The 72089-nt window shown below is 35.9% G+C and overlaps 3 protein-coding genes across 3 annotated transcripts in view; 2 read left to right on the top strand and 1 right to left on the bottom strand.

The window, feature by feature from the left end:
- The window catches only part of LOC116006582 (DEAD-box ATP-dependent RNA helicase 3, chloroplastic), a 5515-nt gene extending 3355 nt beyond the window's left edge, over positions 1–2160 (bottom strand). The window contains exons 1-3 of the mRNA XM_031247015.1: positions 1624–2160; positions 547–683; positions 53–464 (exon numbers count right to left, since the gene is read on the bottom strand). Coding sequence (XP_031102875.1) covers positions 53–464; positions 547–683; positions 1624–2070 — 996 coding nt within the window. The 5' untranslated portion in view covers positions 2071–2160. The remainder of the gene's footprint in view (positions 1–52; positions 465–546; positions 684–1623) is intronic.
- A 36584-nt stretch (positions 2161–38744) lies between these two features.
- Positions 38745–40923, top strand: LOC116005739. Its single transcript, XM_031245979.1, has 3 exons — positions 38745–39347; positions 39749–40814; positions 40910–40923. Exons 1-3 carry the CDS (start codon positions 38745–38747, stop codon positions 40921–40923), a joined length of 1683 nt encoding a protein of 560 aa, XP_031101839.1.
- A 15834-nt stretch (positions 40924–56757) lies between these two features.
- LOC116005596 (ribosome biogenesis protein NOP53-like) lies at positions 56758–63680 on the top strand. The gene is made up of 13 exons (XM_031245838.1): positions 56758–57045; positions 58058–58232; positions 60420–60592; positions 60695–60743; positions 60836–60861; positions 61009–61089; positions 61185–61295; positions 61407–61489; positions 61824–61943; positions 62035–62157; positions 62494–62560; positions 62701–62780; positions 63373–63680. The coding sequence occupies exons 2-13, from the start codon at positions 58064–58066 to the stop codon at positions 63377–63379; spliced, it is 1089 nt and encodes a 362-aa protein (XP_031101698.1). The 5' UTR covers positions 56758–57045; positions 58058–58063; the 3' UTR covers positions 63380–63680.
- The last annotated feature ends 8409 nt before the right edge of the window (positions 63681–72089 follow it).

Below are 72089 nucleotides of genomic sequence, written 5' to 3'. Positions count from 1 at the left end.
ATTATTGAAAAGATTAAGGAAAACACTATTTCATAAGGAGAAGAAAAATTACCAAGTCAATTGTCAGTGGATTGTTCAAATATTTCCTCGCTAGTTTCTTTACCCAGCCAGGCATGGTTGCAGAAAATAGCATGCTCTGCCGCTGTGATGGAAGCTTTTCCAAGATTACCTCCACATCCTCCTCAAACCCAACCGCAAGCATTTGATCAGCTTCATCAAGTACCAAATACTGAACTTCCCCCAGCTTCAGGCTATTATTGTTGATCAGGTCAATGAGTCTACCTGGAGTTCCAACAACAACGTCAACCCCACGGGAAAGTGCACTTTCCTGTGTAACATATGAGACTCCTCCATATATACAGGCAGTGTTTAAGTGCGGCGCAGATTCTTTTATTTCTTTCTCTACTTGTTTGGCTAACTCTCTAGTAGGTGCAAGGACCAAAACTCGAGGCAGTCGTCCCCGCCTTCATAAAAAGAAAGAATTTTTATCTTACTCATCAAATAATTGAAGTAGCATTCAATTCACTCTTATGATTAAAATAATACCTTTGAGAAAATTTTGACTGTTCATCTTCAGTAATCCTTTTAATTATTGGGATACCAAATGCAAGTGTCTTCCCTGTCCCAGTTTTTGCTCTAGCAATTATATCGCGACTTTCCAATGCAGGTATCAATACAGCTCTCTACATAAAAGTGAGAAAGGAAAAATAAGAATAATGAATAAGAAGTTTCCTCTATAAGGGGCAAACACTAGAGTCAAAACACATATTCAAAATGAAAAAGTGAACTTTTATTATAATTACTTAAATGAATAAATATAAGCTCCACAAGTGCATGCTACAAAATAGTCAATACAATGGGATGCAACACACACTGGTATACATAAAACCAAAAGGTTGATTGCCATAGGCAAATTAAAGACAAGCTTCCACCACCGCAAATGGAAAATGATATAACCAAAGATTCAGATTTGATTATGCTCAACATAATGCTTTGGAAGCAAATTTATCATCAGGAGTTCAGTAATCTTGAGCCAATTTACTTGCAATCGGTGTCAATTTTAATACTTACCTGACCAGTCACACAGTAAGAGTTAATACCAACCGGGGTGGTCCGAGTATAGTAGCCTGCCCACATTTAGTCCTAAACTTTCAATTCAACCACCAACTTTTAAATTTAACCATACTTAATCCTTCAACTTTCAAGTTAACCACCCATAGTCTTTCAACTTTCAAACTCTAGTATTAATTTTACCCTTACTTAAATTAAAGGAAAGACCATTGGTGGTTAAATTTGGAAGTTGAAATACCAAGGGCAATTAAATTGAAAGTGTAGGACTAAACGTGGGTGTTACTATACTTGAATAGTCAGAGGACTCCAGCTGATATTAACATTAACATAGTAATTATGACCCCGAAGATGAGTTTCTACATTCACCAAAATAATATAATCAACAATTGAAGGCTAAGGACTTAAACTTGTTATTCGGCAATTCAACAATGACAAAAAAAAAAAAAAAAAAAAAAAAAAAAAAAAAAAAAAAAAAAAAAACAGTTACACAACAATTTAATATATATGCTCTAAGAATTGAGGGACAAACAAACCAGAAGGAAAATACAGTACCTGAATTGGGAAAAGATTGGTAATCCCTCGTTTCTCAAGAGTCTCAACCAACTGCCGAGGCAAACCTAGTTTGGAAATTGCAAGTTCATCGTCACTATCAGCCGCTCCAAGCTCGCTCTCATCCTCATCGAGCTCCGAATCATACTCAGCGTCGCTGACATTCAAGGAATCCTTAGCGAACCCCCCGAGCCCCTTGAAGGCCTCCTCGCTGAGCAGAGAAGAATTGGGAGTGACCACAGCCGAAGCAACAAACGGGCTCGAACTCGAGCACTGCTTTGAACGAACAAGCGACGATGAAGAAAAAGCTTTTAGGGGATTGAAATGAAGCTTCTCAAAGGATTGAGGGAAAGATAGAGGAGGAGTAGAAGTAGGCCTCTTGGAATGTTCTAGAGACGGGTTAGCTTGGAATATGGAGGAAACTCCAATAATGGAGGAAGTGTATGCCATGGCGTGAGAGAAGAAGAAGAAGAAAAAGAAGAAGAAGAAGAAAGAAGGGGATAAGGGTGCGGTTGTATGGGGTTTAAGGGAAGTGAATGGGAGGACTGTATTTGTATGGTCTTATAAAGCTCCAACGAGGTCCGGAGCGAATTAGGATATTTCGGGTATGGGACTATAATTTTAAACTTTGATACTACGTAATATTTTAAAATTTATTTGATTATATTTTTGTTAAGTTTTTTTTTTAAATAATAATTATGATTTTTTACAATGTAATATCTCATTTATCTAGAACTTAGATATTACTATAACTAGAAAATTACATGGACCAAAATAATAATTAACTCCATACATTTTACAGGCGGTTTGGTTTCCGGAAAAATAATTGAAGATAAATGAAATTTAAATTTCATATAAATGGAATTACTAAGAAGATTGATTTCATTGTTTGATTGGTGAGAAATAAATTACTATAAATATTGATTCCATTGTTTGGTTAGGTTTGAAATTGTAAGGGATATAATAATTATAAAGATCAATATACCCTTACACAATAATAATGATAATAAAAGTAATAATAAATTATAATATAATAATTATATATTTATTATAATAATATACTCCATAATAAATATTATTATACATATTTGGTCTTGAATACATATGGAGTAGAAAGAAGAAAGAAAGGTGTGAGAATAATATTGGCTTTGGGTAACAAATGGCCAAACAGCATTGGCTTTGAGAAGGAGATGCCAACATGAAGTATTTTCACTAATCGACATCCAATAGAAGAAGGAAGAATATATTGCTAGGTTAAAAAATGGAGGTGGTGGATGGGTAGAAAGAGGAAGAATCTATTGCTAGGTTAAAAAAATGGAGGTGGTGGATGGGTAGAAGGAGAGGGGTTGAACCCACTTGTGATGGATTATTTTGAGAAACATTTTCAAACCAATGGATGTCAGGGAGAAGTTTCTTTGATTCTTTGCAGCCCCGCATAATTGAGGAAATGAATAATGGGATGCTCATCGATCTTCACCATGTACATGGACAAAGCACCCATACCAGATGGTATTAATTCGGGATTCTTTAGAATTTCTAGAGTGTGGCGGGAACAAATGTGATTTGTTTTGTCTTTGGTTACCTGAATGTGAGAAAGTTTCCTTATGAGTTAAATGATGCTAATGTAGTGCTAATGCCCAAGAAAATGATCCGGTGACTAACATTCGACTTATTGTAGTTTGCAATGTAGTCTACAAGATAATGGTCAAGATGATAGCTAACATAATGAAATGCTTGATCAAAGTAGTTTTTGACTCCTAGAGTGTTTTTATACCATATACGCTAATTACTAATAATATCTTAGTAACAACAGAAGTGAGACATTTTCTTATGAGCGTATGAGCGTGTTGTGGACATCCTCAGCAAGACTGTAGAAAGCAAAGTTGCCGGCACGGACGACGTGATCGAGGAGAAGTTTACAATCCTGAGCGCACTCCTCAACAACTACCATGTCGACTGGTCAAGGGTAGTTTACGATTTCTTAAAATCGTATGTTGAGCAAGTAGTCCACGACCAAACACTCACCAAGCAGGTGGGTTTGGATTTCTTGTAGTCGAGCTGTTGAAGGCTAAGGAAGTCAAGCTCCGAGAAGGTGTCGCAACCCATCGCAATCACTACTACATGCGGACTAAGCCTCCTGGCTCTAAGTCAAAGGCAAAAGGTCCAGCAGCTGCCACTACTCCCACCAAGAAAAAGACTAAGGCTCCAGCTACAAAAGAAACACCAACAGTAGCCCCAGCGAAGCCCAAGCAAGCAAAGAAGCCTCCAGCTTAGGCCAAGAGCTCTTCAAATGTTCCCCTGGCCGAGATGGTCAGACTAGCTCAAGAGAATAGAAGGAAACAATCTCAGGCACCTCGAGCTAACCAACCGAGAAGACCCGACCGACACCCCTACCCAAAAAGCCGAAGCATGCAGTAGGCTATGGCGCAACTAGGCCAAAGAAGGTAGTGAACGAAAGGTTGGCAGAAAGAGTAGTCGAGACGGCGCCAACCCAGGGGGAACAACCTCAAGTGGAAGAAGCTCGAGAGGTGAGCAATGCCGAGCCCTCCACCCAAGTGGTAATCAAAGAGATCCCTCTAACCAAGGAGAGGAAGACACTGGTTAGAGAAGTCGAAACGACTCGCAAGATCAATGTTTCAATCTCTGTTCAAACTCGATCCCTCCCACAAGAACCTACGCGAGTAGCAGAGGTAACGAGCACGAACGTTTCCGATGTCATGGCTAGGATCGCTCGTGAAGCCGGCGAGAATGTAAAAGAAAGTATAGCCTCCGCTCAGGACCTAGTCCAACTGAGAAATCCAATAAATGTTGATGTCGACACAACTACAGAAAACACCTTTAACGTCAGTTTTTTTAGCACTTTTAACGTCGGTTAAAAATTGACGTCTATCTAGCAGACGTTGTATGTAAATGATACGACGTCGGTTGTAAAAATCGACGTCGTATGTATTTTTTAATTTTTTAAATAAACAAACGACGTCGGTTATCTAGGAAAACCGACGTCGTTTATTATTAAAAAAAAAGGATACGACGTTGGTTTTCTGAAAAACCAACGTCGTTTCATATATTAAAAAAATAAATAAATAAAAGACGTCAGTTTTTAGGCTAAAAACCGACGTCGTTTAATTATTAAAAAAATTATACACGGCGTCAGTTATACGAAATAACCGACGCCGTATGTAATTTATTTATTTTTTTTAAATAATAAACAACGTCGGTTTTTGCTTAAAAATCGACATCATTTATTTTTTTTTAATAATTAAATATATTTTACGAATCCACCTAAAACCTGTACAGTGCAGTAATATTTACAATTCACACATAAGTTTCAGAACTTGTGTAACAAACTAACATTTGTAATCTCACAATTGATCAAACTAATAAATTTCTCAATTAATCAAACTAATAAACATCACAACTAATCAAACTAATAAATTCTGCAATAACTAATAAATTTCTCAATTAATCAAACTAATAAACATCACAACTAATCAAACTAATAAATTCTAGTGAATATTCAACATAAATCTCACAATTCAACATAAATCTCACAATTCAATAACTAATAAACAATAAGTATTTAACATAAATCTCACAATTCATCAAACTAAAGAAGTAATCTATCAACCCATTCATCAATTAAATATTGGCACCATTTGTCTCTAACTTCATCAATATTAATTATCTTTTTTATTGTAAGGCAATCTTACTTGTCTCTCCAAAAGCTATAAAGTTTAAAAGAGATAAAAAAATTAATAAGTTAGTATTTTAAAAAATATGAAGGAGAAAGATACTTTATTAAATTACTTGCCTTATTCATTCCCTTGTATGTTCCCAATGAAATGATTTCCAAAATAAATTTCATCACATAATATCCGCATTCAGTACCTCCTCTTTGTATGGCACACTACATTTGAAGTAAATAATATAATTAAGATTTTATTAATAAAAAACAATAAGATATATGTACTTACCGAACATGTAATTCATTTTAGTTGACGACTTGTTTTCTTTCCACCTATTATGCTTGTTGCCTTCAAAGACCTATTAATATAAGACATATATAAAATATACATAAATGATTAACATCACTATATTAATAATAAGTATTAATTATATTTATAAATTTACATACGTTTCAATTATATCTTTAATATCCTCACATGGCGGATGACCAAGGGAATCACCGAATCAAACCAATAGATTTCATGTACTTTAGGACAAATAGCCATCAACATCCAATGCCCCCTACAAATAAGAATTTTATTAGTTTATAGTATATTATATATAAGGTATTGTATTTTAAAACATAATCAAATGCTTACTCGAAATTATATGGGGCTAAATAGCAATCTTTCGTCTCACCATATCCCATGGTTTCACTTATATAGTTGATCCTCCCATTTCTAGTCGTCAGTTTCGGTTGAATCCAATTTGGATCTAAAAAGCCATACTTGGTTTGTGATTGAAAACCATATTCTTTATAAATACCCCTACTCACAATCTAAAGCAATCATATAAATTACTAATAATTATGTTAAATAAAATTAAAACTATTTTGATCAAATAATACTAAAAACATATTACCTTATAAAGAACTGAATAATAGAAATATCTAAGGTATCCATATTCAATAAGCGCATGATTTCCAAACTCTCAAGTTGTAATTCATAATCAATTTTACCCACAACACCACGAGGCATTTGCGTCACCACATTGTGTTCAAAACTACAAGCAATCTTGTATGCCTTTCTGCATGTTCTACGCAAAGAATCCGGATCAGCTAAAGTCAATTCATGATGATGAGATTTCACAACTGATTCAAAAGTCGATTTGGTTTTTCCTTTTAACTGTGCATTTTAATATAAATAACAATTATTATTTTTTAAAAAGTAAATTGTATACTATTTTAAATACAAATATATTTATAGCGTACATACCTTATCAGCTTGAGTACATAACTCTACCAGCTTCTTTGGCCAAATAATAAACTGTTGAAATGCAGAACCTACAAGCTGAACTTCACTGGTGAGGAATGGTACCTTTGCACATGGATCAATGATTTTGTGCTCACCTTCACTTGATCTACATTTAGTGTAACCCCATGAACTTGTCCACCAGTTAGGGGTGTAAACGAATCGAATCGAGTCAAATACTTCAGTATTCGATTCGAATTCGATTATTTTGATGAGTATTCGAATTCGAATTCGTTTAGTGTTCGAATCCTAAATTCCGATTCGTATTCGATTCGACCAATTAAATGAATATATTCGATTCGACTCGAATATTCGAATTCGAAATGGATATTTTAATTTTTTTTTTCTAAATTTTTCAATAAATTAAGATAAAATATAACAAAAATTACAGTGGCCGTGAGCAGTTGCTGCCCTGCCCTGTTGAGTTGCTCTCCTTGTTGCCGTGCTTCCTTGCCACGACGGTGGTCTACCATGAAAAAGGGGAGGACAAGAAGAGGGCGAAGCAGTTGGTGGAAGAGGCAAAGTTGAGAATTACGGCTGTCGAACTGGGAAGACTGAAGGGTGAAGCACTGAAGCGGCTACTCTCACTTTTATTTTAGTTTAGGATTTATTTTACTAGTTTAGTTTCTTTATATATATATATATATATATATATATATATATATATATATATATATATATATATATATATATATATATATATTCGAATATTCGAATACTATTCGAATCGAATCTATCCTGATTTGTATTTGGATTTGAATAACATTCGAATTAAAATGTGTATTCGGATTCGGATTCGTATTCGAAATATTCGAATTCAAATATAACTATTCGAATTCGAATCACGAATCGAATCAAAATTATTTGATTTGTTTACACCCCTACCACCAGTGTAGGCTATCCCAAATGCTACTGGACGTCTAGTGGGGTCTTCCAAGTACAATTGGCATCGTGCTCCTAACTGCATTAATTAATGAAGAGTCATAGAAAATATTTTTAATAAATAATAATAATAATAATAATAATAATAATAATAATAATAATAATAATAATAATAAGGTTAATTATAAACAATTACTTACCGCCGGTAAATCAACAAAAGGGTCTGGGGAACTAGCTTTTTGACTGTCATTTTGTGGTGAAACATGCTCACATATGACATCATCTTGCCTTGATTGTGCAGCTTGATGAAGAGGAGTCTGCATATTACTGAATTGTTGCATCATCTCAGCAATCCGTGCTTCTAATCGTTCTTGAAATCGTGCTTCTAATCGTTCTTCTAATCGTGCTTCAACAGCAGAGTTAACCATTCGTTTAACGTCTTCTGTAGGCGTCTGAGGAGGACGTTTTGCATGACCAAATACACTTTTTATGTCATATCCTCTTCCCATGCCTCTAACACGGTCAGGATGCTCATCAGTACCTAGCACAACAGATAGTATATCTTGTCTTCTTGACGCAACGAATTCTACTTGAGAAGCTTGCATCTCAAGAGAATCCTAGCATTTATAAACAATATTTAATAATTTTATGGTAAAGAAAATTAACTATTAACATAGAAAAGAAAATTATAACTTACCATTTTTTCTACGACCACTCTAGTCGCTTCATTGTGAAAATTTCCAGACTTGTCCATTCTTGCTCTCTTCCACTTTTCGTGTCTACGTGGAGGAGATGGAGGACTAATTGTATGTGATGGATATGAATTTGCAATTTCTTGTTGTTCTTTCATCTTCTCGTCCATCATAATTTTTTCCAATCTTTGATAACCTCCTCGAGATAAATTATGTGGATGAATATTCTTAGCTTGTATTTCTTGATGTTTTTTTTCTTTTTGCCTACATAAAAAGAAAACATTAAGTAGCAATACATAATTAACAAACTTAACAAATTGAGTTAATAATTGATAGTAGAATAATGATACCTCATATTCTGCACATGTATGAAGCTGTACAAACTCATTCCATGCCACTGGATTAAGGAATGTGTATTTATCACATGGACTCTTATGTGACAAATTGCCATATATATACTTGCTAACCAATTTTGTTTTAAAATCTTTCCACCGTTGACCCGCATATTGTATCCAATGCTTCTTCATATCATCTATGTTGGGAATATCGTAAGTACTCTGCAAGAGAAAATTATTTATTAGTATCCAATGCAATTATATTAATTTATTTTGTAAATAAAAATCTAAATCTCAAAAAAGGTTACCATAATTTCTTCCCAAACATTCTCCTTAGTATCTTTTGGAACATTAGCCCATGACTTTATTGTGATCAAAACGTTAATGCGTGCCACTAATGCCGCATAACTTGAAAGTTCCGCTCCGGTTGGCCCAACAGGATGCACTCCACCAAATTGAACTGACTTCTTTCCTAAAGTATTACGCCCTAGAAAGACTTTCTTCAAATGAGTCGCACCTCTCGTCTTAGTACTAGTATCACTACCTTGAGTTGAACCAGTACCTCGGGTAGTACTATCATCAGTAGGATTATTTGATGAATCTATATGTCTGTTCAAATAGAAAAATTATTAGAAAATGATATATATATATATATATATATATATATTACAATAATAAACTTTAAAACACAATAAGAACTTAAAACATTACATGAAATAATCAATGCTCTCATATCCCTTCATTATGATCATCCCATGATGCATGCACTTCATCTATTTCATTATCTACAATAGTCGGCAATAAACATGAAGAAAATGGTGGTATTTCCTCAACATCAAAACCAACATCTTCATTCCCATCTGTAGTAATTTTCCTCTTCCCATGAAGAACAATTGACCATTTTTTATCAGAAGGATCACTAACTTAAAATACTTGTTTCCCTTAGGATGCCATTATGAATTGCTCATTTTTGTGACCTTCCCGATTAAGATCTACAAGCGTAAATCCTAACTCATCAACTTTCACACCATGTTTGACATCTACCCATCTACATCGGAACACCAGGACCCTGAACTTCACATAATCAACCTCTCATATTTCTTCAATCACACCATAATATGACAATTCTGCAATTACAGAATTTTTATCTTTTGAACTACTGAAATGCATTGAATTGATAAGTAAAGAAACTCCACTATTTTGCATAGTGCTTTTTTCATCTTGAGCTTTTGTGTAAAAAGTAAATCCGTTAATGTCATATTCATTATAACATATGACTTGCATACTAGGACCATGAGCTAACCATCGTATAGTTTCATAAACATTATTATCTCCAAGAACTTTATTTTTGAACCAACAAATAAAAGTACGATTATGTTCGCTCACAATCCACATGTCTACTCTTCTGGGGTTTTGCTCCCTAATTAAGGCCTTGTGTTCATCTAAATAGGGTTCGACTTCACTTGTATTATGCAAGATGTACAAGTGTACTTGCTCAACATCTTCATGAGACATAGTATGCATTTTGGGATGTCGATGACCCTCCCCATCAATTCTTCCTTCATGTCGATACTTTGGAACACCAATAGCCTCTACCCCTGCCAAATATTCAGTACAGAACTTAATAACCTCTTCAGCAATATAACTTTCGACAATAGATGCTTCTGGCCTATATCGGTTCCTCACATAACCTTTTAAGACTTTCATGTACCGTTCAAATGGGTACATCCACCTCAAATAAGCTGGACCACATTCTCTGATCTCTCTCACCAAATGTACAAGCAAATGAACCATGATATCAAAATACACAAGTGGAAAATCAAAGAAAAACATTGCATGCAACTTAAAACTCTCTTTTCGGTATGCGTCAAACACTAACACACCTTCATCCCACAAACTTTTCAAGTCTTCAATCAAAGGCGGCAAAAAGACATCTATATCATTTCCTAGTTGTTTTGGCCCAGAAATCATTATGCACAATAATATGTATTTGCGTTTCATACACAACCAAGGAGATAAATTATAAATTACCAACATAACTGGCCACGAGCTATGTTTGCTACTTAGGTTCCCGTGAGGGTTCATACCATCAGTACAAAGTCCAAGCCTAAGATTTTTCGGCTCATGACCAAATTCAGGAAATGCATTATCAAATGTTATCCATTGACGAGAATCAGCCGGGTGTCGAAGCTTGCCATTAGAAATTTTTTGATCTGCATGCCATGTTAATTTTTTCGCGTCGCTTGGATTAGCAAACATATGCTTAAATCTTGAGAGAATTGGAAGATACCACATAACTTTAGTTGGTGGACTTTTCAAACTTACTTTCCTAGCAACATTCTCTCTTGTTTTTAAACGAGATGCCCCACATATTGGACATGCATGCAAGTCTTTGTAATCATTTTTTAAAAATAGATTGACGTCGGTTTTTTACTTAAACCGACGTCGTATCCCTTTTTAAATAAATTATAAATATAGATAAATATTTGACGTCGGTTTTTTTAAAAACCAACGTTGTTTAGGCGACGTTAAATGTGTTTCCTGTAGTAGTGCGAATTGGCTAAACAAATGGCTGATGAAGATCTAACTAAGGCCATACTAACTACTGGCGAGGCGAGTGAGCTTTCTACCAACGAAGACCTACTGCCAAGCTGATCAGGGTAACTACATGGCAGAAATGATGCATGTCGAATCTAGACATCATCGAGGAAGGACTAACTCGCATGCGGACAAAAGAGGATTTCTCCCTTAGCTAGATAGACACATCTTCTATTTCTCTTGCCACCCAAATAGACAAAATCCACCGAGTCTATGCGAAGAAGTTTGTTGAAAGAGAATCTGCTACAGAGAAAGGGAAAGTGGTCGACGACGACGGTGGGACTCCCACTGCTCCTCCCAAGTCTTTAACGAAGGAGATGAGGAAGGCCCAAGCTTTCTCTCGCTTTGAAGTAGAGTTCGTTGATCCAAACCCGGAGGCTGATCCGAGCAACTGAGCAGACTATTCACACCTATCTCCCACACAAAGGAATATATATATGGGAAAGCCAGCTAAAGAGTTAGAAAATGAAATGAACCGAGCTGACATCAACCGTATGGTAGATGAAGTGGTTCGCACTTTAGTTGTTGAGCCCGAGGCACAGATAGCTCAACCGAATATACAACAGGTCGAGGATGCAACACTATCACTTGCCGATGAGTCAACCCAAGTGGTTGAGGATGCAACCAATCATATGCATATAGTTGTTTATAGCCAAGTGGACGACACAGTCGAATCAACACAAGCTCAATCAACTCCTACTCGAGAGGTAGCAGAACCGAGTAAAAGAGAGGATGTTGTCATAGAGATTCCGAGTAGTCTATCACCCCCCTCGAGAGGTTGAAGAACCAATGGAAGACTCAACTCGAGGAGTAGAAGGTTGCCAGCCTACAATCACACGGAAGAAAAGAAATTTAATTGCAGTAACATCCACTCAATAGCCTCCAATCACATTATTACCCCATCTTTAATTAATTCCTCGGCAGTAACAACACCCACTTCCCAAGTATTTTCGAGGCAGCAACAAATTCCAACAGCTTGTTCCTGGTAATTATTCAAGGCAACCCTAATATTTTGTGTCAAATAAAGGAATGCTAGGTCAAAAAAGCCTGGTTTCGGTAAGAAAAACTTATTTGTACATGGTGAGAAAAGTTTGGTTTCGGTGGTGCAACAAACTTTTATACCAAAGGATTATCATCGATAAACGGTATTCTTTTCATGTTCTGAGCAATCGGAACAACAAACACCATATTTTATCATACCAAATAAAAATAATAATACATTTTTTTTTCAAATCCTTACCCTGAAAATAAGCGTCGGCAGAGCGCCAAAGGCTATTTTCTGTGCTAGGCGATGATCAGTGTTACTGACCAAGGCATAATCGCCACAAATGGACAGACACGTATCATTGTTGGATATTATTATAAGGCCACTATCTTGATAGAAAGGAGACGAAATAGTATCTTATGAATTGTCCATACCTACTAACCTTTTTGGTATTGAAATCTTTGATTTTGTTCCACAAACAGTCGGGATGATTAGTGCCCCGGGCCATGCTAGGCTTGTCAACTGCACAACCGTCATCTTCGATTTGGTAGATGCCTGCAGTGGCCGATGAACCTTTTCTCTTTGTGAAGTCATCGTCACTGCCTTCCAATGTTAAGGGAATCTAGGTGGCGCACGTTGACTCCATTCTTGAGGTAAAAGAAAAAGAATTAAATTGTGTATTCTTATTAAGTAGTAATTTATATTACAATCCATACTCATATTATAATAGTGATTGAAATAGGCATTTCCTTATAAATTTGAAAGTAATTACCATTATTATTAAATTGAAGTTATTCTTGATATCTTTCTTGGAGTATTATTATGGCAATTCAATATGATTAGCACATGTTACATTATTATCATTATTACCTAGAGTAATTTCTTCAAGAATTGCATATTACTTGACAGGTGTCGTTATGAACGATAAGATGACCGGTTTTTGTTACTGCCCTTAACCCATCATATTGCACTGTTTTCCTAAAACACTACATATATCCCCCTTGAAGCTTTACATGAGGACGCATGCAAAAGGGTTCCATATTCAATGGTTTTCCTACTTTAATTGCCAAAACTTTGCCTATTATATACTTTACGTGCGTAAAATGGTCACCCATCAGTCGCATAATGTTCTTTGAGAATTGAGGTGATAAATTTATGCAAAACTCATATGTTTGTTTTCCTTTTGTGTTGCCACATGACATATACAAGCAAGTAGAAATCAAGATTTTCCATATATTAATTCGCATGGCAATGGATGGTAATTTTGTATATAGTCTACATATACCTTAATGATCAATTTACTATTATTTTACTAATTATTAGTGAATTGATTGCTTTTTGAAACAATCATATTTCTTATTATTGGACAATGACATCATTAAGGTATATATTACCATTCATTCTGATTGATTATGATGGTAATAATAACTGCCTATTGATATTTGCAGCTATTTTCATATAATTATAACCATAATTTTGCTATTTTTATAACTTATGGTGATAATGTTCTCTATCTAAATCATTTTTTATATATGCTTTTAGATGGACTTGTCAAAATACAAAAATATTGGTGGTTATTTGTTTCCAATACTAATATTTTTTTTATTTAAGTTTTATTAAGCATTAAAAAAAAATTTGAAAAATATCTTAAAGGCATAATTATGTGATTATTATAGCTTGCAATTTTTCCATAATGTTTTCCTATTAAGCATGTCAGTATGCGATTCTATGTTTTATTTTTAGAAATCATATTGCGGAGTTCATTTTACTCAATGATTCAATCTTATGTTTTACGTATAATGTTTTAGATTCATGTGTGTTTCTTTTATTTTTGGAGGACTCTTAGTTTAATAATCGACACATTTTGATTGATTGCATTTTTTACCGTAATAAACATCTAAGATATTTTGGATATCCCTTACAATTTGTAAAATTGTGAGAGGCAACATTAGCATAAGAAGCATTACTGACATCAGAAAGGAATAAATCCAATTATCCTGCGATGGCCATAAAATTGTCAAACAAAACATCTTGGAAAGAAACAGATAAGTATTTTCTTGAAGGCATTATTTTATACTTATCTAATATTGTCTATTATATATATGTGATCATATATTTCTGCTTGATGACTATTGTTATCATGATTAAAACCTAATAATCACTATATGATATCAGGTAACGAATCCAATTGATGCTTAGCTTTTAGAGAGCATGATTGATATATGAAAATTATGATGTTTTTTTTATAAGTTCACTTCATCGATATTGTATGTTCAGTACTCTAATTGTCATTAAACATTTACTTGATATATGCACTGAATATCATATTTTTAGATAAAGCTCTAAACCTAAATTTTGATGGAGCTTTGCCCGTGGTTGGAAACCGTGCATTTCCCTATCCGCGTTAAGCTTTTAAGTATTAGTATGCAGTCATTTCCTTGTCACCACCATAACATATGGTTAAGGGCTATGGAATACTTAGAGCCGACCGTAAGCAGTGACGGAGCCACTGTGGGGGCAGCTGCCCCCACTCACCCCCCCCCCCTATATAGCCTTGTATGTATATATGTATATATATACATGTTTTAGATATAAATATATAAAAACAAATATAATAAACAAAGACTTAGCTAGACAAGATGGTAGAGCCGTGTTCTGATTTACCATAGGTCGTGTAGTTGAAACCTATGGCAAGCAAAGGTGCTTTTTAGCTTCTTTAATGACTTTTTTATGGTATATATATAACTAAAAATAAATTAATATACACAAGATGTTATGTTGACTAGTTGGTAGATGTATTTTTATGCTAAGAAAGGTTAGGGTACACAAGATGTTACGTTGACTAGTTGGTAGATGTATTCTTATGCTAAGAAAGGTTAGGGGGTTTAATTCCCTTATTGCTTCAAAAAAGCTTTATGAATTTTTTAATATGTATGTATGTATATATTAATATTAATATATATATATATATATATTAATAATGAGATATGTAATTTATAATTTGTTTTCTATTTGAATTAATTTATCAAATTAATTATGTTTCATATTTTGTTATAAATATTTTTATAAAGTTTTGATGTGTTTTATTTATCGCCTATATCCAATAATATTTGTGATTATATTTCTTTTAAGTATTTCTTCCTTTTTTTTTAACTATCTATTTTATTCTAATATTTCGCCCCCACTGGAACAAATTCCTAGATACGTCCCTGACCGTAAGATATGCTAACTGCATATTCTATTATAAGATCATTTCTTGGCATTAGGGGGAGATTTTAATCCAAAAGTTTTAGAATGCCGAGAAAATTTCATAAAATGAAAACGATCTTCAAACACATGTACTAATTTTATACTGGACCAGAAGTTTAGAAATCAATTAATATTGAACAAATAATCTGCTAGAAATATCAAGGAGTAGCTAGTCCATACAAATATTTTCATATATATTAACAGTTGAAATCCCAACTAGGACTGAATATCTCTATGGTTTTCATTTATGCCGGAAGCATAAGAAATCTTTCGGTACAAAAATAAGAATTTTTGAAAACTAGATCTAGTATAGAAATCTTTTTCACTCTAGTAAGGCGAAAATCGCCAATAAAATTATAGGTGCACCGAATAATCAAAATATTGGGGAAGCGGAACAACCAAATTCAAATAATTTATGGAAATTACACATATTTGGTTGATATAAAAATTGCCATGAGTATGGAATATAGTTACAATAAAGACATTACAGTTGTCGACAACATATTTGTCTCTATTTGTCGGAAACTAAAACAGTAGTATAGCGCCCGAAGCATGCTAACTGTTTTGATAGAAAATAGCAATTAAGGCATACAATTCAACTCGCGAAAAGAAATATATATGCCAAAAGATGTTATGAAAAGACATGTGATGAAATATAAAGTGAGTTGAGAAAGTTAAATGTTTTATATAGAGACCCAATATTGATCATACTAAAAGGACATCAATCCATGGCATTGTGTTTCGCTATTTTTTGTAGTATCTGTTCAAAGAGTCAACAGATGCCTCCACTGAAGCATGAACCCACTCCCTTCCACATGGGAGTGTACACCGGGTGCCGCTTGACCATCAGGTCTTTGGCTCGCTATTTAATAAGACTATGAGTAAATAATATAATTAGATAGGTAGCTAATAAACACAGTTACAGCATATTTATATGGGTCACTGGTTACTTATACTTATTTTTAAAAAATCCCTGGTGCATTTAAAGTCCCCAAAATGCACTAAGCAAAAATCATAACATGAGTAGTGTAAAATTACTATGATCCCTTTATGACTTAATATAGTCAATGATTGACTAAGGCCTTGTTTGGTGAATGGCTGTTAACTGATAGCTATTAACTGATTGGCTTAGAGGGTATAACTAGTTGATAACATTAGTTGATTGCAGAAAGGTGTTTGGTAAATTAGCTGTTAGCTGATAGTTGTTTAGCATAATTTCTTTTCTTAAAAAGCTAATTGAAAAAGTTGCTTTGAACATCTTTTTGAATTTTAGCATTTTGGAGTTACAAAAAGTTCATTAACCAAACACTTATATTGATTTTTAACCAAGTTAAATAGCTAATAGTGATCAAATAAGCCAAAATTGGCTGATAGGATAACTATTTTACCAAACAGGACCTAAGTGTTTTCTTCCTGAAGAATAAAGTATAGATAATAAAAATGTATTATCACAATTTCATATTATTAGAGCATGTATGAAACATGATATTATATGCACATGCCTAGATGCGGTATGTGTGATTGGAAAACTCAAGTATTGTCTTAACCCATAAATCAAATTCTATAAACCAATAAGCTTATTGAAATTGTCCTGAATACCTTATATATTCTTCGCTCTTTTTGTGACACCCCAACTTTTCACAAGCTGAGATAGCTAAACTTTAACACAAAAGCTGCCTATCTCAACTATCAAACACAACATAGCGGAAGCGATTTATAACCTAAGGGGTATCATGCCAAATCTAGGTAAGAAAAACACGGCCTAGATGCACAGGCTATCCAAAACTCAAACTGAACTGCATAAATATAAATCCTCAAAACATCGTCATAACAACCAGAATCTAAACAAGAGTATATAATCTCATCATCGGCACACAGGCCCAAAACACAAAGTCTAAAACATCATAAACTAAGTCTAAGCAGCCTCATATCAGTAAGCTCTAACGCGCTCTCGCTTAGACTTATCCATACCTGGAAAACATGTAAGAAACCATTAGCAAAAGACTGCAAAGCAACCACCATTCACACCCGCAAAGATATACATATATATAGTAAGTTTGTAAATAGGTTTACACACCCATATAGAATATACACACCAACGAAGGTTCAGTATTTAAATTGGATACTCAACAACAACACGCTGAATGAATATAAACCAAGGACTTTCCCACAATACCAATATCCAATCGAATCACAAATTCAACCGAATACTCATAAGAAACAACCAAACCGCAATATATCAAAGAATAACCAATAACCAACAAGATACGATACAGCTCAAGAATCGAATAAGGAACCAAACAGACCTCAACCCAAGGATAAGAACAAAACCTTAACTTCCAACCCAAGTACCAATTCTCACACCAATCTCCAAACCCGAAGTTAGTTCACAGGGGTAAAAACCCAATCACAGAGGCAAAAGCCCAATCACAGAGGCAAATAATGCCCAATCCCAGAGGCAATTGAATGCCCAATCCCAGGGGTAAAAACCCAATCACAGGGGCAAGAGCTCAATCACAGAGGCAAAGAATGCCCAATCCCAGGGGTAAAAACCCAATCACAGGGGCAAGAGCCCAATCACAGAGGCAAAGAATGCCAATCCCATGGGTAAAAACCCAATCATAGGGGCAAGAGCCCAATCACAGGGGTAAAAACCCAATCACAAAGGCAAATGATGCCCAATACACGAGGCAAATGATGCCCAATACACAGAGGCGAATAATGCACAATCACAGAGGCAAAGAATGCCCAATCACAGAGGCAAAGAATGCCCAAAGTTAGTCCACCCTTAATAACCCAAAAGATACTCAAAGATCCACCACTCCATGCCTAAACTCAGACTCATCCCAAGAACAATCCACTCACAGTGTTCATCTCAGAATATCAACACAACTAACTCTCAGAGAATACAATCAAGGATTCAACCAACCAATAAACTCACATAATGGACCAAGAGATATGAATAAATACTCCAAAAACATGGTAAAATACCCAACAGAATATCCCAACCAAAATCCAGAACCAATGGTGGAACAACCAAACAACAGATCAATAAAATAGCTACTGGAAATAGAACCCAGAATGAACCAACGGAACAGACCAGCGGAATGCCCTGCACCGCCACACCTGCCTGCCTCCTCTAACGGAACAGCGCAGCGGAACGCCGTGCTCCGCCACACTTCCCGCATGAAGGGAATGGAACTCCCTCACGGCACACTACACACCGTTACTCTCAACCACCATACACATGCGGAATCCTTGGGCGGGACACATTATACCGCCCAAGTGCACCGCAAGTGCATTCCCCACACACCAATTTCCAGATCAGATCAGAATACACGATACTCAATTTCCAGAATGCAAAATATGCTCAGATTACACAAATTACATCTCCCAGAAGCCAAATAAACATGGAATTCATACCAACAAATGTTCATAAACATCAAGATGCAAAGGATCAATAACACAAGTTCATAAATCCATCAAAATAGCTCAAAAACCAACAAAGAATAGGCTAAACAGCAAAGAATTCCACAGGATTCCAATACACCAAATAATATTCATAGATCAATAGTGTAAAGTAGATTTTAGTGGACATGATGGTTACCTCTTTGGAGCACACTTTAACCAAGAACCCTCAAAACTCCTTACAAAGCTTCACCTCCACCTTGATCATCTTTTTCCCAAAAGATCCCCAAAAAGGATAACATAAGAACTTATATAAAGATTATGAAAATAACGTGATGCAAGGTATATTCCTAAAGATAAACACTTACCCAAGCCTTATCAATCCTAAAAGAGCAAACTTGATCTTGGATCTTGAAGAAGAAAGTGTAGGATTTACTTAGGGTTCTTTAGGAGTGAAAGGAATAGGATGTAAATGTTGGTCCCAAGGGGATGGGGTACAAGTCTAGAGGGGGGGGGGTGAATAGACTTGTATAAGATTTTGCAAATCTTTTCGACCTCTCGTGTGTGTTGAACTTAGGATGTTTAGGTTCGATACCTCACGAGGTGAAGACAAAGTTTTATGCGCAGCGGAAATGTTATCCCCTTTTAGTTAGCACGAGTTTGAGTTAGTTCGAGAGGTGTGTTTATATGTAGTGCAATCGAGAGGTTAGCGAGAGATAAAAACAGTAAGTAAATGCAAGAGAGATTTTTAAGTGGTTCGGCCAACCCGCCTACGTCCACTCTTCTTCCAGAAACTCCCTGGAAGGATTGCACTAAAAACTTCCCTTTTTAGTACAATATCGAGCGCTTGAGCTTTGATCACGAAGCCCACCTCAAGCCTCAGGTTTTTCGCCCCGCTTCTTGTTACTCCACCTCTCGAGCACTTGACCTTTGATCACCAAGCCCGCGTCAAGCCTCAGGATCTTCACAAGACAGCTCCCAGGTTACTCCGCCTCTCCAAGGTCTTTCTCCCCGCTTCCAGTTACTCCACCTCTCGAGCACTTGACCTTTGATCACCAAGCCCGCGTCAAGCCTCAGGTTTCTTTCACTCGGACAGCTGCCAGGTTACTCCACCTCTCTTGCTTAATCCAAAGCAAGGTATTTTTGTTTGTCACAGTTGAATGTAACAGACTCCAATCTGACCACAAGCTATCGTTGAATCAACTTCAGTGTAGAGCAGCTTTGGTCACCTTCTAGATATATAACAGTTTAAGCTTTGTAACTCTCTTAAACACTAAGATGTGTTTTCTCGCTGTTTTGAATATCAGGATGATATTCCAATATAAGCACTTGCACTTGAACGTTTTAGTCAGACACCTCTTTCGAATTTTCTAACTTTTTTTTCTTCTGTGTCTTTACGTCCTTATATATGAGTAGAGGAATAATTCCGTTGGAGGGAAAATTATTCCGTTTGAAATTTGTCTCCCATGCTGATCATGGGTCTTGCATATTTTCAGCATATTTCATGGAGTGGTGATCTTGTAACTTGAACCTCTTTGTCTTGTAGTGAATATTCCATAGTTCACTTTCTTGAGTCCATGCTCCACTTTCGTCTTTTGGTAAAAGTTACTCTTTTTATATTCCCATTGTTCCTTGTTTGTAGGGAATCAGACCACTTCAGCATTGGTGCACCTTTTGACCGTTTGTGGTGGAAATCTGACGTGTCATCCATTTCCGCCCATTTTGAAATCTTCACGTTCGGCACCTCTTCATTATTTTATCTCCATGATATTCTTCTTTTCCAAGCTTTAAGTATGCTTCCTGACCGTCATTCAGCTTTGTCGGAGAATTGTTAGTGTATCGAGACCAAGGTTGATATCTTGATTGCTTAATGTCTCGTACTCAAATATCGAGAGGTCTATCTCTCGAACTCTGTTTATGTCTCGAACTGGATAACTGTATCGAGAGGTCCTACCTCTCGAACTCTGCTTATGTCTCGAGACTTAGTTGATGTCTCGCAGACCCTTATTCCTCCAGAGTTGTCCTATGCTTTCTTCTGATCTGTCTATATGATTACAACACGAGACTTCTAAGATGTTCAAACAGATTTACCTTAAGCTTAAATATTTTCCGAGTTGAGCTCAAAGTTACCCGGTTGTATTTTCGCTCTTGGTTTACTTGTCGAACTTACAGGGTTTTGCCTATGTATCGAGACTTGGGGATTTCTACTTAACAGTTGGTATCATCAAAACCTATTACATGATGTTCCTAACAATTTCCCCCTTTTTGATGATGCCAACACTTATACTTACTCTATATGGCTGATTTGATAGAAAGAATTAACATAGATTTTATTTTTCAGCGCATATGGTAAGTTTGACAAAAATACTCTACTAAAACATGAATAATAGAACTCACGCAACACCCCCAGCAAAAGATATATATATGATTATAAAAAGGGAATGTTTACAAAGCAGAGTTTAGTAGAAAAGTTTAAAAGAAATAAGACCAAGAACAACATAAACATCAATACATTGAAATAAGATGGAGTTTGGACCACGAGAGCTTACTTCTTGTTGGCTTTCCTTTTCTTGTTAATGGCTTCTCGTGTCTTGATGGGGTCTTTCGGATTTACCAGGCTTAAGTATTCATCTGTGACATCTAGATGCCTGTAGTTCCTGTAGGCTTCTCCCACGAACTCACCATCAATTACTCCATCTTTCCACCAGGCAATGCATTCTTTTGGAGACATATTGCTGTGTGTAGATATCCCAGTGGTTTTCAGCAGCTTGAATATCTCCAGGGTCAGAATTTGTTCAGTGTCTTCTCTGTTTCCAAACTTAAAGCTTGTCATGAGAAGATCTATCTTCCTTTCTTCTTCTGACTGTTGTTCTTGTCTTTTTCTTCTTCTTTCTCTGTCCTCTTCTCTCCTTCTCTCCATTTCCAGTGTGCGCTGGATCCTTAGGTTTTCTGCCTTTTTAGCATCCTCCATTGCTTTGCTCATGATTCTTGGTATTTTTGGAGGTGGTCCAGCTGGTTCACTTGCTGCCCTTTTCTTGCTTGTTGTATCCCCCTTCTTTTTCCCTTTATTTTCCCCCTTGTTGGCATCATCAGCACGGGAAAGAAGGATGGACATACCTTCGAAGATTGCTTGAAGTTGGGCAGGCACTTGGTTCGACAGGTCATCGAGTATGGCCTTCATCACATCCTGTCGAAGTTCACTGGAATGTTGAAAGGCTCGAAGCTCTGCTCGCATCTCGGCTAATTCAGCCCTTGCACTTGCAGCCTCTGCTCGAGCTACAGCAGCTTCATCAGTGGCCTTTCGTGCTGCATCCTCAGCCCATATCGCTTGTTCGAGAAGTTCAGCATGACGGCCTTGGGATTCACTTGTGCCAGCAGCAGGCATTGCAGCATTGCGGACAACAACGAGTATTCTTTCGAGCTGAGCCATCTTCTGAGATTGATCAGCCATGAATTGACGTACTTCGCCAATGAAGACTTCTTCGGCCTGTTGATCATAGTCAGAAGTAGGAGATGAGGAACGAGATGTACCTTTTGTCGGAGGGGACTTGGGTGCTTCCAGATTTCCACCCATGACTTGCAGTTGCGAGTCCACCTCTCGATTTATTGTCTGAGGAGCCGCAGGGACACCGGGTTCAGAGCTCGAAGGTAGCTCCATGTCAGGCGCTTCCCGGTTTCCACCTGAGGGATGGATCACTTCTTGCTCTTCACCTCTCGAACCTGGAGCCTCAGCTTCAGCAACTATGGAGATAGGATCAGCCGGAGAGGGTTCCTCGGTATTGGACGCTTCCCGGTTTCCATCCAATAGAAGTTCCCCCTCAGCGTCACTTCTCGAACCAGTGCTGGGAACTTGGTCATCTGCTGGTGAGGTTGGAGACGAAGTCTCGACAGGTGCTTCCCGGTTTCCACCTTCGATAGTATCATCAGTACTCCTCGAACCAGCAGGACTTGGGGCAATCTGCTCTAAGTGCTCATTGGACTGCATTTCAGTCTGCTCCGATGAGTCTGGAATGATAATTATTTCAGGAGCAGTAGGAAAACCCGGCAGTGTGAGCAACGGAACTACACCCTCTCGAACTGTCTGAGCTTCATCGTTGTCAATCGAGGGTGTGGACGCAGGTGGTGGCAAAAGTAGAACGGTGTTGGGTGCCACTTGAGGTGCTTCAGAGGTCTCGGATTCACCTCTCGAAGCTTCTACCTGTTCGTCCAGAGCAGAGTTACTGACTTGGGACAATGGGATTGCGGCTGTTGCGATATCATCGTGAGCAACCCCAGAGGTCTCTCCTGGACCTCTCGTGAATTCAACGTTTTGTCCCAAGGAGATGGCAGTGGCGAGCCTGATATCTTCTCGAAATTGGGCATCAAGTTCTGGATCCTCCTCAGGCTCAACCTCGATTTCTTCAGCTATTCCTTTGCCCTTATCAGTTCTTCCACTGTTCAGCTTAGACACTCTTGTTTCGTGGGCAAGGTCTAGGAGATGATGAGCTGGGATCTCTGAGATACCCAACCACTGGAGTGCAAACCGTTCTTCTACCTCCATCTCAGCTGCTTGGGCCATCAGTTGAGTGAAAGGACTGGTTCTCCAGTTGATCCACCTGATCACCCTAGAGAAGTCATCAAGAATAGGTGCTTCCACTTCCAACTGAGTAGTGACCTCTTCTTCTCCATCATTCTGTTCATCAGACAGAACTTCTGTAGTAGTGATCTCTCGACCATTATCCGAGAGATCATCTTCCAATCTGACATCTGCTATTACTTGAGCAACTGATCTATCAATCTGAGCAGATTCAGTGGGTGTCAACTTCAACATTTAGAGCATGTTGCACTGGGTCCCTGACCACAATGCCCTGATCATCAGCAGCTACCATGTAGTCCTGAGCTTCAGCTGCTGGATCATCTATCTCTCGAACCACCTGTCGTGGCTCTTCTGTATCCCCCTGTACTGGATCACTGATCCTAGTACCTTCAACCTCTTGAACCTCCTCTCGAGGTTTTAATACAGATTCACCAGTACCCTCAGCAATAATATCATCATGAAGATTATCACACAAATCTCTTGACAGGGACCTGGTAGGGGGCACTCTCTCAACCTCAGTGGCCAGTGTAGCCTGAGGTTCCCCCTAGGCTTGTGCCCTGTCCTCGAAGGGTACTTGTATAACTGATGGTGTCACCTCTCGAACCTGGGTGACAACAATATTTTTGGCCTTTTTGGCCCTCAAAGCAACTCTCTGAATCAGAGTATCCAAAGGCTCATCATCAGAGTCCTTCTCCTTGGCTGGGGCTTTCCTTTTGCCCCTTCCTTTTGGCTGTGAGGGAGAAGGTGCAGCCTTACCACCTTTAGCTTTGGGGACTAGAGATTTCGTCCTACCCATATAGGTATTTCGATGAATCTCTTTTCCTTCCCTCAATTCAAAGCCCTTCAGGCTTAAGAGAAATTGCACAACAAAGCCGAAACCAACCTTTTTACTGATCGACAGGTTGGCGTTGGAGACTGAGCGCATCACTTGCTGTTGGAGAAAGTTGAAGATAATATGTGCCCAGTCCAGCTTGTTGTTGTTCCAAATGGCATGGAGGATTTTGAGGAGGTCTAGACTAACCTCGTCAGTTCCGGACACCTTGCCGAGCACAAAATTCATGATTAGGTCGGCAGCGAGAGCAAACCTCTCCTTTAGGTGGTACTTGCGGAGGGCAGAGGATGCTCTGGGTGGTGCAGTCGCTAGTCGGATTTTCTCCCAGAAGGCTTGCTTGTCCAAGTCGTAATCCGATAGATGCTTAACTGCTTCCTCCGATGACGCGAAATCAAATGCCGCTCTGAGGTCACCTACAGATGTTGTGATGGGAAAATCATTAAAGCGGCTCTCGATTTTACCCTTCGTGACCTTGGCATTTGCGAACCATTCTGTGAAGTCGAGGGCGTGAATGGGCCGGTAGTCGTGCGTCATGTATTTCATCAGTCCTGCTTTCTCAAACTTCTTCAGGACTTTTTCCGCCATTTTTGGATTAGGGGAGTTGGTGATGAAGCCGTTTCTGTCAAGGATACTCCCTGCCTTGACTTGTTTGATCTGAGAGCGAATGTGTAGCAACTCCCTCTGATATGCGTCGGAAGATGAGGTTGATGTAGAGGATTCGGACGCCATTGATGAAGGTTAGATGTTTTTGGAGGGAATGTGTACTGCGTTTAGGATTTGGGGATTTTGGGTAAACGGTTTTAGCTTGAATCCGGGTAAAGAAGAAGGATTTGGCTTTTATATCATGTGGATTCGGGTTGGATATATGGGTAGGGTTGAATATTTGATCCGAGGAAAGATACCGGTTAATTTCAAAGAAATAAAAGGTCAGAAATACCCTTTATAACGGTTATGTATGTAATATATGGTAAGGGTATTTTGGTAAAGTATAATGCGGTTTTTGGATAGTGGGATATAATGAGATGTTTATACAGGCATGCTCCCATTAACCAAGATAATGCCCTTAAGTACGGAAAACCGTCAGTAACCGATGACCACGTGGCTAGCATTAATATCCAAAGTTAGCCGTTTCCCTCATTTATTCGTTGAACTTATCGAATTCACCTCTCGAAGGTGAATTGTCTTCCACATGAGTTTAAGGATCTTCCCCCTGAGTGATTGATCCCTAAACCTCCTTATTCCTCCGTCTTGATCTGGTTAAGGATATTCCCCCTGAGTGATTGATCCCTAACCCTCCTTATTCCTCCGTTCAGAGATATCAGTTTGTTATCTTTCGAAGTGACCTCTCGAACTACCCTTCTTCGAGATATAGCATATATAGACAAACTGATCGGGTGACCTCTCGAACTACCTTCCGAACACAGATTGCAAGAAAAACACGTTTGATTCATCTAAAAGATATCACTTGGAACATATCCTTAAGTTCATTTAGTGATTTCCAGATACATTACATATGAATCAATATCCTATTAGATTCCTTAGAAACTTTTGTTTGGCCTTGGTCAGCCTAATAGGAATCTATCGTTAAAGCAGGAACTAGCCATCTAAAGTCCTATTGCTCTAATAACAGAACTAGGGGTGGCTATTCCCTTTTCTTGTTCTTCTCTCCGGAGCTGCTTACTGTAGTTGGGAGTGACCATCTTCATCGCTAATCCTCTTAAGGTCTTTGGATTAGGTATGATCACCCCTTTGACTGCTGCTGACCTCAGAAAGTCCCATCTGGTCTTCCTCTCCATTTCCCTTGGTTCTCCATTTGGTTGAGGAAGGCCCTTTTCCAGAATGTGCAGCAGTAGGAGTCCCTCTTGTGCAAGACTCTCCTCCCGATTCCAGTGTCCCATTATTGTGGATCTCCTCATATTTGGGGATCCATTCACCTTGGATGGGAATAGGATTCTTGCTTGGATTATCAGGAAGCTCCGCAATCTGTTCACCCTTCGTTGATTCTGGATAGTTTTCTCCTTGAAGATCTTTGGACTTGACTGCCGGTTTCTTTCCTCTATAAAAGAATGGAACATCATCTTTTCCTTTCTTTTTCTCCATGGGAAGTTGATGATATGAACTTCTGAAAGAAACCCTCTTATTTATAGTCCAATACGGTTACCACTGTTGAGTCACGGGATGCAATATGAATGACCATTCAATGCTTGTGTAACTCCAAAGCTGCCATAAAGTTGATGAAACCGCTCCTCACATGCGAAACAGTTCATGGCACTAAATACAAGAAGATAAGATTTGACCATTCATCCCAATTCTATCATTCCCAATTCTAACCTTAATTGAGAGAATCTATTCTCACTTAATGCCTTTGTGAAAATATCTGCAAGTTGCTCCTCTGTCGCAACATATACCAAAGTTATGTCCTTTTTCTCAACATGGTCTCGGATGAAGTGATATTTGATATCAATGTGTTTCGTCCTGGAATGTAATACTGGATTCTGAGTGATAGCTATGGCACTTGTGTTATCACACATAATCTTAACCTCTTTACATTCAACACCATAATCCAGTAATTGTTGCTTCATCCATAAAACCTGAGCACAGCAACTTCCAGCTGCTACATACTCTGCCTCAGCGGTGCTTGTAGCTATCGAATGCTGTTTCTTGCTAAACCATGAGACAAGTCTTCCACCTAGAAACTGACATGTCCCTGGTGTGCTTTTTCGATCTATTTTACAGCCGGCAAAGTCCGCATCTGAATAACCCATAAGTTCGAAAGATCCACCTCTCGAATACCAAAGCCCAACACTTTGCGTACCTTTGAGATATCTAAGGATCTTTTTAGATGCATTTAAGTGACTTTCCTTAGGACTTGCCTGAAACCTAGCACATACACCTACTGCAAAGGATATATCTGGTCTACTAGCAGTTAAATAGAGAAGAGATCCGATGATACCTCGATATGTAGTTTGATCGACCTCTCGACCTTCACTGTCGACATCGATACGTAAAGAGGTTCCCATGGGTACTTTGACCGAGGATTTCCCTTCTGAGTTGTATTTTCTGAGCAGATCCTTGGTGTATTTCTCCTGATTGATGAAGATGCCTTCCTTAAGCTGTCTCACTTGTAATCCAAGGAAGTAGTTTAATTCTCCCATCATGCTCATCTCGAACTTCCCTTTCATCAACCTGGAGAACTTCTCGCATAGGTCTGGATTGGTGCTTCCAAAAATGATATCGTCCACATAGATTTGCACCAATAAGATGTGATCCCCGTCCTTAATTTTAAACAATGTTTTGTCCACTAGGCCTTTGGTGAACCCACATTGAAGTAGAAAAGAGGATAAGGTATCATACCAAGCTCTCGGAGCTTGTTTTAAGCCGTAAAGTGCCTTCTTTAATTTGTATACTTTGTCAGCTCCCACGTCCTTCAAGAAACCCGGAGGTTGTTCAACGTACACCTCTTCTTCGAGAAGTCCGTTCAGAAAAGCGCTCTTGACATCCATTTGATATACCTTAAAGTCTTTGAAGGCGGCATATGCGAGAAAGATGCGTATGGCTTCGAGACGTGCCACTGGAGCGAAGGTTTCATCAAAATCTATTCCTTCCTCCTGACAATAGCCTTTGGCAACAAGTCTGGCCTTGTTCCTAACAATAACTCCATCCTCGTTCATCTTGTTTCTGAAAACCCACTTTGTGCCAATGACATTCTGATGGTGAGGTCTCGGAACTAGTTCCCAAACATCGTTCCGTTCAAACTGATGAAGTTCCTCTTGCATGGCTTGCACCCAATCTGGATCACATAGAGCCTCTTCGATCACCTTAGGCTCTATTTGCGATAGAAAGCAAGCAAACATGCTTTCTCTGTATGCTGATCTGGTTCGAACTCTGTCACGTACATCTCCAATCACTTGATCAGCAGGGTGACTTCTCAACCATCTTAGGTTGGGTTGTGGCTCCTCAGTTGATACTTCCGTTGAAGGTTGAGATGTGGGTTGAACATCTATGATCTGGATTTGATCAACTGAGTCAGGAGCTTTCTTCTTGGTAGACTCTTCATCATCTGATTCTGACTGGAGTTCCGCTACGTCTCGAACTATCGACTGCTTGTCTTCGAGAGGTAAGTTTGATCTCTCGATAGACTCTGGCTGATCTTCCTCAGCTGCTTCCGTTGTCTTTGATGGTTGATCTGTCGATGCCCTTTCATCAAAGGTAACATGTATGGACTCTTCAACCACCAAACTCCGCTTGTTGAAGACTCTGAATGCTTTGCTTGTCGATGAGTATCCCAGAAATACTCCATCATCTACCTTTTCTTCAAAAGTTCTTCGTTGAGCCTTCCCATTGTTGTGGATATAGCATTGCACCCGAATGTGTGGAAGTGGCTTACATTCGGTTTTCTTTCATTCCACAACTCATATGGAGTCTTTCCAACTCCTTTCACGATCAAGGACCGATTTTGGGTATAGCATGCTGTGTTGATTGCTTCTGCCCAAAATCCTTGTGATATGTTGGCTTGCGAGAATATGGTCCTTGCGGCTTCTTTGAGAGTTCTGTTCCTTCTTTCAGCAACCCCGTTTTGTTGAGGCGTTCGAGCAGCTGACAGTTGATGATGAATCCCGTTCTCGTTGCAGTAGCTCTCGATTACTTGATTAACGAATTCTCCACCTTGATCTGACCGGATCTTTAGTATCGAGACATCCTTTTCAACTTGAACTTGCTTCAAAAGATTTGGCAGGGCAACTTTTGTCTCGCTTTTCTTGGTTAAGAACACGGTCCATGTGAATCTTGTGTAGTCATCTACTACCACAAGAGTGTACTTCTTTCCCTTTATGCTGGGTGGATCCACTGGGCCGAATAAGTCCATGTGAAGAAGACTTAATGGTCTAGTGGATGATGTCTCGGCTTTGCTCTTGAAGGAGGATTTGATCTGTTTGCACCGTTGACATGCCTCACAAATTTTATCCTTTCGAAACGTTACTTTGGGCAGTCCTTCCACTAAGTTCCTCTTAGTAAGCTTGTTGATAGTCTTGAAGTTCAGATGACTAAGCTTACTATGCCAATCCCAGCATGAATCTTCCTTGCTCCTTGCTAGCATACATAGGGATGGTTTTGCAGACCTCCAATCCACTATGTACATGTTTCCTTTCATTGCTGCTTCCAAGACGACTTCGAGAGATTCCTCGCTCATAATCTGGCATTTGTTTTTGGTGAAGACAACCTTGTAGCCTTTGTCACAGAACTGGCTTGTACTAAGGAGATTGAACTTGAGCCCTTCAACGTAGGATACTCCCTTAATGACCAGCTCATTCTTTTGAATTTCACCAACAACTTTTGTGCGTCCCTTCTTCTCGTTGTCGCCAAATGTCACCAAGGGACCTTCGATAGGTTGGATGTTCTCTAGCAGTGTTAGATTTCCCGTCATATGTCTCGAACATCCACTGTCAATGAACCACACGTCCCTGGTGTCCTGCAAGGAAATTAAGCAAGTTTAGGTACCCAAACTTTGGGTCCTGGTGGGTTAGTGAGTTTAGGCATCCATTTATACCTTGTGCCCATTATTCCAGGCCTAGGCGCAATGTAGCCATTGTACGTTTGATAATCATAAGGAATGCTAGCAAAAGTTTTGGGCCTCTTTGGTGCATAAATCAACTTAGGTATAGACTTTTCGATCGGCTTATGCACCATGCCTTTCATAAGCTGTTTGGTCATGTGAAGTTGCTGAAAGTGAGTTTTCTTCCAGAAGTTGTGATTCGATGACCAATTTTCACTAGATGGATAGAGTCTGTCTTTCTCCATCCGTGAGTTCCTAACTATGTGGGTCTCAGACCTTCCATATTTGCCTTGAGGCGCATTATATGGAATGTAGCTCTTTTTGTACTTGGAATGGCCTTGCGAGAGATAGCAAGGTGATCTCTCGATATTGTTTACCCGGCCATTCTTCGTAGCTTTCCTATACTTTCCATTGCTGGTGTATAGGGACGGTTTATGAATAGCTACTCTGGTCTTTTCTGTTGGTCCTTTATGACCTTTATTTAGTTTGGGTTGAGATCCTCCATTTCTTGAAGTTCCCAAACCATTGGTCTGTTTATTTCTCGAGAGATGGTCTCGATGGAACCCTAAACCGGTTCTATCACTTGTAGGTCTGTGATCATTCACCATTTTCTCCATAGCTTTGGAGGAATTAGTGTATGATGCTATAACCTTTCTAAGATCATTTTCTGTGATCTCTCGAGTTTTGCACTCTTCAGTCAGTAGGATTACTTTAGCTTCTAACTCACTTATTTTGAGAGTTAGCTCTGAATTCTCTTTCGAGACGTTCTTAAGCATATCTCTTTCAGCAGTTAGCTTGCTGTTTTCCTCCCTAATTTTGGCATGAGTGCTATTAGCGACTGTGAGATCCCTTTTAAATGTTTCAAGCATCTCAAAGGGATCTTCATCGCTTCTGAAAGAAGAACAACAAGAGGTAAAAGTAGAGCAGCGAGATGTGGAAGTAGAGGTTACCTCATTGTCAATGGCCATTAGGCATTGATTCTCTTCTTCCTCGGTGTATAAGCAGATGAGCCCCCTCTCATCCTCTGAGCTGCTGCTGCTTTCACTGGAGCTCGACGTCTCGGACTCCTCGATTGTTCTCTCGAGTTCCTCATCAACAAGCGCCTTTCTGCGCAAATGTTTCTTTGTATCTCCTTTGAAGCCACTTTGTGCTGGCTTCTCTTTGGATTCCTCCTTTCTCCTGGAGTCCCTGCCTTCTTGGCCTTGATACTTTCTTACCTTAGGGTAAGGACAGTCAGCCTTGAAGTGCCCCGGTCTCCTGCAGTTGTAGCATAGACCTTGATCTTCTTCCTCCATTTTTCTGGATGTGTATCTCTCATTTTTCCTTCTTGAGGAGAAAGGTGAACTTGTATTGCTTTCCGGTGTCTTCTTCATGAACTTCCTGAATTTTCTTATGAAGAAAGCAAACTGTTCGTCAGATAAATAATCAGTGGGTATGAAGAAAGCAAACTGTTCGTCAGATAAATAATCAGTGGGATTAGAATCTGACCTTGAGGAGGTGGTTGGTTGGTCCGCAACCAGTGCCACATTCCGTCTGTCCACCACGTCCTCATCTCTCGGAAACATCTCAAATTCGAAGGCTTTGAGATCACCTTCATTTCCCACTCCTTGGTAAGGCCTCGTAAGACCTTCAGGTTTAGCTCCTTTTGTGGAATCTCCTTCTCGAGATCATTGATCTCTATTGACCTTCAGGTTTAGCTCCTTTTGTGGAATCTCCTTCTCGAGATCACTGATCTCTATTGATAGCTTCATGAAACGAGATTCCATGCTGTCGATGCTCTCCCCTGGCTTCATCTTGAAGTCCTCGAACTTCTTCATGGCCACGGTGAGCTTGTTCTCCTTCTCCTGTTCGTCACCTTCACCAATTAACATCAAAGTATCCCATACCTCTTTCGCCGTTTTGCACTTTCTTACTTTTGGGAAGATGGTTTCGTCTATAGCTCTGAAGAGAATATCCTTGGCAATGTTGTCCAAGTTGTTTCTCTTCCTATCATCACTTGTCCATTCTTCCCTAGGTTTGGGGACATACTTTGGTGTATCTCTGGTTTGCTCAGCAGCCGTGTTTACCATCATGATCTTGACTGGTCCAGATGTTATAACTTCGGCCATCTCATCATGGAGGGCTGATAGATACGCAAGCATGCGTGTTTTCCAGTCATCGAACCTGCTAAGATCAAAGAGAAGATGTCTCGACAACATGCTATCCATATTAGAAAAATTATCTCGTGCTTTGAAAACTTTTAAAGGATTTTTCAAAGAAGGATCTCTAGGCAATATAAACAAAGGTTTATATCGATCAGAGAACTTGCTCTGATACCAATTGTTGGTCCCAAGGGGATGGGGTACAAGTCTAGAGGGGGGGGGGAATAGACTTGTATAAGATTTTGCAAATCTTTTCAACCTCTCGTGTGTATTGAACTTAGGATGTTTAGGTTCGATACCTCACGAGGTGAAGACAAAGTTTTATGCGCAGCGGAAATGTTATCCCCTTTTAGTTAGCACGAGTTTGAGTTAGTTCGAGAAGTGTGTTTATATGCAGTGCAATCGAGAGGTTAGCGAGAGATAAAAACAGTAAGTAAATGCAAGAGAGATTTTTAAGTGGTTCGGCCAACCCGCCTACGTCCACTCTTCTTCCAGAAACTCCCTGGAAGGATTGCACTAAAAACTTCCCTTTTTAGTACAATATCGAGCGCTTGAGCTTTGATCACGAAGCCCGCCTCAAGCCTCAGGTTTTTCGCCCCGCTTCTTGTTACTCCACCTCTCGAGCACTTGACCTTTGATCACCAAGCCCGCGTCAAGCCTCAGGATCTTCACAAGACAGCTCCCAGGTTACTCCGCCTCTCCAAGGTCTTTCTCCCCGCTTCCAGTTACTCTACCTCTCGAGCACTTGACCTTTGATCACCAAGCCCGCGTCAAGCCTCAGGTTTCTTTCACTCGGACAGCTGCCAGGTTACTCCACCTCTCTTGCTTAATCCAAAGCAAGGTGTTTTTGTTTGTCACAGTTGAATGTAACAGACTCCAATCTGACCACAAGCTATCGTTGAATCAACTTCGATGTAGAGCAGCTTCGGTCACCTTCTGGATGTATAACAGTTTAAGCTTTGTAACTCTCTTGAAACACTAAGATGTGTTTTCTCGCTGTTTTGAATATCAGGATGATATTCCAAGTTAAGCACTTGCACTTGAACGTTTTAGACAGACACTTCTTAAGAATTTCGAACCTCTTTTCTTTTTAACTCCTTTTTCTCTCTTTTCCCCTTTTTTTCTTCTGTGTCTTTACGTCCTTATATATGAGAGTAGAGGAATAATTCCGTTGGAGGGAAAATTATTCCGTTTGAAATTTGTCTCCCATGCTGATCATGGGTCTTGCATATTTTCAGCATATTTCATGGAGTGGTGATCTTGTAACTTGAACCTCTTTGTCTTGTAGTGAATATTCCATAGTTCACTTTCTTGAGTCCATGCTCCACTTTCGTCTTTTGGTAAAAGTTACTCTTTTTATATTCCCATTGTTCCTTGTTTGTAGGGAATCAGACCACTTCAGCATTGGTGCACCTTTTGACCGTTTGTGGTGGAAATCTGACGTGTCATCCATTTCCGCCCATTTTGAAATCTTCACGTTCGGCACCTCTTCATTATTCCATCTCCATGATATTCTTCTTCTCCAAACTTTAAGTATGACCGTCATTCAGCTTTGTTGGAGAATTGTTAGTGTATCGAGACCAAGGTTGATATCTTGATCGCTTGATGTCTCGAACTCAAATATCGAGAGGTCTATCTCTCGAACTCTGTTTATGTCTCGAACTAGATAGCTGTATCGAGAGGTCCTACCTCTCGAACTCTGCTTATGTCTCGAGACTTAGTTGATGTCTCGCAGACCCTTATTCCTCCAGAGTTGTCCCATGCTTTCTTCTGATCTGTCTATATGATTACAACACGAGACTTCTAAGATGTTCAAACAGATTTACCTTAAGCTTAAATATTTTCCGAGTTGAGCTCAAAGTTACCCGGTTGTATTTTCGCTCTTGGTTTACTTGTCGAACTTACAGGGTTTTGCCTATGTATCGAGACTTGGGGATTTCTACTTAACAGTTGGTATCATCAAAACCTATTACATGATGTTCCTAACAGTAAATGCATTTGCAGGAAAGGGAAAAGAATGGTAAGGTTGCAAGTACAAGACTTTTATATTAGTAGGGAAAGATCATTACATATATCATGTATGTATCATGCTAGGGTAAGAAGACTAAATAATGGGCCCTTATAAAAATGGGTCTCACATTATTTATTATACTACTAGTTAGTAGGAAATTAATCCTTCAAGAATAAATAGATTGGGCCATTATAAAGAAAATGCTCTTACTTATAGAAATTGTAAGGATCCGATTTAAATAAATCCCTTACAAGAATTAAATCAAGAATTGGGCTTTTAGAATAAACAATTAATTCCGGAATAAGAATTATATATATATATATATATATATATATATATATATATATATATATATATATATATCAATTGGAAAGATTAAGCCCAATTAAATCAAATAAATTACCCGATAGGAATAATTACCGGTTTCACGGCTTGAACGAAATTACGGGGTGTTACACTTTTAGCATATTAATTGCTGTCAAATATCTAGAAGTAGAAAAAGAATCATTTAAACCTAAAAGATAATTTAGGACTAGAAGTCCGATGCTTCAAAACGTCATTTTAAACACCATTTTTTTGGAACCAGAAGTTCTTCAATCGCATGCTATATTTGCAATAAGTTTGCTAGCAATATTTGGTGATTTTTCGAGAAAGAGAAAAATAGAAATAGTGTTAACTATGTCCATTAATATCCTTAAGATAGAAAATACGTTGACATATTTTATAAATTAATGTATCTCATTTGGTAAACTATTTGAGTGATCACATTTTGTTTGATCCCCATAATGTCATACTTTGGACTAGTTATGTGTTTTCTTTATTATGGTATTGACATTTCATAAGAATATATATTAAGTACACTACGGTTATTACCTCTAGACCGCACAAAGTTTAGCACTTTATATGAAACCTTTTGTGTGACGAATCAAGTGTATATGTTACCCCTATTATCCTATATATGAGGACATTATAGCACATGATGCATAAATAAATAATGGGTATGTTATGAACCAATTTAGGCTTTGAACATTTTAAGCCTAATAAAAGGAATATCTACATATACTTGGTTTGGTGTGTGTTTGGAAAGCAGGAAAATGACTTTTGAAAAATGAGTCATTTTCCAGAAAACAGTTTCATTTTTAGTGTTTGGTTGCATTCTGGAAAATTGTCTTTGTGTGTTTGGTTCATTTTCTAGAAAATGAGTAGAATTATATAATTATATATTTTAATTAGTTTATTTAAAATATTAAAATATTTATAATAATATTAAAAATAATATTATTAAGATTTTTTTTAAAAAGAAGCCCCTTGATTTCCGGTGGAAACCAGATCTGCTCTGGTTTCCGCAGCGACAACTAGAAAAGTTCTCTGGTTTCCACTGGGAAACCAAAGCAATTGTACTTAAATTTCTTTTGAACTCTAGAAGAGTGGTAAAATAATTTTTCAAGAGATTCGGTCCAGTTACAATATCGCAAATCTATTTATTGAGAGCCTACCAATGCGTAGGTCAGGAAGATTGATGTGTTCAGGGAGAGCAACCAAATCTAAGTATAATTGATCCATTGGAAATGTTATAAATATTTCACTACTAGTCTACTACAAAACATAGCTACTACGGTGATTTTTTTTTTTTACACATACATGGCGGTTTTTGAAGTGTCGTGTAAGTGACCGCCATGGTAAATAATTACTTTCTATGGCGGTTCTTAAGAACCACCATGTATGTTACCTATATACGGCGGTTAAAAAACTTTTGTATAATCATGAACATACACGCCGTATAATATACGGCGGTTCCAAGTGGGAACCGCGGTCTAATGTGTACTTTATACGGCGGTTCTGAATAATAACCACCATATATAACAAATTTACGCATTACATATATACTTTATAAGGCAGTTTCGAATAATAACTGTCATCTAAAGTGTACTTAAGTGTACTTTATACAGCGGTTCTGAGTAATAACCGCCATCTATAACAAATTTACGCATTACATTACATATATACTTTATAAGGTGGTTCTGAATAATAACTGCCATCTAAAATGTACTTTATATGGCGGTTCCGAATAATAACCGTCGTTTAAAGTGTACTTTATATGACGGTTTCAAATAATAACCGCCGTATATAACAAATTTATGCATTACATGTATACTTTATAAGGCAGTTCCGAATAATAACTGTCGTATATAACAAATTTACGCATTACATATATACTTTATACAGTGGGTCTGAATAATAACCATTGTCTAAAGTATTTACTAAATTTTTCTTTTTTTATAAATTCACAATTTGTGAATCTCTAATATAAAATACAATAATAATTTGTTCAATTTCATCAAAATGCATACAATAGTTCAACATTCAGAATAATACTCTTAAACATATATACAATAGTAACTATAAGGAATACAAAAAAGATGTAATCAATCATATCCCAACTATCAAATACAATAATATCACAAATACTAATAACTAAATAACAATTCACTATCATCTTCAGCTGACTTTGATCTAGAAATGACTTTGATCTTCAACTGTATCTGCAAACATAATTGAAGATGTGAAATACTCTACATTCCAATGGTACCAAGAAAGTTGAAAATTGACAGATGAACTTACCTTGTTTCGATCATAAAGATCATTAAGATGAAGCATTATATTATTTGGGCGCATGAATATGTATTAATATGGATTAAATAAATAAGGTTGAGGACTAATATTGTGCATTAAATTGAATTTTGACAATCATGAGCAGAGAAACAGAGTAGCTGAAGAATGAGGCAGTTTGGAAGATGAAATCTAAAACAAGAACTGCAAAAGAAATACCTTTGGATAACCTCAAGCAAGCTACTACCTGGATGACAATGAAATTTAGTTAAACTAACACAGGCAAAGAAATGCTACTTGAACTCAACACATACAAAGAGATTAAAAGATAAAACATAGTGTAATTATATAAATCCAATTATAATTTAAAAAAAAAGGCTAAAGTGTCATCTGGCACCCTGAACCATACCCGATTATTCATCCCACACCCTGACCTTTTAAAACCTACAAATCGATGCACAAACTAATTTTTTTTTCCACTTAGACTTTTTTGCCCGTTTCCCAGTTCCATAGCTGACATGGCGTCAGTGGTAACTTATGTGGCTTTTTTTATAAAAAAAAAATCCTTTTCCATGTAAGATAAAAAAAAATAAATAAATGATAATTTTGTGTTTACGTAGCAAATGCTAATTACCCCAAAAAGTAACAAAGTCTTATAATTTCCCCCCACCCAAACCCTAACTCTAATTACCCAAATCTTCTCTCCAAATTGCGAACAGAGGCAGGACGAAGACAAGTTGCTAATTCCCTCCAAATTCTGAGGGCCCTATCTCTAATTACCACAAATTTCTCTCCAAATCGCGAAAGTATGAGGACGACGCCAACTTGCTAATTCCCCCCAAACTTTGAGGACGATAACGACAAGTAGTCTGCGAAACACGAAGAACTGCAGGTGTGTGTAATTAACCCCTAGAACTTGTTACTTGAATGAGTACTTTTAGCACTTTTTGCTCTAATGAGTACTTTATGTTAACTTGGAAGGTAGAGTGTAGACAGAACCATGTGCTGTGTAGTAGACATAGTGAATCTGTGGTGGGGTTTTTGATGTTGCTGTAATGTGGCCCTACTGTGATTAATATATGCATATACTGTTAATGTACTGTGTTGTGGTCCTGCTTAGAGTATATGTTTATGCTTTGCAGACAGTGGGTCCTTGTATGTTGCTTTAACAATTGTGGTCCTACATAGCTAGTTAATCATTCAGTATATGTTTATGCTTTTCATAAACTGTGGGCATTGCTTCTTTTTATGTGTAAAATGTGCATTGAATATGTTTCTTTTTGTCAGGATGGATGAAAATGTTGAATTAATAATTTACCATGGTGGTAATTTTGTGCGTAGCCCTAGGTTTGAATATTTAAATGGTGAGACTGAGGTAGTGAGAGTAGACCCGGACTTAATCTGTTATCCACATCTACTCAAATATATAGCAAATCAAAGGTATGGGAAAATAGCATCACTTACCTACAAGTTGGTATCTGAGCCCTTTAAAGAATTAAAACTATTACACAATGATACAAGTAGTTTACACTTAGCTCAAATTGCTCGTCAACATAAGAAGTGTGAGATTTATGTTGAGCATGGAGTAGATGAAGCTCAAGTGGTTGGTTTATGTTTACCTAGGCCTGAAGGGGGTGAAGTGCAACAACCTAAGGTTGAGGATGAGGTTGAGGCAGAATTAGGGAGTGAGCATGAGGTTAGTGACTTTGATTCTGATGCTGAAATTGGTAGTGAAGAAGGGAGAAATACTGAAATTGGCAGTGAAATAGAAATAGAAAATGAGAGTGCTAGTGACAAAAACAGTGAGCAGGGAACTGAAGGTGATAGTGAGGGGGATAGAGTGCAAAACAGTAGTGGTAGGAGAAAAAGAATAGCAACAAATGGTGAAGAAACTGTACACCAAACAGTAGTGGAACGATCACATAATCCTTTAGAAGATGCCCAAGATTCTGTCTATTATGATTCTGAAAACCCCCCTACAGTTGAAGAAGAGTAGCAGGATGACGAAGGGAATGAAGTCCAGTCAAAGTACAATGATAAATACCCCAAGTATAATCCAAAATCTGATCCACCATTTCTTGAATTAGGGTTGTATTTTGATGATAATGTGCAATTCAAGCTTGTCATGATTAGTTATGCTGTACACACAAAGTGGGATCTATTCTGGAAAAAAAATGGATTAAAGTATGTTAGGGTAGAATGTTTAGGGAAGGGGTGTGCATTTCATGTTAGTGCAGGCTGGGAAGAAAGGACTAGGTGTTTTCAAGTAAAAGCAATAATGTTGGACCATAGATGCAACTCTCAGTTCACTTTAGGAATTGTTAGTCAAAAGTGGTTAGAATGGAAGTTCGAAGAGAAGGTGAGGCAAAATCCTACTATTGGTTATTCAGAGTTGAGCAAGACAATTAAAGATGAGTTCTCCATCAATGTCACAGTGAGTATGTGTAGAAGGGCAATAACGGGGATTCTTAAAAAGTTGGATATAGGGTATGAGACTCAATTCAAGAGGCTTAGAGATTATGCTCAAGAGTGTTTAAATTCAAATCCAGGTTCCACTGTGAAGATTAAAACTACAAGAACTGTCCCTACATCACCCATGGTGTTTGAGAGGATTTATGTGTGCTTTCATGCAATGAAGATGGGGTTCTTGGCAGGGTGTAGGAAGTTTATTGGACTGGATGGGTGCTTCTTGAAGGGAAAGTTGAAGGGTGAAATCCTCACAGCTGTTGGAAAGGATGGGAATAATCAGATGTATCCAATTGCTTGGGCTGTAGTTGAAATTGAAAATAACTCTTCATGGAGATGGTTTTTGGAGCTTCTGAAGGCAGATTTGGACATTACAAACAGCAGTGAATGGACTCTAATGAGTGATCAACAAAAGGTGCATTTCTGAATCTGTTCTTTAAGCATTCCATAATCTAGTTCTTTAAGCATTCCATAATCTGTTTTAGCATTCCATAATCTGGTTCTTTAAGCATTCCATAATCTGTTTTAGCATTCCATAATCTGGTTCTTTAAGCATTCCATAAACTGTTTTAGCATTCCATAATCTGGTTTTTTAAGCATTCCATAAACTGTTTTAGCATTCCATAATCTGGTTCTTTAAGCATTCCATAATCTATTTTAGCATTCCATAATCTGGTTCTTTAAGCATTCCATAATCTATTTTAGCATTCCATAATCTGGTTCTTTAAGCATTCCATAAACTGTTTTATTTAAGCATTTCAGAATCTGTTTAATTTAAGCATTCCATAAATTGTTTTAGCATTCCATAATTTATAGGGATTGTCCAATGTCATTCAAGATCTATTCTCTGGAGTTCAACATAGAAACTGTGCTAGGCATGTGCATGCCAATTGGAGTAAGAGGCACAGAGGGAAGGTACTAAAGACTCATTTCTGGCAGATTGCAAAGACCCCAAATAAAGCACAACTAGCTGAAAACTTGAAGGCTTTAGAGAAAATAGATGTTGCTGCCCGTGTTGATCTTGACAAATATCCCATGCAATCATGGTGTAAGGCTTACTTCAAAGAAGATGTGAAGTGTGACATGGTAGATAACAACTTGAATGAGGCATTCAACAAAACTTTGTTGAATGCAAGGTCAAAGTTCATAATTCCAATGCTTGAGGATATAAGGGTTGCAACAATGAAGAGGGTGGAAAAGAAAAAAGTTTGGGTTGAAAATTGGAGAGGGAATTATGGCTCATTGGTCTTGAAGAAACTGAATGAGAGCATACTTGGGAGTGTAGGTTGGGAAGTGATATTCAATGGAGTTGAGGGATATGAGATTAAAAAGGGCACATTACAGTTCAAGGTAAATTTGCAATTGACGAGTTGTTCTTATAGGTTGTGGCAGTTGAGTGGGATTCCATGTCGTCATGGCATTTGTGACATATTTCATAAAGGACATCAACCTGAAGATTATATACATGAATGCTATAGTAAGGGGCTCTACTTGAAGACATATGAGCATGTAATCCAACCATTGAATGGGGAGATTTTTTGGCCAAGGATTGAGGGTGAAGAGCTCCATGCACCTGTACCAAAGAAGATGACTGGCAGGCCAAAGAAAAAAAGAAAGCTTGAAGAAACTGAAAAGAACAAGAAAAAAATGAGTGAAGAGGTTAGCAAGTTGTCTAGAAAGGGAAGGATTATGACATGTCAGCTATGCAAGGGAAAGGGACATAATAAACGATTTTGTCCAACACTTTCAAGCCAACAAGGAGAATCTGCTATTAGAACACCTGTTGCTGTTAGGGGGAGAGGGACAGGGAGAGGAAGAGGAAGAGGTAGAGGAAGTGCAAGACTGACAGACTTGTCTCAAGAAAGTTTTGTTGGAACATCAGGTAATAATCATAACACAATTCTTATGTAATTAATTCATGTACATTATCTGTTTGTAGTTTATGAGTAATTGACAATGCTTCCTTTACTTGTGTAGCTTGCATAGAGTGAAGCCCAATGGAAGATGTTGAGGAAGTGGAAGACCGGCAGTAATCAGATTGTTCACAGGCTTAATGTTTTGTTCACTGGCAGAAATCAGGAAGTGAAGCTCAATTTACAATACCTCAATGTTTTGTTACATACTGGCAGTGTTGTTTATTTGTTCATAGGCTCAATGTGTTGTTTTGTTGTTTATTTTGGCATACCAAATATTGGTAGTGTAGTTCTTTATTTTGGCACACCAAAAATTGGTACTGTAGTTGTTTATTTTGGCAAACCAAAAATTGGCAATGTAGTTGCTTATTTTGGCAGACAAAAAATTGGCAGTGTAGTTGTATTTGGGCAGAACAAAAATTGGTAATGTATTCTACAGTTTAATGTTTATATTGGCATATAGCTTTGTCCATTGAGTATTAAGATTGGCAGTATTGATAGTGTAGTGTATAGTTTGATGTTAACAAAGCTTGGCAGTATGACAGTATGTTTTATCCATTGAGTTTTAAGATGTTCATAGAAAACACCAGTGCATCACCTTCTAAACAACACCAAGCCTTCAAACAGTTTCATGGATATGGTTTGCTGCTCATTTCACCATTCAATGTCATACAAAATATCAATGCATTACCTTTTCAAAACAACATTTTTGCTACAAGCTCAACTATTACAATAATAAGAACAACACACTTTGTCCTTAGTAGTTTGTTTTCCTTTTTCATTTCACCACACTCATTTACAATTATGTTTCGTACACCTACTATCTCACTCTTCAAAGAAACTAGCATGTTGATTATGTCTTCGTGCTCGCATTCCCTTGTCCTTGCACTTTGATCCTTCCATAGAAAAAATCCGCAACCATTTCCATCCTATACAAGTCAAATTTAAATAATCAAACCCATTGAAAATTCACAAAATAAATACAATTCAGACTTTGGAAACTAATTAACAAATTGAACAAATATACTGCCAAACCCTAACCCCTAATTCTTTAAGTTTGAAACCATAATTCTTTACTTCCGAAAGTTAACAAAATTCACAAAATTAACAAAAATAACATAATTAACAAAATTAACAAAATGAACAAGAAATTTCTAGAAACTAACTACCTTCCACCTTTGACACCCATAGAATTTTTTGCCCGAGTCTCTAGTTGTGCAAATCGGAGCTTTCAACCCACAATAACAAAAAATACTAGGCTCGTAGTCTATATTTGATCTTACTCGTGATGAATTCGAAGAAGATGACATCTCCAATGGTGTTGTATGCTAATGAAGCATATCGCTGCCTGGAGGAGCTTGAAGCACTGCAATACGAGATGTAGAATGCTAATGAAGCAGATCGTTGCCTGGAGAACCTTGAAGAACCGCAATAGGAGATGTAGAACTACCGTAGGAAGAGTGTAGAATCGCAAATAGGGTTTGGTTTTTATATTGTGATTTGGGGGAGCTGACTAGGGAGCCTACATGGACATCAAGACATCAAAGGACTTAAAAAAAAAAGCCACATAAGCTACCACCGGCGCCATGTCAGCTATGGAACTGGGAAACGGGCAAAAAAGTCTTAGTGGAAAAAAAAATTAGTTTGTGCATCGATTTGTAGGTTTTAAAAGGTCAGGGTGCGGGATGAATAATCGGGTATGGTTCAGGGTCCAGATGACACTTTAGCCTTAAAAAAAACAAATTAAATTAGGCTAAAGTGTCATCCCGCACCATGAACTATATCGGATTGTTCATGTCGCACCATGGTCTTTCATAACATAAATTTTGGGCCACCTACCATTAATTTTTTTTTTGCATAGCATTTTTCACAGGTTGCCTACAAGTTATAGGTAATAATATGCTGACATAGATTTTTTTTCTTTTTTTCGTCATAGGTTTTTTTTTTCTTTTTTGTGATAGGTTGTCAACGGCGATGTTCATAGCCTCCATGGCCGGCTTCAGCATTAACTCTTGATAAAACTAAGCCTTCTTAGCTATGAACTCATATTCTTCCTCCATTAATGCTTTCCCCCGCTCATTCATGCCCTTGAGTTTTCTTGAACCCAATTGCCTTAAGCCCATCAAGTAGATGTTTCCTGTGAAATTCACAGCCATTTGCTCCAACAAATATGGAAAATCCCCCAAATCTACATCTCTAGTTATGTCTCCGTTGTTTTTGGGACATTTATCATTTTCTGCATTCTAAATCCTCGCTGTTGGGAAGTTTTTCCATTTCGAATGAGGGTTCCTCAGCGGTGGTTCCTTCACGGTTGTCGGAAATTTTCACCATGAGTGGTGCGGGTTTCTTTATCTGCTTCCCCCACGATCAGACGAGCAATTTTGTAAACTTCTTCGTCGTGAGCGGTCTTGATACAAGACTTGGACTTGGGTAGCTTGTGGTAACGCTCTTTCATCTTCTTAATATTTCCTGCGATTTGCGAGACGTGGTGGCCCAGCCGAAGGGAGACGTTGGGGTCGGTGGTGGATTCCAACAGCACTTTTAGAAGGTTGATTTGGTCTTCTTAGCTGAATACCTTGTTAGATAGCTGGGAATTTGCCGTTGCCGAGGAGGGTGGTATGACACTTCCTGGCGATTTTGGGTTGGAAGTGCCGCTGCCAGATGTCTTACGCTTGGATGTGGGCCGGTGTTTAGACGTTGACATGGATGGGCTCGCAACGCCGGATTTTATTTATTTATATTAAACTTTGGGGTTGACTTAAAAAGAAGGTCCACATCAGCTAATAACTTGTGTCATGTCATTATAGTAACCTGTAAACCTTTAAAAATGCTAGGCGAAAAAAATTTAATGATAAGTGGCTCGAAATATATATTATGAAAGATATGGTGCGGCCTGAACAATCTAGTATAGTTCATGGTGTGGAATGACACTTTAGCCATTAAATTAATATTAACAATTTAATCACACATTAAATTCTTAGAAAACATAAAAAATACACAGAAAAAATAAATCACGCATTCTAAAACCTAATCATAAGTAGAGAATGTGCACCCAATCACTCATATGCATACACTCAAAAATTTGAAGGTAAGAAAAGTTCAATTTTAGAAACATAGAATTCAAAAGTAGTTAAATTGAGTTGGAAATTAAAAAAAAAACCAACATAAAGATACCAAAGAAATTGTTATTTATTTTGAGTTGTTTAAGCTTATTGCAAACGGTTGCTTCAACACTTCACTAATAACAGTGGTAGATTAATGCAGGTATAGTAAAACATTATGTCAAGAATAAATATATTATCTTTAAGAACTTAGGGTGTGTTTGGAAAGCAGGAAAATGATTTCTGAAAAATATTTTCTGGAAAATGAGTCATTTTCTGTGTTTGGTTGCATCCTGGAAAATTGCCTTTGCCTTTGTGTGTTTGGTTCCTTTTCCGGAAAATGAGTGAAAAATGAGTACAGTTGTACAATTATATAATTTTATTATTATATTTAAAATATAAAAAATATAAAATAATAATCTTTATTATAATAAAAAAAAACACCGACGTCTGCTCTGATTTTAGTGGAAACCAGTCCGCCGAAAGTCCGGAACGCATAAAGGGACACAAGGAGGTCATTTTCCATTTCCGAAAAATGACTTCTGAACTTTTTGTCCGGAAGTTGTTTTCCGGAAAAATGGGAGTGATTTCCGTTGACCACATTTTCCTGACGTTTCCAAACACCAAAAGCCCAGAAAATTATTTCCGGAAATCATTGTTATAAAATGTGCACTTAACAACTACATCTAACATAAACCAACTAGGCAATTTAAGTAAAACTTACTCATTCACATCGTCGCTTTAAAAAATCCAACATTGACAACCCTTCTCAACAGGTGTGAGTTGTTGAGATACATTCACTGTTCTTGAAAAAATGGAGATTTCTTTGGTTCAAAAACCTTTACTGCTCTCCATGCCACTTATTTATGTCCTTGAGCTGTTGCAGCCTTACGCGACTCGTATTTTTTATGAACTGCAGCTTCGGTGTCCTTGATCAAGTGAAAAGGTTGCTTCTGCAGTGGGGCTGCTGCTGTGCTTGAATCAAAGCGTCGTAGCCACTTCAATGTCCTTGCTTGAGTGAGAATGTTGCTTTTGTAGTGAGGCTATTGTTGTGCTTGAATCATAACATTGTTGTACTGTGGTAGCCACTTGAGTGTCCTTGCTCGAGTGAGAAGGTTGCTTCTATAGTGGGGCTACTGATGTTGTGCTTGAGCCAGAACATTGTTGCATTGTGGTAGCCACTTCAGCCCCAGTGTCCTTACTTGACACAGTTTGTTGTTCTACTGGGGCTGGTGTTGGTTCTACTACCTGTTTAGTAGAAACTTGAAATGGAAAAGGTACTTCAACATCAGCATGTTGTTGTGCTACCTGTTCAGAAGAAACTTGAACTGGAGCAGGTACTTCAACATTTGCTGCTATGCTACTTTGAATTTGTTGTTGTAGTGGGGCAGGTACTTCAACTTCTAGTGCAACAGCTTTCCCTTTTTCGTTCTTCTTGGCAGCAATCTCTTGGTAACCTTGTTCAACAGGCTGTTGATCCTCATCCAAGGGAGTGTAATGCGCAACAATATTTGCGACATCATCTCAAGAACATTTCCTAGTATCTGGTGGAGTGGGAGTGAAACCAAGGCCGAAACTTGGCATGTTAAATACCTCCTTGCTATACTCCAGCCTTCTTTGTATAGCAACTCCAGCCATCTTTGTATAGCAAGGTCAATGGCAGCAAGATTTTCCGCGTTTCCCCAAAATGAGTCTTGGCTGCTCATTGATTCAGGCTCTTCTTGTGTGCACCACCTCTTTCCCAATACCAAGCATCTTTTGAGCCAACGACTACAATGCCTTCACATGGTCATTGTCTACAATCATTGGATGTGTTTTCTGAGCTATATCAATGATCTTTAGCATGTTAGCACCAAATGCTTGCAAATTCTCTATGAATTCAGAAATGTATGCATGTTTTCCAATAAAATTAAAAATATATTAGATTGAGAGTGTTTTTCAAGCTTAAGGTGCGTCCAAATAAACCTTAAGGTGCTTGCTAATAAAACTTAAGGTGCGTGTTAAAAAATTTAATATGAGTGCTAATAAAACTTAAGGTGTGTGAAAATAGAACTTAAGGTGCGTGCTAATAAAACTTAAGGTGCGTGAAAATAGACCTTAAGGTGCGTGCTAATAAAACTTAAGGTGTGTGAAAATAGACCTTAAAGTGCGTGGTAGTAGAACTTAAGGTGCATGTTAAAAAACATAAGGTGCATGCTAACAAAACTAAAGGTGTGTGAAAATAGACCTTAAGGTGTGTGCTCCCACAACTTAAGGTATATTTCATAAAATTAAACCTTAAAAAGTGAATAACACACTTGCAACTCATCAACTGGCTTAGATTGGACATGAGGTTGAATCTGAGGAGATGCTTGACGTTTCACTTCAGCCTCAAGACCGATTGAGGATGGTTGTTGATCATCACCAGTTGCTCGTGGCAACTAAGCTAGAGGAGGTACATAACGAGGCTCAATTCTACCATGTCCAAACCCAACAGCAGAGAGCTCTTTCACCTCTCGATCCATCAAATGATCAGATATCCAGCCTATGAATGCTGGAATAACCCTAGGAACAAATCGCTCAAATTGAAGAATAACACGATCAACATAATGCACCTGAATACCAATGAAGAGTGTTAGTAACATAACTTGCTATCTATTACCTTTTTCATAGATTAAATATGTATTAACACTTAACAATCAAAAACAAAATAGGGCCGGGATAATATTCACTTTGTTTCAGTTGCCACTCCGGTGGTGTATCCATCAATGTGCGCAACACAAATGCACACCAATTCAAATTCCGAATCTGGGACACATCGTCCAAATAACAACTGTGACCCAACATATCCATTTTGTGGGTGCTCTATAAACATAGAAGACACCAACACCACAAAATGGCATTTGAACCACACGCCACTGTCTATGCACTCCTTCATTGCATCAATTAATTCAGGATACCTTATTTTATGATGATCAGGTTTCTTAAGTTCCCTTTCCTATTCTGCAAATAAAGGTGAACTCCTACCAGTATGACGGAAATTGATTTGAATTGTTCCTCGAGGAAGGCCTAGAGCAGCCTCTACGTCATCTTTAGTCACATCCAACATACTGTTATATCACAACATCAACCTACTACCATATAATTGTAATTACTAAGGAGCCAATAGAATAACCGTAGGGGCAAATATCCAATTCCCAAATTCAAAAGGCTCCCAAAACTAATCTCAATGACAACATCTTTTTTAGCTTAATTAAACACTCAAACATCATCAATAAACTGACGCGATGAGGCTCGGGATTAATAGACGGAACATTATTCAGATCAATCCGTTGTTTCTTTTTGCCCCTTAGACCTTGAACTCGAACCTCACTAGTATCCCCCCCAGGTTCAACATGGACTAGGGGTGTTAGCATACAGAGCTTTCGACAAACTACTCGTGTTCGTGCTCGGTAAGCGTTCGTTTATGTTTGTTTATTAAGCTACACAAACATTAACAAACAAAATTTAAAGTTTGGTTCATAAACGGACAAAGTCTGAACAATGGTAAGCTCATTTGCTAAGAGATCGTGAACAAGCTCGTTTGTCTTCGTTTAATAATGTTCGCGAACAAGCTCATTTAGAGTTCGTTTAATAATGTTAACAAACAAGCTCGTTCAGTGTTCATTAATAATGTTTGCGAACAAGTTCGTTTAGTGTTCATTTAATAATGTTCGCGAGCAAGCTCATTTAGTGTTCGTTAATAATGTTCGCGAACACATACACACACACACACACATAACGTGTTGTTCACGAACAAATTGTGATCATGAACATATGCAGGTGTTTGGTTATTCATTGTTCATCAACGTGTTCATGAGCGTCCATGAACATGTTCATGAACGTGATTGTTAATGAACATGTTTGTTAACGTTCGCGAATATGTTTATGAACGAGTTCGTTAACGTTAACGAACACATTTGTGAACGTGTTCATGAACGTTAACAAACACTAATGAACCCTTAACAAACGAACACGAACAAAATTTTCAAAAACATTAACAAACGAACACGAACTCCAAAGTCCTTAACAAATATACACGAATATCCTTCGTTCGTTTATGCTTGGTTCGTTAACAGCCCTAACAGGGACCACAGTTAAATTCCTTGACCTTTTTCGACGCCAACCTATAGTTACAAACAAATACATTGAAACACATATAAACTGCAAAAGATTAGAGATTAGAATGCATCACTGTAAATAACAACTCACAATACTTAGGTGCATGAAGGAAAACCTAAAGGTGCATATAATCAGCACTTCACATGCGTCATATTAACACATAAGTTGTAAATTACAACTCACTATACCTAGGTACGTAAAGGCAAACAGTAAGATGCATATAATTAGCACCTCAGTTGCGTGATATTAACACATAAGTTGTAAATTACAACTCACAATACCTAGGTGCGTGAAGGTAAACATTAAGGTGCGTATAATTAGCACGTCAGATGCGTGATAATAACACATAAGTTGTAAATTACAACTCGCAATAACTAGGTGCGTGAAGACAAACATTAAGGTGCGTAAAATTAGCAACTTAGGTGTGTGATGTTAACACAAGTTGTAAATTACAACTCACAATACCTAGGTGCGTGAAGGTAAACACTAGGGGGCGTAAATTAGCAACTCAGGTGCGTTATGTTAACACATAAGCTGTAAAATACAACTCACAAAACCTATGTGCGTGAAGGAAAACATTAGGGTGCGTAAAATTAGCAACTCATGTGCGTGATGTTAATACATAAGTTGTAAATTACAACTCACAATACCTAGATGCGTGAAGACAGACATTAGGGTGCGTAAAATTAGCACTCAAGGTGATTGCATTTACACAATAAGGTGCGAGAATTTAAACCCTAAATTGCATCACTGTAAATTAAAAACTATTAAATAGATGACATTTTACCTTATACAGACGCCGTCTGTTGCTGAGGTTGCTCCGTTTGGGGTACATTTTCTTCAGATGCCATTGATGGTGTGTCCTTCGCACTGAGTATACTGAGTATTTTACTGAACGAAAAACCTTTGAAAAATATACGACTTGCAAAATGGTTGAGAATATTGACCGGAAAGAAGGGAAGAAGAAAAGTACTCCCTCTGTCCCATTTTACCTGTCCTATTTACTATTTATTGGTCAAATCAACTCTTTCTTCTTTGCTTATTTTCTTTAGTAATTTTTTATTATTTTTAAATTTAATTTTTTGTGTTTAATAGTACTTTTAATTTAGTTTCTAAATATATAAATTTTATATATTAATGCTAAACTTAATATTATGAAAAATTGGATTAAAAATTACTTCAATCAAGCCTCATTAAACGAACCAGACAACCATTTTGGGACGGAGGTAGTAATTTTTTCTAACTATTTTACCCCTCAGTGCGCGAAATTGAATCAAAGTAACCGCAACTACATCATTAAGATCAACGGTTGAGATAATTCTATGGATTAAACATCAATAACGCGCAACCAACCCCACAACCGCACCTGATAGTGCCAACTGCACCAGAACCAAATCCTATATATATATATATATATATATATATATATATATAAATCTTAAATTCCCAAAATCTTACATTACCTTCCTGGAAGTAATCTTATTACTTGGGGTAATCCAAGATTCCATGAACCAAATGCCCCCTTAGAACTGAATAGACCAAAATGCCTTTGTATTTAAGGCCATTTAAACGATTTTGTTGATAGATGACAAAAAATGATCATGCCACAATAATACTAGGACCAAAGGAGATGTTTTGAAAAAAAAAAAAACTAAAAGTGGACTGACACCTATAAATCTAGGGCAAAAATGGAATTAACTCTAATAATAATGTGAAAAAGAAAACAAACATATATAAACAGTAGGGATATTTTTGTCCATAAAAATTATATAGTACAACTCTTATAATATAATATATATAAAAAATTAACAGAAAAACAAACATAAATCAGGGACAGGTCACACTTGTGTGAGACGGGTCAGGTCGTGTCGTGTCAATATGTAAATGTAATACTTATACTAACAAATGTAAAAGTATTAAGGGTGTGTTTGGTTCACACATGGGAATCGGAATCAGAATCGAAATTGGTATCAATTATTTGGTAATGATAATGAGTTTTAGTGAAAGTATTTTACATGTTTGGTAGTAGGGTGGAATGAGAACGATTATTAATAGTTGGGGAAGTGGAGGAGGAAGGGAAATGAAACCCTTATTTTATTAGGGAATGGGCTTTGCAATTGAGGGGTAATCAAAACCCATAGTAGTGTTCTAAAAACCTATCATCCAAACAATAACAATGACTTTGATACCATTCCTGATAGCTAAACTTGTCAACCAAACACACCCTAAGTTTTCTCTTATAAGTAACAAACATTTTATTCCTAATTAGTTATATTTTCATATTGACATGACACGTCTCACGGACAAGGATCCGTGAGACGGTATCACGTAAGTTTTTGCCACCAAGGATATAATATGAATTGAGACTTGTTATGTATTTAGATTTAGATATATAAATTATAAATTATTAATAATAAAAATAAGGTTTATATTTAATATTAATATTAAATTATTATATATTACATCTTAGACCTAATATATTTTTTATATTTACCATATAACCCAACTATATCTACAATCTTAATAAGAGTCAATAAAGTTAGGGCTCTAACGAGAAGAAAAAATAGAAAAAAATGTTGGTAGTAATTATCTACTTAAGTGAATAGTTCATATTATTTTATTTTTAGTAATTTTTTATGATTTTCCTTTTTTACCCTCTATTATATTATTTTCTTTCCTTAAATAACCCCACATTCCGTTAGTATAAACTTTAGTAAATGAATATTCCGTTAACTTTTAATGTGCTCATTAATTTCTATAAGAAAGGTCTTAGGTTCGAACTCCATCTCAATCAGAGTTGACATAATTGTTAAATATATACTACGAATATGTTAGAGTATATTATTGAAAAATAAGTACCCACTTTATTACTCTTATTAAATTAAATAAATTAGTAGCTACAACAAAAAAATAGTACATATGCATTTCTTTAATTTATAATTTGATGTTTACAATGCCTTTATTAAAAAAAATTATTCATTATCAAAAAATTAAAAAAGAGATATAATTTATTAGTTATATTGTCTTTATTTTCTACAATAAAAATTAATTATCAAAAAATTAAAAAAGAGATATAATTGTATTAGTTATTGTTTTTATTCTCTATTATAAAAATTATTCATTATCAAATAATTAAAAAGATATATAATTTCATTAGTTATATTGTCTTTGTTTTCTATAATGCAAAGATTCTTTATCTTCAAATTCATTAATTATTTATATTCACTACATTATTCATTGTCTTATTTTTAAACTATGTTGTAATTAAATACTCCGTATCAAAGTTATAATACAAAATAATGTTATATATTTATTTACAAGTATTCTTTTTTTTTTTTGAAAAATACCAAGTATTCTATTAATAACTTAGAAAATTTTTTTAAAATAATAATATGAAGCCAATCATATTAACTACTTGGGGAGGATTTGTTGACAAAGAAGACATTCAAATAACTCAATAAATTAAAATAGTAAACTACCCCATAATATTTTTTTGGACTACATCACAGTTGTTCATTTTAAAAGTAAATCGTATTTCTTTATTAATTAATATGATTTAAATTGTATAAATTTTTATTACAAATAATAGTATATTTATTTATACTATCATTTTTAGACTAAGTATTTAGATTAACGTTTTTATAAAATTATAAATATTTATTTTAGTGACAATTATAATCAACCTCTCATATATTATCTTGCATTCATATACTTTGAATTACCGATTTAAATAAACAAATTCAACATTCAATTACATATGCATGAACATCTCCTATATAATATTGTATTGATATACAGTGAAGTACTAAAAAAAAAAAACATTGGGCATTATCCTATTCGCGCAATGCGTGATGAAAAATTTGTATATATATATATATATATATGTATATATCACAATCACCCAACCCTAACCCAAAATCCCCAATTTTAATTTGTAAAAAATTAAATCCTGAGTCTACGACTTTGTCCGAGGGGACCGAGACTCCTTCGACTAGCGAGTGGTGACGAGTGGCGACCTGTAGAGAGTCAAGGCATGTTTTCCCAGTTCCCATGGTAGTTTGATAGACATTCAGACTGGGTAGGTAGGTGTTGGAAAAATAGCATAAAAATGGCAATTTAAGTGGCTATTTTGTGGTACAAATATATGTGGGGTCCACTTTCGATTTAGGTCGGGTCAAAGTGGATTCGGGTTCTTCGTAGTTAGACAAAGAGATTGATATATTGTACGCACAAAACGGATAATGGGTGAATGAGAAATTGGTTCTCAAAGTTGACCCATTTGAGTTGGAAAAATGGTGGGAAAGCTTTAGAATAAGGCTTTGTCCCACATTGGTTTGGGAATTAGGTTTGCACCACTATTTATACAAGAGTCTTTCTTAGACTTAGTGGAATTGTATAGCATAGAGGCGCTCTCTCGCACGCAGGGGGTGCAAATCAAATCCCAAAATGAGCTTGAGCCTTACGGGCTGAGTTATGCCAAATTTTCGAGACTTTTTTCCAACGGTCTCCTAGTCCTCGGCCAAGGACTCGTGATCTCCTAGTCATCGACCAAGGACTCGTGGTTTCTGCCTGAGCCGTGAACCAAATTGGTTCGACCTTCTGGTTGCACGGCTCGCGTAATGGTTCGGCCTTCCGTAGCCTGAATCACTAGTCGAATAGTAGTCCATTCGTGTAATCTGATCACCTCGGTGTAACTCCTCGTGGTCTCGTTTCACCTCGGGTACGATTCGAGTAGTGACCTTTCAAGTCTTGATTCATCTGTTACGGAATTAATTCCGAGTTAATTCAAATTTTTATTATCTGAATCAATTCTCATGTAGTGGTCTACCGTTACAGGGATTACAAGGCTGGGTTTATGATCAGATTAAGTACTATGATTGAATGCTATTAATTCCAGCAACTCCTATATAAGTTGATGGTAGAAGCAACAGATTGACACACAATGAAAATAAACTTTTCTCTCTCGAAAATCTACTTCTACTCCTTTCTTTGCATACTGTGTTCAGGCCGTTGTTCTAGTTCGTCGGGTTTCTTTGTTTGAGTGCTCAAACTAGAGACCGTAGCTTGTTTTATCCTGGGAAACCTAGGCTACAACGCTCCTAGCACCAATGGAAGTAGCAAATAAGGTTTTAAGGATAGTGTAGTGAGTACACGACTCAAGCTTACCTTTGTCCAGAAATTCCTTTCGTATTTTTTGTGCTTGTTATTTTCTGGAAATATTATTTTCGTAATATTATCTCCTAACAATAGGTACTACAACACTAGAAGTACTGTCAAAGTGGGCTGAAGTTCGCGAATTGGCCTGCACCCGTCCCGCGGTGGGGCGGGTTAGGGCTACAGAAAAGGTAGCCCGCGAAGGAGCGAGCCTAACGGGTCTGGCCCGTGGCCCAGGCCCCAATTTAAAAAAAATAAAAAAAAATAATATATATATATATATATATATATATATATATATATATATATATATATATATATATATATATATATATATATATATATATATATATATATATATATATATATATATATATATATATATATATATATATATATATATATATATATATATATATATATATATATATATATATATATATATATATATATATATATATATATATATATATATATATATATATATATATATATATATATATATATATATATATATATATATATATATATATATATATATATATATATATATATATATATATATATATATATATATATATATATATATATATATATATATATATATATATATATATATATATATATATATATATATATATATATATATATATATATATATATATATATATATATATATATATATATATATATATATATATATATATATATATATATATATATATATATATATATATATATATATATATATATATATATATATATATATATATATATATATATATATATATATATATATATATATATATATATATATATATATATATATATATATATATATATATATATTATATAATATATATATATATATATATATATATATATATATATATATATATATATATATATATATATATATATATATATATATATAATCTATACTATATATAAAAGAAAAATCCTCCTATTTCATTTTCCTGCCCAAACTTTTGTAGTCAATTAATTAAATATTTTATTGGTCAAATAATTAATAAAACTTATTTAGTAAGAAAATGTAAAATGAAAATTAACTAATATCTATTAATTGGTAATATTGATTCTATATTCACATATCAATACTATTAATAAAAGCAAAATCCCCGCCTTCAACTTTCTCGCACAATCTAATATTATTAATTAATTGATAAAAAATTAATAAAGTTTAATTAGTAACAAAATTTTATTTACCAAATTATGAGAATAATTAAACCATTATAATTGTGAGAATAATGGAAACAATTTCTGCATAATTTATGAGAAAAAAATAATTTTTTAATTTTTTAATTATTATTTACACAAATAATAATAATTCAAATACCTATTTATACTTCTATTTCTATACTACTAGTCTACTATTAATAAAAATAAAATCAACCTTTGTGAAATTCCCGCCCAAACAATAAAATAAAGATAAAATGGAAAAGAAAACTTATTTTACTAATTGATTGAAAATATAAAAAGATCGTAATAGAAAAGGAAATTACTAATTGACTGAAAATTATTTAAAAAAACATTAAAAACTTTAATAAAAATTAATAACGCTTTCCTTTTGAAAATTTTAAATTGTTTAAAGCTTAAATAAAATTAATTAAACATAGATTGGTAGATTTTTTATAATAATTACAATTAAATCATTCAAATATGGAGGAGGAAGAAAAACCTAAATGTGATATGGTGAAGCTGAATATACTTACGGTATAAAAGTATAATTGCACATATATTAGTGTAATTGACTAATAATAATTGCCTAATAATTATTAAGGTTATTAAGTTAAACATTGGTCGTTGAATTTATTTTTATAATAATTATAATTAAATTATTTCTAATTTTCCCATATTTATTTTAGTAATAATATAATTATATAAGTTATATTACATATCGATCTTTTAAAGATAATTGTGGACAAACAAATCATATGTTATTCAATTAATTGAGTAATACTTTTGCACTAATATTATAATAAAATAAAGGGAAAAGGGTCAAATTGGCCCTCAAACTTTATCCAAAAGTGCAATTAAGCCCTCAAACATTCAAAAAGTTCAATTAAACACATGAACTTGTCATTGTGGTGCATTTAAATCCATATGACCTGTTACTCCAGGTAAACAACCGGTCACAATTTTTCCGACCAACATTCTGGCGACCGGAATCTTCATCCCCAACCAATTGGCGTCTTCTCAGTTGGAAACCAGAAGCCAGAAGCCAACAAACAAACTAGCTAAAAGCAAACCCAAACCCAAACCCAGAAGCCAACAAAGAAACCAGAAGCAAACCACTCTGTATGTTCGTGCTAATCTCTTGATATCACCTTACAGGAAACCAGAAGCCAACAAAAAACTTGAAAGCTTAATCTATTCTGACATTAAAATCTTGCTGATCTGAGCACAATTTAACTCTATATATTATGCACAGTAAATTGCATGTTTCTAATGCTAACTTTCAGAAGCAAACCCAAATCCAAACTCAAAGTCACAGCAAAACAGTACTGTGGCAGAACAATACTGTTCATCTTCTCCAATGGGGAAGACGAACAGACCGTTCGTCTTCTAACGGAGAAGACGACAGCACTGTTCGTTGGAGAAGACGGACGGTCTGTTCATCTTCTCCAGTGGATTTGGGAGAAGACGAACGGAGAAGTCGGAACCATCCACCGCGTCAACCTCAGCCCCGTGGCTCACCAACGGAGAAGACCACGCATGGGCCCCGGGAACAACTATCTTGCGCCGTGCCAGAGCTGAAGGCAGCGCAAGGGGAGGTATTCCGCCTGGAAACCCAAGCGGTGGCGCCCGGAGATGCAAAAGCCAAGGTGCTCAGACCAGCAGAGATGGCGGAAAAGAAGAACTGGGACCAATCCGGTCACATCACTTCACTGGAGACATAGATCAAACACCTAACGCACGAAATCAACAGAGGCAACGAAGACGATTCAAAAGCCTAGGAAGAAATCGCATTGCTGAAAGCAGAGATTCATAAACAAAAATAAAAAACAGCCGAAGTGGAGGCCGTAGAAGCTCAAACGGAGAATCCAAGCAACACAAAATTGCAGAAGAATATCCCTAACCCTCCAACGGAGAAGACGACTGTTGGTTGGGGATGAATATTCCGGCTGCCGGTCGCCGGGATGTTGGTCGGAAAAATTATGACCGGTTGTTCACTTGGAACAACCGGTCATATGGGTTTAAATGCACTAAAATGACAAGTTCATGTGTTTAATTGAACTTTTTGAATGTTCGAGGGCTTAATTGCGCTTTTGGGTAAAATTTGTGTATTTGACTTTTTTCCCTAAAATAAATGTACACGTTCAATATTAAAATTTTTTATAATTTTATCTTTATTTTTATTATCTAAATATATATATATATAAATTTATCTGTGCATCGCACGGATTATTGAACAATTATTTACTATAATTCAAACAGGAAAAACATAGAAAACATACAATTAAATGACATTAGTAACCCCATCCGCCCAAGTGCTGAACCCTAAAATCCCTCATTCCCTCTCGTAATCGTAATTCGTAAGTTCTCCTCTGTCCTCTCTGCGTCGAAGCGTCGAAGGCAACCAGTCGACCACTACCAGCTCTCCGGCGAGTCGGCGACCAGCAGGTGTTCGCGACTTCGCATTCAAGCGGTTCAGCGTCCGGCTAGTCTGCGACCACTACCAACTCTCCAGGTCTTCGCGTCCCGCACTCCAGAGTCCAGCCGGCAGCCACTCCAGAGTCAAGCCGCTCAAGCGTGGTCCACGGCAGCCTCCTCTCCTCCTCAGGTAAGCCATAACTCCTAAGCTGTAACTCCATAACTCCATAAGAGTGTACGACATCCAGTGGATTATTTAATTGTGAATTACAGTTTGTTTGTTTTTTTTTTTTAAATTGTTAATTAAGCTATTGTTAATCCAGTTAATTGTTTGAATTATTTTTTTTGAGTACAATTGTTTGAATTATATAATTAAGCTATTTGTGGACAGTGGACTGGACAGCACTCATAGACTCACAGTAGCATTCATTAATAATTTAAGCTATTTGTTTATTGTTATTTGTTAATTGTTTGAATTAAGCGAAGGAGTGATGTGTGTAATGATTATGAACTTTGAATATTAATTGTTTTTTTTATTCTTGTCAATATTGTCATTTTTAAAGTAATTTAATTTCACATACATTACATAACAAACAAACCAAAAACAGTACTAAACACTAGGCAGTGTAGCAGACTAGCAGGTTGGCACTGGGCAGGTCGCTACCCGGCGGCGGCTGTTGCGGGAGCGGCCTGCGGTGCCGGCGGCTGCTATGAAACGTTTGTTATCATTGTTATAATATTCAAATATTCAATGTTAGATGTTACTATGTTAGTATGTTAAATTGTATTATGGACGTGTTAATTTATGGTTATTAAACTTGTGTTGATGGATTTTGTATTGTGAACTTCTATTGTTGGGTTTTGTATTATGAAGTATGAACATAGTTTTTATAGTTTTGTAGTTATTGATTGATTGTAATTTTGTAATGCGATTTATGGATTTGTGGTGATATACTTATATATTAGTTTTGTATTATTGTATTAGGTATATTTTTAATTTTAATTTTTTAATTTTTTTTTTTACAAATACGTATCCATTAAAAAGGCTATAACATGTAGGTCAGCCGACGGCCTGACCTATTTTTATCCCTATTATTAACTACATTGGTGATGTAAACCTCTTTTATTTTACGAGTATATACATATTCCAGGGCTTCTCCCATCAATACAGAAAACCCTTATACTTCCATTCACTCTTGCAGCAATCAATGGGGAAAAGAGCCAAGAGTTCCAGAAAGGGAAAGAAGGCATGGAGAGCCAACATAAGCACCGAAGATATTGAAGACTTCTTCGACAATTCCACAAAAGATGCTCTTTCTGGCGGCTCTCTGGCTGATGTTCCTAGTGAATCCCTCTTTTATGTTGACAAGTCAAGAGGTATTTTTGTTTCTTTTATTTTCAGATTCCTAGAAAGCTTTCAATCTATATGCTGATATATGTCCGCATGACATTTGTATTACAAAACTGATTGATTATGTTTGAAATTTGGTATTTTTACTTTAAACTATGTTAATGACTGAATAAATTACAACATTACAATTTTTATGTGGGAGGGAGTAAAGTGGCTGACTTTGAGTTTCTTTAATTCTGTAAAGCTATGATTTTTCTAGAATTATTAGATTTTTGAGCTCAACTAGATGGGTGGTTTTAAAATTGAAAGATATGATGCTAAGTAATCCTCGATTTTCAGTCTTGGTCCTTAAAGTACTACTTGAAGTTTGGGTCAGAGGTGGTTAGCACTGAAACAGTGTTGAAAGTTTGTAGAAATGAGAAGTTTATGATCACTTTATAATTATATTGGCTGGTGGATAGATAGTAGTAGTTTATAATATATGTTAGTGGCCTATGTCTTTGCTTTAGTTAGCCTGGTGGAAGGTGAGCTAAACAGGAACTGGGGATAATTTTTTGAAATATCATCTTGGTTGTTGAATTGACACAACAGAAGATGGTGGGAAAGACTAATTGTCCAGTTGGTGCAACTCCAAATGAACGCACCAAAGTTTGGCCACAAATTTCTTGGCCAAATGTCATCACATCCTCACATTATTAGCTGTTTGCATGTAGGGGTGAGCGTCGGTCGGTTTCGGTCGGTTTTCGGTTAATAACCGAAAAATATTATGAGACCATATAACCGACTGAAACCGACCGATTCATATACATAACCGAAATAACCGAAACCGACGGTTATCGGTCGGTTTCGATCGGTTATTTTTAACCGACAGAGTGTAACTAAGGGTGGAAAAGTAGTTACCAGGAAAATAAATTATGTTGTTTGGTTGATGGAAAAGAAGTTGCTGGAAAGATAAATTCTGTTGTTTGGTTGGATTTAAAATGGTAAGAAATAATGTGTATAAAGACCTATATGCCGCTACAAATTAATAAAAGTAATAATAATTAGAAAATAACACAAAGGATAAATTTGTCAAATCATACCAATTTTTCTTCCCATCCTCCATGGAAAACAAAATCCTTGGTCCAACCAAGGATTTTGTTTTCCTCAAATTTGAGGAATTCATTTTCCATTGGAAAATGAATTCCATGAACCAAACATCACAAAACAATATTTTCCTCCACTTTAAGGAAAACAACTTCCATGGAAAAAATTTTCCACTCAACCAAACATACCCTAAAAGAAGAATTAAAGTTTGCTCTGTAGTCTGTAGTTTCTACTTTCTACACATTAAATGATTTAGAGTCCTTGGATATGTGTTGAATCTTGGTTGGAAGGGTTTCTAGGTGTTGAACATTAAACCATCCATAGCCAATTAAATTAGTTTTTTCCTGTACCAGATTACACAGTGGTTTCCTTCGTCATTACATGCATGATAAAGCTAAAGTCAAATCCACTAATGCAATACTAATATCTAGCCAGGTTACTATTACATCTTACTAAGGCATGTTTATGTTTTTTATTGAAATTAAAAGAAAACTTCACTGTACTGTTTTTTACTTGAGAATTTTAGATATGGACTTTTGATTTGCTAGCCAAATATATGTAGCGGTCCAAAGCTTCATTCATTTTTTTTTTGACTAACACTAGAGATATTACTAAGACCAAACAGTCACTTACCCATGTAAATTACGTTATTGCATGTTCATGTTGCTTACTACAGTGCTAAACCTAAACATGGCTTCAAGTCACAGTCACAGTAACCAACTTCATAAATTTTTTGCCTTAGTTTGGGATTATTTATTGGAATTATTTATTTATTAGACTTAGTTTGGGTACTAAACCTCATTGTTTATATAAATTAAGCCTCGGTTTTTCGGTCGGTTATCGATTTTTTTTTAACAAAACCAATAACCGACCGAAAAACCGAAATAACCGACTTTTTTTGAACTGTATAACCGAAACCGAACTGATAACCAAAAATTTCGGGTGGTTCGGTTATCGGTGATCGGTTTTTCGGTCGGTCCGGTTATTTTGCTCACCCCTATTTGCATGTGCTTTTGTTTGGGTCTTAACTGAAGTATGACACTGCTAAAGAATGAACTTTTTGCCTTAACATTCTACCTCCTCTATTTGGTGGTGGTGAATTGAATATGTCTATGTTTACACTTCAGATCTTTCAGCCAAGCGCAAAATTGAAAAAAAGAGGGATAAAGTACTTCATTTTGAGAGTTTGCTGCAGAAAAATGCTTTTGTTCAACCAGTACCATCTTCAACTACAAAGAAGTCAAAGAAGAAAAGTAAAGATGCTAAAAAGGCCAAAGATGCTGCTGAAGAGTGTCAAAAGGTAGGAACTTCAAGAACTGATTTTGCTGGATTTATAGACCCCAATCCCATCAGATGTTGTACCTCTATGATCTTTGTTGACCTGCTTTTTTATGTGATTTAGGATGCTGCTGCCATAGGTTCTGGCCTTGTTGACATATGGAATGAAAAAGGTATCCATCTTTAACTAGAAATCCCATGTATGATTTGTTATTTTCATCCTAATATGTCTTTCAAGACTGAGATTTGCATTGTATTGTTGTAGGTGAAAAGATTGTTAAAACAAAAAGGGTAAATAATGTTTTCATTGTTACATTACTTTTAGAGAAATTCTTTTGATTTTGAAGATTGATGTTCATTCCAAAAATTATTTTCCTCTTTTTTTCTTCTTCTTTTCTTCTTGTGGTGGGGGTGCTTGTCACTCTTTCCTTGTTGCAGAAATCGGTGACTTCTATTATACCTGCTGTGGAAGTTGATCCACCAGGATGCTCATTCAATCCTCCCTCTGAAAGCCACCAGGTTATTTTTGATATCTGATATTCACATTTTTATCTGACATTGGTTTTATTTATGGTACATTATTACATTATGCATTCATCTCTTTGTGTACCCAGGATGCATTAGCCTCTGCTGTTGCAGATGAAATGCAGAAAGTTTATCGGGATGAGTTGGGGCCTGAGCCTGTTCCTTTAACTGTTCCTGGAGAAATAGTTGATGAAGAAAATGTTAGTGAATTTATTGTATTTCCTGTTTATTGGAACTTAGCATCTGCAATTTGCATTTGCTCACTTCCCTCAGTGCCCTTTACAAAACTGTCTAACAAGCCGTTATTTCAGATGTACTTCCTTGATGCGGATGACGGGAGTGGTGATGACGATGAAAATCTGATTGAAGATGGAAACCTGGATGTGGAGAAGAGGTTTGCTTCATTTGATTGCTTATACATCTACTATATGATTGTTAATCAAGTGTTATACTGTTATCTTCTCATAACATAACATGATCTATAAAGAATTTATTCACATGCTACAGAGATTGAAGGATACAAATTTCAGGGTTGAAAATTTACTTATTCATTCAAGCTGATTCATGGCATGGATGCATCATAAAATTGAATTTGCAGTCTAAGTATCATGTTATGTGTCATGATGCATCTTAATATGCACTTGAAATTAACATTATTTACCTAAAACCGTAGAAGTATAGAATCATAAGTCTCATGAAATTCATTTTTTTTAATCACAATTCTGAAGGCTGCAAAAGACGAAATTGGTGACAAAAGTTGAGAAGAACAGGAGGGCTAGACGCAAAGAACAGTTAAGAACTGAAGCAGAAGCCAAAAAGGTGGAGAACCTTTCTAAAGAAATTGACAGGTATATTTCAGCTGGTTCTGCAAATCTCTCTTAGTGGATTGATTTCTTGTACACATAATCTTATTGTCTCTAAGAAGTTTTTCTTCTGCAGCTTGTCAGATATCATTCAAGAAATAGCAAAAGAGGATGAAGAGAAACAGAAAAGACATCTCCGCCGTGTTGTTGCTAAACAAGAAAGACTAAAATCTTGTCCACCCCGTCTAGGGAAGCGCAAGTATGGTGTTTTTATGTTTATGGCCCCGTTTGTTGGGGGGGGGGGGGAATGAGGTGCAGGGCGCCAGGGCTTACTATCTTAGAATGATTTTAAAAGAAGTGGTCTTCAGAAATCTTGGGGCCTGAAATGATCATTGTGGATGATTCTAAATGGTCATCATGGATTATTGCAACTCACACTTTTAGATGGCATGCTTTCCCTCATCACACATTTAATTGTGTTGGGAGTTCTGTGTCTTAGCTTAGGCATTCAAAAATGATAATCAAACCAGATACATTTCTTTTCTTTTCACTTTCCCGCAGTATATATAATCTAATTGCTACATCTCAATCTCAGATTTCAACCTGCTCCTGTTCAAGTATTATTATCAGAAGAGATTACCGGTTCCCTTCGTCAACTAAAGGTTTTGCTTTTGATTCACATTATACTTTCACAAGTTGTCAGATATTTGATTTATTTGAAGTTTATTGAAACTTTGACATTTAGTTTAGATTGAAGACAAAAATTTTCAACACGCTTTTTGTTTTATTCTGTTGCAAACAGGGATGTAGCACCCTTGCAAGGGACCGATTCAAGAGCCTGGAGAAAAGAGGACTGGTTGTCCCATCAAAGAAGACCTCCAGGTCAATTGACTTTGTTGATTAGTCGTATTTCTGTCTATCAATCCTTTTCTTCTTCTCCCAAAAGGTTGAATCCCCAACTCTAAGGTCCCCCATACCCCTGGCTTGACAGAGCATGTGAGATTACGGTAGCTCAATGGCTCAGTAGACAAGTCCAAATGCCGGTGCGCACTAGGGATCTTCCCACTTTGGGCATAATCCCTACATTGTTGCCGCTGAGTTCGAACTTTGGTCTCTTCTCCCAAATATTGCCTACTAAACCAGTGAACTAAGCCCGTGCCGGCCTATCCATCATTTTCTTAGCATGAGCTTTGCATTTTTTCTACTGAACCAGTTAGCTAAGTCCGTGTGGGCCTATCCATCATTTTCTTGGCATGAGTTCTAGCATTTTTATCGAGTTTAACAGATTTGACCATCTTTCCCACCAATTCTCTTCGAATATTCCTCCACATCCATTGTACCTTACATATTACTACAATTAGAGGCCTCCATTTACCGCCATTACTGCCATGAATCCTATTCACAAGTCTACTTGTGAGCCTATGATGTGTGTATGTTTTATGCTAACTTTTTGGAATTCAAATTTAATTTTCAGGAAGTGATTGTGAAGTCATGGAATGCCAGGGTGAATAACTACATTGGCAGGTTGTTTGAAGTCCTCAGCAGTGAGCTTCCCATGCACGTATTTGAAGGAGACTATGAAGCTGAAAATTTTGACAATATTTACTTAAGTTTGTGTTGTTGCTTAAAAGTAAACTAACTGGAACTCAAACCTGGGTTTTAATTATTTTTTGTCAAAATTTCTTAATTTCATAATACAATGTTTAGTTGAAGTATACTAGAAATGTCTAGGCTACTAGTTCAAATTGGATAAAATTCAATATATTTATTTGGTGGTCTATCTATTCTATATTTTTATTTTTATTTATCATATAAAATGGAGTTATCTTATACGGAATAACATTTTGAAATGTGTAGGCCACTAATAACATTTTGAGATACGCCCTATGTCCCATTTTACCTGTCCTGTTTACTATTTATTGGTCAAACCAACTCTTTCTTCATTGCTTATTTTCTTTAATAATTTTTAATTATTTTTAAATTTGATTTTTTGTGTTTAATAGTACTTTTAATGTAGTTTCTAAATATATAAATTTTATATACTAATTCTAAACTTAATATTATGAAAAATTTAATTAAAAATAACTTCAGTCAAGTCTCGTTAACCGAATTAGACAAACAAAATGGGATGGTGGTAGTATAATTTTATGTCTTATTATAAAATGGAGTTGCCTTTGATATGATAATTTTATGTCCTTATTAAATTATTTAATTGATTTTTCTCGATATGATAATTTTATGTCCTTATTAAATTATTTAATTGATTTTTCTCGATTTAGTCTTAAACGACTTTTTATTTGTTAAATTTATGCAATAAGGATGTTAACTCAATTACTAGTATATTTAATTTAATTTTGCCTATCCAATGCTTACCCAAGTTTACAAGGACAATTACTGGCAATTACTGTCGAAATGGTTAACTGTCAAAAGTTTTAAATGTGTTTACAGTTTAATTATTATTTAGGCTTTTATTATGATTGTGTTATTTTGATCTCAGGTGATTCAATTGGAGCAAATTTAGTTTATAGAATTCTGGTGCAGTGAATCAGTGATGTTCAATTGGAGCACATTTGAATTCTGTTTTTTTTTTTTTTTTTAAATCACTTCTGGGATATTATCTTGTATTTGGAAATTTTAACGTGTTTGGAGTTTGGACATTGAAAATTAGGCATGGAGCAACTCTATCAAGTGTCAACTATTATTTTGAAAGATTTCGGAGGTGTTTGATAAATAGTTGTTAGCTGGAGCAACTCTATCAAGTGTCAACATACATATAAAGGAAATGGAGATCGGTTCACAATGCCAGCGCATTTCCCCTATTTCTCTAATAGCTACAGTCAAACGCGAGCACCCTAAACTCAACCCAAATAAGTATTCCTAACTCTATAGCACTGAGTTTCAACTCTCATTCTAAATTTGTTCTCTAATGGCTATCAGATTTTGGCACATTCCAGTAATTTTAGTCCGTCGTTCTTTGATTCTCGCTACTGATTCCAGATAAACTAACACAATTTTTGAGAAATTTGGATCTTGATCGAGTTTTTTTACAGATCTGTGTAGTAATCGCCTCCTCAAATCGTTGAAGTTCTATCTAGGGTTATTTGAAGTTGTAATCGGTTGCATGCACAGTAAATTATCCTTTTCGAGGGTATCTGTCAGTCATCTATTATCATAGCTAAAAGCTGAGTATAGTCTATTGTGATTGTGTACTGCTTTAATTGGTTAACCTAACTTTATGTATAAATTTGAACTATGTCTTTCTTATGTTGTGTTCCTAACAGATGAAGCTACCAGTAGAGAATTATAGCTAAAGCTACCAGCTCAAAAGTACAAAGAAAGATGAGTTCTTAATCATGTAGTTTAGGGTTATAAACTGTACAATAAAAATAGATAGTACATAGCATGAGTAGAGGCTAAATACCTTTGTTGTTGGTTGTTCCTCTGCGTTTATTGCCTATAACACATGACTCTGTTAATTTCTTCATGTAATTATCTGCTTGAATCTAGCCAAGTACTTGTGTTGGTTGCTTGTTTTTGTAAAATAATAAAACTGGTGTAGAAGAAGTTCATGAAGTGTGTTTTAAAGCATGTGTTTCAATAAAATGATTACCTGTTTGGGATTTTAAATATTGAGAAGTGTAATTTTCATTGAATGTTAAGAAGGCAAACAGTTTTATGGTCCGAGTGTGTATTGATTGCAAGGAACAGTGAACATTAGCAAGAATTTACTTTATTGACAGAATCAATGTTGTGAAAAAGTCTAAGTGTACTTTTACAGTTTACAAATAAAATAACAAAGTGAAAAAACTATATAATAACTGAAAATTTTATTAACTGATTAATCATACCAAATAATAAAAACTTTGATATTTTGGGCAAGAATTTCAGCCCAACTGAAGTTGAGGTCATAGCAGTGAAGAATTTAAAGTGTAGGGTTTTATAGAAGGATTAAAGTTAGGGTGTTACTTGCATAATTAAGAAATTTAATCGTTTTTGTTTCTTTTGGCAGAATATTGATTAAGATAGAAATGGTCATTGAGAATGGAGAGCACTGGAAGGACCCAACATGAAGAGTAAAATATGATTCATCTATTCATGGTAAGTTACAGATGAACTTTAGCTTGTACTTTTTCATTAGTTAGATTGAGTGTATCTGTTTAAAATGATAGCTGTTATTAACTGATAAATAAAAGTTTTTATTTAAGGAAATAATAGAATGTACATAATATCTGTTTATACATAAAAAAAAAGTACTATTAACTGCTAATAGCTACATGTTTATTTAAGGAAATAATAAAATGTACGTACATAATATCTTTACACATAAAAAAGTACTATTAACTGCTAATAGTACACATAAAAAAGTACTGTTAACTACTCATAATGAAAGTTTAAAAAACTAAGTTTAAAAAAAGTAGCTACATGTTCTTCTGCCTGGAACTGTAACTCTGCATTCAAAACAAAGAAAACAAAAGAAAGTAATAAAAATATTTAGCAATACATAGCCACCTGCATTTTCAACTACGTTAGTCAACTGCTAATGAAACCAAATGTCATTAATAAATGTGAATAGAACTCTCATAGAAAAGCAGTTATACTGCATAATGTCTTTAACCAAGCAATGCACTATTCCAGTGCATATCATCCACACAAAACAAAAATTGTTCGTAAACAGTTTAGAATAACAAAATGAGTAAGACAGAATCCAATAGTTGTGTATGTCCCATTAATTTTTTTTTCCTGCTTGATCATAACTGGCTTAGACTTCTTCAAATTTTGACTTGATGAGAATTAGTCAAGTAGGCATCTCTTAATAGCACCTGTGTCAACTTCATCTTGAGGTTTGTTCATACCTTTTAGCCTTAAGTCATGTTGCATTGAAGAACTTATAGCCTCATCACCTGATTCACTCTCCTGTACACGAATAAAAAAAAATAACCTAACAATCAAAATTGTAATCTAATTAAGTTAAAATAGAGTAATTTACATCAGATTCTAGGTGATCTCTTTATTCTTCAATCATCTTAGATAATTAATCATGATCATCCACCATGGATGGACAGTACTGAGCTTCCAATTCCTCATCATGCATAACATTTAAGACTGGGATGGGCTTTGCTGGGTTCCTAATATGTTCATGCTTGAGATTGAGTTTAAAGATCATAGATTTGTTCCGCAGCTGATCAAACTGAGCTGGAACATGCATCTTACTCTGTGAAACAAAAATAGTTAGTATAATATAAACAGGTAGTATGAATTTGTTTTTAGTGATTTTAATATAAAAAATTACCATAGAATACTTGGTTTTCAAGTCATAGGCAGTAATGCCTAAAAGTTCAACACATCCAGTCTTTGTCCCACAATAAGAAAGGTGCATCACTGGTTTTGTCTAGAACCCTAACAACAACTCTGTATCTCAGATTGCCTTCCTGCCAATTAGTTTTGCATGTTTCACAATATAAGTAACTTTCTGTTAAGATAAGGGATTTAAAGCAGCCTGGTGATCTACAAGAGTTATAGAACCATTTCTTTCCAGTTTCAATTGAAACAATTGTCCCTGGGACAAAAAAATAACCTTCCTGCAAAGTTTAATTACATAAGTATGAAGTTAGGTGTAACAAAGTGCTTAATAAATTATTTAGTAATTACTTATTACTTAATAATTAATAAAATAATATCTCAGCTCTGTCATACAAATCTCTGATTGTGCTTACAACCATAGGTGTTTGGGAATTATTGGCGATGTGACCATAAGAAACAACTGAAATACTTTTGAGTGGGCTACAATTAGCCTTCAAACTGTTGAATTAATTAATTAGTTATTAATTATTTAGAAATAATTATAAGAACACAATTTTAGATATAATAAAACTAAAAACTGATTTTAGGGGTATGATCTTACCTATTTTTAAAATTTGTAAATTCCTGGCAGTCCAAATTGAATAACACTTTGGTAGCAGTGTATGAGCTTGAAATCCTAACCTCACCTAAAAAAAATACAGAATAATCAGTAAACATAAACAGTGGCACTAATCTCTGTGATATTTTCATTTATGATGGCAGTGAAGTGAACTTACTGTCAACCACCTTGGCACGACAGAGTTGGAGCAAAATGATCAAAGGGCCATCCACATGGTTATTGAAAAATGGCATAAAAGAAGGTACATGTTCATTCCATAATGTACATTTTATACGATTTCCCCTAAGTAAACAGAAACAACGTAGTAAAACAGTGTAAAACATGGGAAAAAAACATGAAATCATCTAGACTGTCTGAGTAATTTAGAAACTTACTTGGAGTCTTCAATCAAAAAATCAACCAACTGTGTGGGGAAACCAGCAATAACCTTATCCTTAGGAGAATAGAATTCAACTACTCTACCAATAACATCTAGAATGACATATATTTTGATAAGTTTCATGTATATGAAAAAAAAAAAAAAGGTAAGACAGCTTACCAATCAACTGCTTCTTTTCAACTTTTCCAGCTATTAAGTCCTCAATAGGATTAATACGAAATAAAAGGCTTGGAAAACCCTTTCTCCTATTCTTCTATATATTAAAGCCAAAAGATTTTGGCCAATCAAATGGTGCATTTTCTCGCTCATTTGAAGCTACGTCGTTTGTTTGCGTAAAGGATTTGTTAACATAGAAGGCCAATGAAATTGCTTCATTTTCCCGCTCACTTAAACCTGCGTCGTTGGGAACAATCAGGCTTTTTTTTTGTTTTGGATTAATGAATTAGTATTTAAGTTGTAATTAAATATTACCATCTTTTCGACTTCCCAAGTTATGGGAAGTTGTTATAAATAAGGCAATCCATCAGACTCAAACTACATAAATACCATATTACATACATTATATAAACCCTAATCATATCATTAGGAATTTGAAATTCAAACTGCAGGCATGCGTATTAATCAGTAGGGCGTTTCATTATCCGATGCCTCGAATGGTTGCATCTTATGGTAAGTTTCAGACCCCCAAAACCTACTATAAAATGCCTCGTATGGTTGCATCTTATGGTAAGTCTTCAGACCCCCAAAACCTACTATAAAATGCCTCGAATGGTTGCATCTTCTGGTAAGTCTTCAGACCCCAAAACCTACTATAAAATAGAACACCTTCCTCCAACCTTTGCTAGGTATCCCTTCAGTTTTTCGGTTTGCATACCTTGCAAAAAAATGTCAATGTTGTATATTTTAGCAAAAGACATTTCCCCTCAATCCTACAGAAAAGCAATTCGTTTGAGATTGATTTGTACCTACATCCTACCTGAAGGTAGGAACAAATTTGCTATCAAGAGTCAAGAATGTTTTTTCCATGACATTGAGGTAATTTTCATTCTGTACTTCTGCCAATTAAACTGCTAATAGTTAGTAAACTTTTAGTTTTTTTTTTTTTGTAGGGCACCTATGTTTATGAAGTATTCATGCTGATTTTATTGACCAATTCTCAAGTCTTCTAAAAGAAAGTAAGGTTTATGGTATAAAAAACTTCGTGGCCGTATCTAACTACTACCAATATAAGACTACACAACATAAATATATGTTGAAGTTTAATCACTACACAACTATTGAGAAACATAGGAGAAATGATTTTCCAAGCCTTTTATTTCGTATTAATCCTATTAAGAACTTAATAGTTGGAAAAGTTGAAGAGAAGCAGTAGAACTAACTGCTCTGATATACTCTGATTCTAGCTCTGATTAATACAAGATGTGAGTCATCACAGTGTGTTAATATGTGTAATAACAATATAAAAATAAAGGAATACTTTTTAGACTAATGGTTCTACAAATGTGAGAGATCAATGTTATGATAATAATTCTAATATGAAAGGAAAAGAAAAAGGGTTCCAAAAATGTTACATGAAAAATGATTTTTTTTAAATATTATCTAGGTCTATAAAACATTGGCTCACATATTCTAATGAATGGATAGAGACATTCATATACGGCAAGCACACATTGAATTTTTTTTATTTAAGTAAATATTCTATACATGAAACTTATCAAAATATATGTCATTCTCCTATGTCTCTCAATAGTTGTGTAGTGATTAAACTTCAGCATGTATTTATGTTGTGTAGTCTTATATTGGTAGTAGTAAGATACGACCGCGAAGTTTTTTATAGCATAAACCTTACCTTCTTTTAGTAGGCTTGATAATTGGTAAATAAAATCAGCATGAATACTGGCATAAACATATGTGCCCTACAAAAATACAAAAAAAAAAACTAAAAGTTTACTAAATATTAGCAGTTTAATTGGCAGCAAGTATAGAATGAAAATTACCTCAATGTCATTGAAAAAATATTCTTGACTCTTGATAGCAGATTTGTTCCTACCTGAAGGTAGGATGTACGTACGATAGGATGTACGTACGAATCAATTTCAAACGAATTGCTTTTCTGTAGGATTGAGGGGGAATGTCTTTTGCTAAAATATACAACATTGACATTTTTTTGTAAGGTATGCAAACCGGAAAACTGAAGGATACCTAGCAAAGGTTGGAGGAAGGTGTTCCATTTTATAGTAGGTTTTGGGGGTATGAAGACTTACCATAAGATGCAACCATTCGAGGCATCGGATAATGAAACGTCCTACTGATTAATACACATGCGTGCAGTTTCAATTTCGAAATCATAATGATTGTATGTAATAATGATATGATTAGGGTTTATATAATGTATGTAATATGGTATTTATGTAGTTTGAGTATGATGGATTGCCTTGCTATATAACAGTTGTAGTTTATTTATAACAACTTCCCATAACTTGGGAAGCCGAAAAGATGGTAGTATTTAATTACAATTTAAATACTAATTCATTAATTAAGTAATCCGTTCCTAACAAAAAAAGAAGCATGATTGTTCCAAACGACGTAGATTTAAGTGAGCGGGAAAATGAAGCAATTTCATTTACGCAAACAAACGACATAGCTTCCAATGGGCGGGAAAATGCAGCCATTTGATTGGCCAAAATCTTATGGCTTTAATATATAGAAGGATTTTTTTAAAAACATTTATCTTGAATTGAAAAAAGTAAAAAAAAAAAGTTGAACAATTAATAAAATCACAACTAACTGCTCTGATATGCTCTGATCCTAGCTCTGGTTAATGCCAAATGTGAATCATCACAGTGTGTTAATATGTCTAATAACAATATAAAAATAAATGAATACTTTTTAGACTAATGGTTCTACAAATGTCATGGATCAATGTTATGATAATAATTCTAATCTATACTATATATAAAAGCATTATCCTCCTCCAAAAGTTCCCGCCCAAACGTAGGGGCATTTTAGTAATATGATAATTATTATTCTAATTATAATTAATTAATATTATTCTATCATAATATTAGTAATTATGGTAATTATAATATATTATATATAGTATAGATTGGTAATTAGTTATTAGTAATTATGGTAATTCCTTATCAAAGTTAGGGGCATTTTAGTAACACCATTTATTTTATTAATTATCCATATATATAATATATTCATAAAAATTAGACATTCATATGTATTAATTATAATTGGTTATTATGATAATTAATTATCTAAATCAATCATGTATTAATTATAATTGGTTATCTCCCATTCTTCCATTCATACGTATTAATAGTATAGGGAGGTTACATATATAATATAATATATAATAATAATAATGATAATAATACTAATATATAATAATAATAATAATGATGATGATAATAATAATAATAATAATAATATAATATAATATAATATAATTATTGATACATATTAACAGGGCGTTTGGTTGGGAGGAGTGAATTATAGGGGAAAAGAATTGTAATTCGGTGGAATTGTAATTCGGTGAATAAAGGGAATTGAAAGGGAATAGATGATACAATGACCAAAATGCCCTTATGTAATAATAATAATAATAATAATAATAATAATAATAATTATTATTATTATTATTATTATTATTATTATTTCACAACAAAAAACGTACAGTAGAGATGATAGATGAGAATGGGATAAGTGAATAGGAGTTGATGAATGATGAGACCCTTTATAATTAGAAGGGCAAAAATGTCAAAACATCAGCTTCTCCTCTCCATTGCAGCACCGAATTACAATTCATAGGGGAGGGGCTATGAATTGTAATTCAGCAGTAGGAGGGAATTGCAATTCCGTGGAATTGCAATTCCCTCCTACC

The sequence above is a fragment of the Ipomoea triloba genome, chromosome 15 (assembly GCF_003576645.1).
Source record: "Ipomoea triloba cultivar NCNSP0323 chromosome 15, ASM357664v1".
Lineage (NCBI taxonomy): Eukaryota > Viridiplantae > Streptophyta > Magnoliopsida > Solanales > Convolvulaceae > Ipomoea > Ipomoea triloba.
This window is presented reverse-complemented; position numbering and strand designations above follow the sequence as displayed.

Bases quoted from the DNA above. Each gene is read 5' to 3' on its own strand.
- LOC116005739 (XM_031245979.1), top strand. From the start codon at position 38,745: ATGTTGGACCATAGATGCAACTCTCAGTTCACTTTAGGAATTGTTAGT. The intron at 39,348-39,748 runs GTGCATTTCTGA...CATAATTTATAG, and splicing joins TAATGAGTGATCAACAAAAG to GGATTGTCCAATGTCATTCA.
- LOC116005596 (XM_031245838.1), top strand. From the start codon at position 58,064: ATGGGGAAAAGAGCCAAGAGTTCCAGAAAGGGAAAGAAGGCATGGAGA. The intron at 60,593-60,694 runs GTAGGAACTTCA...TATGTGATTTAG, and splicing joins CTGCTGAAGAGTGTCAAAAG to GATGCTGCTGCCATAGGTTC. The intron at 61,944-62,034 runs GTATATTTCAGC...TTTCTTCTGCAG, and splicing joins CTTTCTAAAGAAATTGACAG to CTTGTCAGATATCATTCAAG.